The 72,089-nt window shown below is 35.6% G+C and overlaps 2 non-coding genes across 2 annotated transcripts; one reads left to right on the top strand and one right to left on the bottom strand.

The window, feature by feature from the left end:
* Positions 1–41,354: 41,354 nt before the first annotated feature.
* On the bottom strand, positions 41,355–41,461 carry LOC121217032 (small nucleolar RNA R71). Its single transcript, XR_005913241.1, has one exon. It is a non-coding gene; the product is annotated as a small nucleolar RNA R71 (small nucleolar RNA).
* Positions 41,462–70,541: 29,080 nt separating this feature from the next.
* LOC121217046 (small nucleolar RNA R71) lies at positions 70,542–70,649 on the top strand. Its single transcript, XR_005913255.1, has one exon. It is a non-coding gene; the product is annotated as a small nucleolar RNA R71 (small nucleolar RNA).
* The last annotated feature ends 1,440 nt before the right edge of the window (positions 70,650–72,089 follow it).

Raw genomic sequence — 72,089 nt, 5'->3', positions numbered from 1 at the left:
ATGGCATGTATAGGACTACCCCTTGTTGTTTTAAGTACTTTTTGTGATGTATGTGTGTACAGCCATGCGAAAATGGCTTGTAGAAGTGGAGTATGGCATTAGACCATTTGTGTTTATGTATGTTTATATGGTTTCATGATGTGACTATGGTTTGGAATGGAAGTGTTGGGCAAATGATCAGCCATTGGAATGGCTAAATATGATTATATGTGGACCCATGTATGACGAATCCCTAGTTGGTCCATGGTAACCACGGAACAGGTAAAGTTTCCCTTGAAAACAGATGCTGACAGCAGCAGTGGTGTGGATTTGAAAAATCACAAAAATTTGTAGGAATGGAGTTAAATAGTGAATAAATTATGTAATCGAACCTTGATGAATCTATTTTCATATGAAAGTAACGAAAAAATCATATGGACAGTATATTAAGAGATATTAAAGTTCTCGTGAAACAGGGCCAGAACGGTTTCTGGATCTCCTGTTTCGACTTTGATAATTCACCATAAATTATCCAGAGATAATTAGAAGTCATGCCTTATATGTGTGGATTCCCCTTTGAGTCTAGTTTCATTAGAAACAAACGGTATCAGTATTGGAGCCCTGTACAAGGAGATATCCAAGTCGTAATGCGCAAAGGTCAGGGTAGTCGATCCCTGTAACATGGGAGACTTTGACTAATAAACTGTACTAATTGGCCCGACCAAAAATTCTAGAAAAAATTATGTAGATGGGCATATGAGTCTAGTTTCAGGGAAAAATCACGAAACAAATTTTTGATTTGTGAAACTCAAGATATGATTTTTAAAGCGACTATTACGCAGATTGGCAGTGTCTGGAAAATTTTTAAAAGTCTGTTAACACCTCGTGTTCGACTCCGGTGACGGTCTCGGGTTCGGGGTGTTACACTCAAGAACCTGTTATTGAATAGTACGCCACTTAGTTAGTCACTTAAATCAAGTTACTAAGGATAGGCAAATCCCAAAAGTTAACGATGACCTTATCTCCTAACGAAAAAAAGCAGTTCCTTGCTGATTTAGAGCACCGTTTTAGCAGTCCACAGAATCTTGATTGTCTCCTAAACAAAAAACAATCTCTTAACAACCCAACATTCATAAAAACGAAATAAAACGCACCCCTGTACTTATCAAATTCGTGCCAAATGCAGAGATAAGAAATGATGATGGAAAATGACCAAAAATCAATAACATAAATAAGGAAAACGACAACAAAAAGGGGAATTTCGGTTGGAGGAATAGAAAAAGAATATGGAGAAGAGGAAATTTTACAGAGGAAAATGGACAGAGAGGGAGAGCAAAATATTTGGGTCACTCTCAAATCCTTTGTTTTGCTCCCACTAAACCACATCTATTGCAACTACTCAGTAACCCAACCTAACTCAAATACTCCCACGGCATTAGCAGTAAAAATAATGCCTCCGTTCAAACCTCCCTCACGCCAACACTCCACTTATCCACCAGACCAGCAGGCCCATTCTTGCATATTTTAATAAACAAATACTTATAAGTCTCTTAACCAATGGTAAGACTTTATTCAAATAAAAACCAAAACTTTTCCCAAGCTAAGGCTTGAACCTAGAACCTCCCAAACACACTCGGAACACATAACCACTAAAGCAAACAGAAAATTGTGCCAAAAATATTATGGAAACATATCTATAAAATTTGGGGCGTTACAACTCTACCCCCTAAAAGAAAAATTTCGACCTTGAAATTTTACCTGATTAGAAAAGGTGAGGATACTGTTGTCGCATCAAATCCTATGGCTCCCAAGTGGCCTCTTCAGTGCTATGATTCTACCATAGCACCTTCACTAAAGGGATAGATTTTCTACGTAGAACCTTAACGTTGCGATCTAAAATCTGAGCTGGCTCCTCTTAAAATGTCAGATCCGGTCTAAGCTCAATGTCCTCTGTAGGCATAATGTGCGTAGGATCAGAACGATAGCATCTCAACATCAAGACGTGGAACACATCATGAATGCGATCTAACTCTAGAGGTACTTCAACTGATATGCGACTGGCCCTACTTGCTTCAGAATCACATATGGCCCAACAAACTGAGGAATCAACTTGCCTTTGCGACCGAACCTCAGAACCTTCTTCCATGGCGAGACCTTAAGGAAAACCATGTCCTCCACAGAATACTCGATGTCGTTCCTCTTCAAATCAGCATAGGACTTCTGTCTATCAGAAGTCACTTTCAGTCGATCTCGAATCAAGCAGACTTTATCCTTAGTCTCTAATACCAACTCAGGACCCAGAACACTTCGCTCACCCAACTCAATCCAGCACAAGGGTGTGCGACACTTAGGACCATACAGTGCCTAGTAAGGTGCCATCTGTATACTAGACTGATAGTTGTTGTAGTAAACTCTACTAATGGCAAGTACTCCTCCCAACTGCCTTGGAAATCTATCATGCAACCCCTCAACATGTCCTCCAGTATCTAAATCACCCTCTTCGATTGACCATCTGTCTGAGGATGGAAAGCAATACTAAAGTCTAACCTTGATCACAGAGCCTCATGAAGCTTCTGCCAGAACCGAGACGTGAAAGGAGGATCCCTATTAGAGATGATCGAGACAAGTACCCCATGCAACCTCACTATTTCAGAAATATAGAGCTTAGCCAACTTTTGCAAAGAAAAGTCTATCTTGATCGGAATAAAGTGTGCAGATTTGGTCAATCGATCTACAAAAACCCAGACAGAATCCTTCTTAGTAGGTGTTTGGGTCAACCCACTAACGAATTCCATCGTTACTCGCTTCCATTTCTATAATGACATCTCAACCAATTGCAGCAAGCCCGAAGGTAACTGATGCTCAGCCTTAACCTATTGGCAAGTCAAACAGCAGCCAACGAAGTCAGTAACTTCCTGCTTCAACGCTAGCCACCAGTACAACTCTCACAGATCTCGGTACATCTTGTTCCCACTGGGATGAATAGCATAAGGGCTATTATGTGCCTCCCTCAGAATTGACAGTCTTAGATCCTCATCATTCAGTACATAGATTCGGCCTCGAAAACACAATACCCCATATCATTAATCCCAAAATCCGTAGTAACCCCACTCTCAATCTAACGGTACCTCGACTCAAGAGACTTATCTCCCATCTGTTTATCCCTGATCTGATCAATCCATGTCGGTCTTACTTGCAGCTTCGCTAATAGACCCCATCGTCGAATATACTGAGTGAAGTGAACATTGCTCTCAACAGATGGTAACCCGACCGTAGATTAACCTTAGAGAACACCAACACCCTTCTAAACTGATCGAATAAATAATTTATATTCAGAAGTGGGTATTTATTCTTGATCGTCAACTTGTTCAACTGACGGTAGTTGATACACATCCTCATTGCACTGTCTTTTTTCTTTACGAACAGAACAAGTGCTCCCCATAGAGACACACTGGGATGAATAAACCCACGGTCTAACAGTTCTTGGATTTGAGCCTTAAGCTCCGTTAGCTCTTTCTGTGCCATTCGGTAAGGGGTGATAGACACCGAAGCTGTACCATAAATCAACTCAATACCAAACTCTACCTCACGACTCAGAGGCAATCCTGATAGTTCCTCTGGAAACACATCTGGAAAGTCCCTTACAGTTCAGATATTCCTAACCGAAGAGTCCACAGAATCAGCAACACTGCTATAAGCCCAGAATGCCTCACACCCCTTCCTTACTAACTTCTCTGCCCTTAATATAGATATCACATTAGTCAAATAGTCTCATCGTTCCCCAATCACGACCACCTCATTATCCCCCTCAGTCCTTAAAACAACCCTTTTCGTAGCACAGTCCAGACTCACTCGATGTTTGACTAACCAATCCATACCAAGAATTAAATTGAACTCCCCAAATTAAAGCTCCACTAAATCCGCCAGAAACATTGTCCTTTGGACCTCAAGCGGAACATCTATATACAGCCTATCTACTCGAACAGACTACCTCAAAGGACTTATCACAGTCAACCCTCTATTAGTATTCTCGACCAGAATTCTCAAAGTCCCAGACACAGTACTAGCTACATAAGAGTGTGTAGAGCCTATGTCTATCAGTGCAAAGTAAGTTACATTAAGTATTAAGAACGTACCCGTGATGACATCTGGAGTATCTCGATCCTCACGGCGACGAGCAGCATAAACCAAAGCAGGCTACCTTGCCTCAGACGATCTAGCACCTCGTCTCGGTGCTCTCTATCCTCATCCCATGCCGTTACCACCTCTAGCCTGACCACAGTCCCTAAGTGGCTGCTGAACTACCCTCGACAGCTGCGCAGTTTCAGTAATCGAAGTTTGCATCTAATTAGCTCTCAATGGGCAATCCTTAATGCGATGCTCAGTAGACCTATATCTAAGACAAGCCCCAATAGCCCTCCAACACTCGCTCGGATGTCGTCTATTACAGTGCTGACAAATTGTCACCCCAATAGGTGCAACAGTAGGCCCCATTTTTACGAGCCCATCAGAGCTGGCCTTTTTCCTAGGCCTCATCCCAGAATTCGATGACTCTGTAACCCTCTTAGCCTTCCTCCTGTCTCGATTTTGGCACTCAGTGAACTTTACTTTCTTGGCAATCTTGCCTTCTCAACCAGTGCAGAGAAATCCTGCTCCCTCTGAAGAGCTATCAGAAACCATAAACTGTCTCGGAGACCATCCTCAAAACAGACACAGCGCTCATACTTTGTCGCCACCATGCCTCGCGCATAATGGCTCAACCTCAAGAATTCGGCCTCAAACTCTGCCACCAAACGATCATCCTGGGTGAGATTCAGAAACTGATGTCGCCTCGTATCAGTATAGCTGGCTCCTACATACTTACTCTGGAAAGTCGTCTTAAATAGATCCTATGTCAGTCTGTCGCGCTGGGTGCCTCCTTAACAGTCAACCACCACTGGAATGACTCATCACGAAGCAATGACACAACCCTCATAAGCTTTTGCTCAGCAGTGAAATCTAGGTCATCCATAATGTGTTCTGTGGCCTTCATCCAATACTCGACCACATTAGAAGCAACTCCAATGATGCCCCTAAATACCTCAGCCCAATTGGACCGGAGTCATTTCGTAACCGACCCATGATCCTCAGAACCAATGTTGGGCCCAGCAAACGTCTCCAAAATTCGTAGCATGGCTTGGGACAGTGCGTCGTCTTTAGTTGCACGATCGGGAGACCTAGTCCCAGAGCTAGTCTCAGTAATAGGGGACACCAGGGTCTCGCTAGTGTCAAAATTTGGAATCGTATCGGATGCAAAGGACTCAGCTCAAGCCCCTTTACGGCCCCTACCTCGGCTTCTAGTACCCCGTCCACAAGTATCAAATGTGCTCATCATAATTTTGGATTAATCTGTATTAATAATTTTATGCAAATCAGTTTACAATTTCGATATTTTTTAACAAATATTTTATGCAGTAAGGTTATCAAAGTATTCAGAGTCTGTTATCGCAAGTCGCAGTTTACTACAATATTCAGTTTACACTACCTATGGTGTTTCAATAGAGTCTACTACCTACAATAGTTTCATAGCATAGAATAGTATTTTCAGACAGATCCAAACAAAATTTTAGTATGTTCTAAGCTTGCTTTCAAAAAATTCTAAATAGAGTTTAGAAACTTACAAGATCGACGTCGGATACTCGGTGTACCACTTATTCATTTTGAAAATATTTTAAATACAAATAATTTCTTTAAAACCCATCATTTAAAACCCAAATCCACATCCGAGTTTTGTAACCTGACTTTGATACCACTAAATGTAACACCCCAAACCCAGCCTAGACGTTATGGCTGAATCTGGTAATGTCACAAAAGAGTGTTTTTAGAAAACCGTTTCAATACCTAAAAATCGTTCTAGTTATTATCTTCTTCTTAGTTCGAAAAAACCCGTAAGTTTATTAATTTGCTCAAAAAAATTCTTAATACGCGGAAGGTTTAAAATCCAATTAACTCTTGCTACCGTTTTGGTTATGAAAACCTTAGTTAATTTTTTTTAAAAAAAAAACATGCTTTGGCGTTGCAGTTTATATTCCAAAAACAAAGGTCAAAAAAACCCAAATTAAAACCAAAAGTCCAGATCCATATTTACAACAAATATCCCCAAAATAATAAAATAACGTGGTAAAGCATTTAGAACATAAAACTCATGAGTAGGTGGCTATGGTCACCGCCGAGTCCTCTGCTGTATTGATCCACCTACTACTGGGGATTACCTGAACAGATTACACAAATAAAGGGTGAGTTTTCGCAAACTTAATGTGTACATCCGTACAGTTCAGCATGCATACAATCAGATAATAGAATACAGTCACAGTTCAGGCCTGAGCCGTTTACGGAATCAGTATGGGCCTTAGCCCACTCAGAACAGAATTAGACATATACTTCGGGCATTAGCCTATCTTAAATATAGCATGCATAACAGATCAGATAAATAGAAACATGCCCAACAACCTTACACACCAACTCCGTCCAACCCAACATGCCATGTGAGGATAAAATCGACCCACCCATCCCTGCACACCAAATATGGGGATAAAATTGACCCATTCAACCCTACACACTATAAAGTACCGTAATGCGGCACATGTCATAAACAAGCAGCTTAGCTGCCAGATAACAGGCTTTAAAGGCCTTTCAGATACTTCCTTCAACTTTTTCAAACCCACCCCATTGCAATGCATCATACAAGAATGGCATCCTATAATGCAGATTAACAGACATATTTTCATATTCAGAACAGACAGATATACAAGTTAAGTGTAACATGGTAGTACATACATCGCAATATCAGATCACAGAATCAAGGGTCTAAGTAAGGTTTACCGACCTTACGACAGGTCACAGTTGACTTGGGCGACCCGTGCAACCTTACAAAATATTTCAGAAAAATGGGCTCACACACAGATATGGCTAGCCCGTGCAGGCCCACACTCCCATGTGGCCTGCACGGCTTAAATTGGCCTTGGCCGTGTGGATCATACTGGTTGGCCCAAATTCTCACACGCCCGTATGGGCCCACACACCCTTGTGGCCCACACGGCCCACTTGGTCTAGCCCGTGTCTCGCACATGGCCTTACCAGCCCGCACATGGCTGTGTTCGTAGCGCCCGTATGTCATGCGCACGGCCTGGTTTGTAGATCACACGGCCGTGTATTGTCACACGGCTTCCACACGGGCAATCCACACGCCGGTGTGGCGTCGACAGTTTACTTTTCGGGTTTCACCGAATCTCATTTTCAATGTAATTAGAGTACACACCTAGTATCATTTCGAAGCTAACACAATCACGAGCACTCAAGAACCTATTATTGAACAGTACGCCACTTAGTTAGTCACTTAAACTGAGTTACTAAGGATAGGCAAATCCCAAAAGTTAACAACGACCTTACCTCCTAACGAACAACGACAGTTCCTTGCTGATTTAGAGCGTTGTTTTAGCAGTCCACAGAATCTTGATTGTCTCTTAAATAGAAAACAATCTCTAACAACCTAACATTCATAAAAATGAAACAAAACGCACCCCTATACTTATTGAATTTGGGCCAAATGCAAAGATAAGCAATGATGATGGAAAATGACCAAAAATCAATAACAAAAAGAATGAATATGGTAGCAAAAAAGGGAATTTTGGCTGGAAGAATAGAAAAGGAATGTGGAGAAAGGGAAATTTTGTAGAGGAAAATCTGTAGAGAGGGAGAGTAGAATTTTTGGGTCACTCTCAAATCCCTTGTTTTGCTCTCACTAAACCACATCTGTTACAACTACTCAGTAACCCAACCCAACTCAAATACTCCTACGGCTTTAGCAGCAAAAATAATGTCTCTGTTAGACTCGAACCTAATACCTCCCTCACCCCAACACTCCACTTATCCACTAGACCAGCAGACCCATTCTTGCATATCTTAATAAACAAATACTTATAAGTCTCTTAACCAAAGGTAAGGCTTTATTCAAATAAAAACCAAAATTTTTTCCAAGCTAAGGCTTGAACCTGGAACCTCCCAAACACACCCAGTACACATAACCACTAAAGCAGACAAACAATTGTGCCAAAAAAAATTATGAAAACATATCTACAAAATTTGGGGCGTTACAATATTATTGATCTCTTTGGGATAAAATTTGTACTCCCAATATGATATTATTTTATCTCATGGTAACCATTACATCTTCCTTCATGAAAACTCTATCACTATGAAATAGTGATCAAGTCATCCATAAAAAAGACAGACAACCCGTTGTAATACCAATGAGAGGATATAATTTACATTGTTGTTAATGACACTACATATTGCAAAAGTCGTACAGCTAATTCACCAGCTTTTGGTTGTTTATGTATTTGAACTCAGTCTTTTACAAGGCATCACAAGTGAACAAACCCATAAACATATTCAAGATTTATTCTACTTGGTTCCTGTCCGATGTACTGTCAGTCCAGTCAGTAACATATATGTCTCTATCTTCTGGGAGTTATCTGCTTTGATGCCCAAGGCAAGACATCTCCTCAATTGGACTTGATAGACGACATATTAGTCTTTCAATAGGTTTGATCATTTTTTATTAGAGTAAGGAAATGTTTAGGTTTGTTTACTAATACAAGTTATCTTTCTGTACTACAATCTGACCACGTAATATTGCTTAGTGTTAGTTAAACAATGAGCAACATTTACTTCAATTTTACTTTATGTGCAAAACCTATGTGAGGAAAAAAATACGAAGTATATTAATTTAATTCATGAATAATTTTATTAATCAATATGTTCAGAAAATTTACAAGTTTATTAACTAATATAATACACAAATGACACTAGATCTAATAGTCTCCCACTTGCATTAGTGAAGTAGGTAAGCCATATTTTGCATTTTCATGCTCTCTACATGTTTCTCAAAACTCCTAGCCAGTATAATCTTGGTAAACAGGTACGTAAGGTTATCCTCATATGCGACCTTGACTACATCCATGATTACGTCTACAACTGCCTCCCTTATGATATGCTTTGTCCTAATATGGTTTCTTGTCTCCTTGGTATTAGTTATTGCTGTATTGTTGTCATAATATAGTCTGGTAGCTTTTCTTATAGCAGGAACCACTTCGAGATTCGTGAGGAACTTTTGAAGCCATATTGCTTCTTTGGTAGGCTTAAAAGTAGCCACACATTTAGCCTTCATAGTGGATTCAACCGTACAAGTCTGCTTTACACTTCTCTACACAATAGACCTGTTGTCGAGGACAAAAACATAGCTCGATGTCAATTTCCTCAAATCTTGACATGCTTAGAAGTCAAAATCAAAATATCCAAGAGAAGTGAGATCTCCTCCAAAATATACAAGCATATAATCCCTCATTCTCCATAAATACTTGAGTATATGCTTAACTGCTTGCCAGTGCCTTGGTTTTGGATTCACTTGATGTCACCTTACCAACTGCACTAAAAATAGATATCTAGGTGTGTGCATAGCATAACGTACATGAGACTTTCTACTATTGAAGCATAAGAAACCTTTCTCATGTTCTCTCTTTCTTCCGCTGTCTTAGCACAGTCCTCTAAAGAGAAATGAAATCTTGATATGGATGGTTGATTTCCCTTCTTTGAATAGGTCATTGCATAATGCTCCAATATCTTGTCTATGTATGTAGCCTGAGATAGTGCTATCACTATGTTCTTTAGATCCCGTAGGATTTGAATACCTAGAACAAAATTAGTTTCTCCCAAGTTCTTCATGCTAAACTATTGGGTTAACCATAGTTTAACCGATGAAAATGTCTCTAAATCATTTCCAATTAGTATAATGTCATCGACATTTAGAATGAGAAATACCATATTTCCATCCCCTAAACATTTGTAAACATAAGATTCATCTACGTTTTGCTCAAATCCAAAGTCTTGATCACTTGATCAAATATTTGATTCCATGAGCAGAATGCTTACTTAAGTCTTTATTAGATCTAAGCAGTTTGTAAACTTTGTGCTCATTTCTTTTACCTATACATCCGGTGGGTTGCATAATGTAGATGCTCTCTTCAAGATAGTTGTTCAAAAACATTGTCTTCACATCTATTTTCTAAATCTCATAATTAAGAGTCACTGAGATGGATAGTAATATGTTGATTAACTTGAGCATGACAACTGGAGAGAAGGTTTCTTCGTAATCGATACCTTCTTTGAGTATAACATTTTGCTACAAGTCTGGCCTTATAAGTTTCCACTTTTCCATCCATATTTCTTTTCCTCTTGTAGATCCACTTACACCCTATAGGTTTTATCCTTTTCGTTAAGTCTACAAGTTCCCACTCTGAGTTGGAATACATAGAGTCTGTCTAAGCTTTCATAGTTATTTCCCAGAGCTTGGAATCAACACTCTATATTGCTTAATCATATGTGAGTGGGTCATTATCTTCCTATTTCGCAGACTTAGTTTAAAAACACTTCCTCCAAATTGGAAGAACTTAAGCCAATGAAAGACCTTCCTACTGTGACCAAGCTCCCTATGCTACTGATCTTTTGCAGGTCTACTATTGAGAGTTAGTTTTGGAACCATTTCTGTAAAGTTTTATATATTTTCTAAAAGTTCCTTAAGTACCTCTTTACTCTGAGGTTTGAAGTCATTCATGTAATTTTCTTTAAAGAAAGTAGCATGAATTGACACTATAATAGTTTGCTCTTTCGAGTTATAAAAAAATCATCCTTTGTTCCCTTTGGATAACATACAAACATGCACAATTCTGTCCGTGAGTCCAAGTTCCTCGCATCTTTATCCAATACGTGGTTTAGGCATCTCCAACTCCTTAAATGTTTTGGACTTTGCTTCCTACCATACCACAATTCCTACTTTAGTTGGCACATTAATCAGAATATAATAGGTCATTTGTACCTCATATCCTCAGAAAGAGATTGATAGCTTCAAATAACTTAACATTGAACGTACCATGTCTAACAATGTTCAATTCCTTCTCTCTACCATACCATTCTATTATAGAGTTCCTGACGCGATTACTTGGGATAGAATTCCATTCTTTATGAGGTACCCTAAGAAATCATAAGATAAATATTCTCCACCTCGATCAGACCGAATGTCTTTAGGGTAAACTTAGTTGTTTCTCCACTTCCGCATGAAAATCTTTGAATTTATCAGAGTTTTCACTCTTATGATACATTAGGTATACATACCCATATCTGGAATAGTCATTAATAAAGGTTACATAATACTCATAACCACATTTTACACTAAAGCTCATGGGGCCACATACGTCAGTGTGCACAAGTTCTAGGGGTTTTTCTACCCTCGTTCCTTTTGCATTAAAAGATTGTTTAGTCATCTTACCTTCCAAGCAAGATTCATATTATGGAATATCAATTTATTTAAGTGAACTTAAAATGTCATCTTTCACAAGTCTAGTGGTTTTTTCTCAATTAATATGACCAAGTCTCAAATGCCAAAGGTACGCCTAATTAGAATAAGAAGTTTTAAGTCTTTTATTTGACATTTTAGTCTCAAGTAGTGTGTATATCTTTAGTTATAAAATAAAGATTATTTGACATCCATCCATTATAGATAAGATTTCAATTTCTAAATATTACAATTTCATTATTAAAAGTCACGATCAACCTGCCTTTATATAAATATGCAATGAAAATTAAGTTTCTTTTGTAACTTGGTACATAGAAAAAGTCTCTTAAAATAATCTTTCTAAAATTATCAAAATAAAGATGTATATCTCCCACTACTTCAACTGCCACACTTGCCCCCTTCCTGATCCACAATAATAAGCTCTTATCTCTATGATCTTTCGTCTCCTCGAACCCCTGTAAAGAAACACAAACATGATCAGTGGCTCCCCAATCAATGACCCAATAGTCTATTGAGTATTCCACTAAACAAGCTTCTATCACCAATAGTTCTATATCTTTGCCTTTGGTAGCTAGGTATATTCCTTCCACTCTTTACAGTTTTCCTTAAAGTGTCCTTTCTTGTTGTAGAAAAAGCATTTAAACTTACCTAAGTTTTTCTGGTTCTCTTCCTTTCCATTTGTTGTGGCCTAGAGACCTTATCATTTCCTTTCTTAGTGCATTTTCTTTTCCCTTTTGAAGAAGAAATGACAACTATATTCGCTTCTGCTTTTTAGACTAGTTGACTGTCGTTCAACATCAACTTATAGGATTGTAACTCCTTCATGAGTTGTGTAAGCATCAGGTTTTTGTTGCCAAGGTTATATGCGGCTCAAAAACCAATAAAATCTTTTGACAAGCTTTTGAACACCATATCAAATTGAATGCTTATGTCCAGATTAACCTTATTTTTTGTAACCTCGACAAAGTAGCGCATAAAAGTGATCATATGGTCTTTGACTAGAGTGTCGACCTTTTGCTAGGTATTCATCAAGCTAGTTATGGCAGACTGTCGACCACCAACCATGTTTTCTAGATTATCTAGAATCGCTTTAATAGTCTTACAACTCTCCAATTGCTTATGCAGAGTACTGGTCACGCTTACCAGCATATAGCAACGAGCTATCTCATCAGACACTTCCTAGTGTTTTCAAGCCTTAGCTTGAGTGGCTGGTAGGCACTTATTATCAAGAACTATTTTAAGTTTCTCACTACTCAGGACAATTATCAGGTTCCTTTTCCATTTCTTATAGTTATTTTCGTTCAATTTATTTTCAGTGAGTAAGTTCAGTAAAGGAGTTGGTGTCATTTTTGAACTGAAAATAAATGTAACAACCCATTTTTTAGTGTTGTCGAAAATAGTGGTTTCGGGGCCACCAAATCTGATGAGTAAGTTCATAAATATTACTACTTAATATTTATGAGTCAAATGTGATTTTTAAAAAGGTTTTTGATTTGATAATTTATGTTATATAAGTGGTTTTAGAAAATAAGGTATCGGGACCTTGTTTTTATAAACTAAGTCGTAAATATTTTTATAATTATTAACGGAGTGTCATCAAGGTGGTATTAAAGTTTCATTAAGAAATTTATGTTTCGATGGTTAATTAATTAAAAAGGATCAAATTAAAAAAAGTGTATTCCCGGGACTCTATTCCCGTAAATTAGACTCGTAAATATTTATTAAAAATATTTACGAAGCTAGTTGTGTAGTTAATTAGGTTTTGGTTAGGTGAATTTGCATAAATTAAGAGTAATTAGGTATAAGGACTAAATTGCATATAGGGTGAAAGTTGAATTATAGATTAAAGAAAATCTAAAAGGAACTAAATAAGCAATTATGTCATTGTTCTTTAGGTGAGGCAACATAAGTTAAATTTATGTGAATTTAATATATATAATATATACTTATATATTAAGTAAACTTATTCCTCAGGTAATCTTGATCAATGTCAACAAGTTAAAACGAGATGTTATATTTCGTTTAAGTTAATGTAGTTTTTAAGGATCTTTGATTAGTATTCTGAAGGAATTGTGATAGATTGTATGTTTGGGTTGTCTTGACAACAAGAAGAAGGGATTATTCTGAAATGTTATTATCTAATAGATAAAATCGACTCAGTTGTTTTAATCAAAGTGGGTTATTCATTGAAAAGTTGATTGAGTTATATGCATTTGAGTCTATCCTCAGGTTCGGGAATAAATTTTTTGCATTCATGGGTAAATAGACGGACAGTCAGAATGAGAAATTTAGATTCTAGAAGACTTGATATAGAAATATATCTATCAGGTCAATTCTAATCAGGAAATGTTACTATGGGTTAAAGTCATCTTGATTGTTGAAGTTATTGCATTTGTGTAAAATGATATTGCTTGACACTTTCCTAGAAAAAGGGACACAAATATCAGTTGAAAGTTACAGATGCAACCATGTCAGAAACATCAGTCAGAGTTTGATAATCTGGGTTTCTCGGTTATGTTTCGATAGACAATTACTAGGAATTTCTCGGTAGTTATACTACTAATGTTAAAGTGGTGACAGGAGAACATCAGAGCTACTCAGTTAAGTTAAGGTATAGTATCAAGTTCTAAAATGAGTTCTGATATGAGTTCGAAAATGATATGAGTTATGATTGATTTTTATGGACTTCGATTGAAAAAGGTGGAAGAAAGACTTAACTTAATAGCTTGTACCAGATAAGAAATTTCGAGGACGAAATTTTTGTAAGGAGGGAAGAGTTATAACAGTTCGTTTTTTAGTGGTGTTGGAAACAGTGATTTTGGGGCCACCAAATTTGACGAGTAAGTTTGTAAATATTATAATTTAATATTTATGAGTCAAATGTGGTTTTTAAAAAGATTTTTGATTTAATAATTTATGTTATATAAGTAATTTACTAAGTTCAAGTGGTTTTAAAAAATGAGGTATCGGGATCTTATTTTTATAAACTGAGTCGTAAGTATTTTTATAAATATTAAAGAAGCGTGATTAAGGTGGTATTAAAGTTTTGTTAAGAAATTTTAATGTTTCGATGGTTAATTAATTAAAAAGGATCAAATGAAAAAAAGTGCATTCTCGGGCTCTATTCCCGTAAATTAGACTTGTAAATATTTATTTAAAATATTTACAAAGCTAGTTGTGTAGTTAATTAGGTTTTGGTTAGGTGAATTTGCATAAATTAAGAGTAATTAGGTATAAGAATTAAATTGCATATAGGGTGAAAGTTGAATTATAGATTAAAGAAAAATTAAAATGGACTAAATAAGCAATTATGCCATTGTTCTTTAGGTGAGGCAGCATAAGTTAAATATATGTGAATTTAATATATAATATATTTACTTAATATATAAGTATATATATTATATATTATTATAATAATAAAACAAACAAAATAAAAAAAAGAAAGAAATAGAAATAGAAAGGTGGAAACAAAACAGATAAGCAAAAAAAAAAAATCAGAAAGAAACAAACGAAGGGCCTTAAGGTTTCAAAAGTTTCAAATTCAATTGGTTAGTGAATTTAATCCTTTTTTCTTGTAATTTTTATGTTTTTGGAGTCCAAGTGTTAAATACTACTCGACCCATGTCGATAATTTTAGAAATTATTATGTTTTTAAGTGTTGTCTATGTTGGATAAGTTTAGTATTAGGGACTAAATTGATAGATTTTTAAGCTAGAAATGAAAAAGGATTAAATTGTAGAACAAATTGTAAATTTTGAGTAATAGAGACTAAATTTTGAAAATTTTGAAATTTAGGGATTTAAGTGAAATCAGATAGTTAAATATAGTTTAAATTGAAAATTGAATGAAAATATGGAATTAATTGTTAAGAAATAAAGTTAGTCTCATTTTAGAGGCTAAATTGGAATTTAGGCAAATGTTGAATAAAAAAATTGAAATATTCAATGTGAAATTGAATTGTATTGTATTGATGAATTTTCATTGTTTTAATTCCGTAGCTAACGCTGTGCCGGAAACGTCGACTAAGAAGGGAAAAGATAAAGTTGATGAGGAATAGCTCGAAAGTTCTGGTTTGTATTTCTATAATCCGAATTTAATTATTAAATGTTATATTTTGATTTAAATGTTTATGGTAAGTAATTAAGTTGAGTGTTAGCATCTTGATATTGAATTGAATTTATATGAATATGTGATTGATGTGGAAATTGAATATTGGATGTTTGTTGCACTTGAAAAGTGAATTGAAACCCTATTAACTATATCGGGCTGAGTCGGGTATAGATGACATGCCATAGGATTGGAAGAGTTCAGGGATTCTTTGACGACGAGTTGATGAGACACTGGGTGTCAATTTACTACTTCAGATTAATTCGATAAGGCATTGGGTGCCAATTTACTTCAGTTTAGGTGATGAGACATTGGGTGTCAATTTATTACTTTGAATTATCCGATGAGGCACTAGGTGCCTGCAACACCCCTTACCCATGTCCGACGTCTGGACAAGGCACGACGCATTACCAGACTTGTACTTAGACATTCATCCAAGACCGGACTATAAAATTTTTCTTCAAATCAATTTTATTCATACATACGCAATTCATCCTTTACATTGGCCTACAAGGCCCAAAATATACTTGCGAGTGGTTTGGGACTAAACCGAGAACTTTTGAAAAACTTTGGGCAACTCAACAATTTTCTTATTTTGGAGAGTCACATGCCCGTGGGGGTAGGCCGTGTGGTCACACACTCCCATGTGGCTTGGGACACGCCCGTGTCCTCAACTCGTGTAACTCTTTCACTATGACGTCATCATCAAAATAAGGTCACATGGTCGTATCACATACCCGTGTTTCCAGACCGTGTGGTACATTAAAAATAAATGAATTTTTCATAAAATGGTGCACACTTCACACGGCCAGAGCACACGCTTGTATGGGTAGGCCGTGTCTCTTACACGGCCAAGATACACGCCCGTGTCTTAGCCCGTGTGTTTACTACTGGGCATACTGACTTGTAAAACTAGGGTGCAGGGGACACACGGCTATACAACACGCCCATAGGGGCAGGCCGTGTGTCACACATTGCCTAGAGACATGCCCGTGTGTCTACCCGTTTGGACAATTTAAAGGCTATTTTCTAAGCCAATTGCCACCCTCACTCATCCACATTCTTAAACATGTTTCATAGCATGCAACATAACATATTTAAACACTCAATATCCAATGCCATGGCATTTTCATGCCTTCAAAATATCATCCTAAAGCACATGAAATTACTTACACCATTTAAATACATTCCACACCAATTTCACGCATAACTAAATTTGTTATCCAAATTCCATAATACATACTCATGACCATGATCATCTTAAGTCATTAAGTCATTTTTTATCTCTTAGCCTCTATTCCACACCTCATCATACATTCCCCAAGCAATAACATATCACATCATCAAGGCATTAGCACATTCATGCATGGAAATTAGATTACAACCCAATAATCAAATATAAGCCATGTCACATGGCCATTACTAAATGAATCATCAAGATTAGAGGCCTTTACAACTTGGCCAAATTTGAATGACAGATACCACAAAATAACCAAGTCCCTTATACATTCGATACTCAAGTTATCAAATTCACTATACCCAATATTCTTTTGATAGTGAGATCAAATACTCCGACAGCTTTCGATCCCCGAGCTAGCTTGGCGGAACTACAAAGGATGGAAAGGAAATAGGGTAAGCTTTAAAGCTTAGTAAGTCCACATGCAAATAATATGAAATGAGAGTAAGCAATTATCATGCAAAAACATAATAACATAAACATAAGGATCATTCATCATACAAGCATTTTGACTTGTTTTTCAAGTGTTCATATATATATATACTTTCTCATCACAATTCATCCTTTATCAAGGCATTTTTCATGAGTTTATCGTACATACCTATACTTCCCCGTAGTATATCATATGATCATGCTTTCTTTAACATGCTCTCATTGGGACTTTCATCATCTCATCCACTGCATTACCCATTAAACACTCAGAATACTATTGGATACGCGGAAAACTTGCACAGAAGTGCCACATATGCATACATAGCCAAAGCTACCTCATAACATGTAACGCTTGCAATGGAGGTGCTCACAGGCCTGCTTAGATTAGCTATCGGTCAAGGTGTAACTACATGAGCTACTCACACAGGCTGTTAGGTATCCGACGCACTTAGGACTACCGAGTCACTAGTAGAACACGCACAAGACTAGCACTCGGAACCCAATTACATGTATCGCATTTAGCATGAACTCAGACCAACTCAATGAGTTCAGATGCCACATATATATCATGAACCCAGACCAACTCAATGAGTTCGGATTTCTAAAATTCCTAGTGACACGTCACTTGTATCCTAAACTATTTCTAAGGTTCAAACGAGATTCTTTCTCATGTGTACATAACGTCTCCATTACACTTGCTCATGATGTCATGGATAACAACCATAATATCATTCATACTTACAACACCATCATTACGCATAACATACATAATAATAAAATATTTTCCACTTAATATCAACAAATCAAAACATACTATATTGTTACATTATTTACACATGTACTTACCTCGGTACAAAATGATGATAAACGAGCCTATTTGTCGAAAACTTTATTCTTCCCTCGTTCAAGACCTGAATCACGTTTTTCTTGATCTATAATTCCAAATTTAACTTGTTTAATAATCACATTGTTCAAATCAATTCATATTTCATAGTTTAGCAAAATTACTCTTTTACCCCTAACTTTTCACTTATTTATAATTTAGTCCCTGGGCTTGTAAAATGAAATGCATGCATTTTCTTTGTTACCCAAGCCTAGCCGAATTTTCATTGTACTCATAATAGCCCATATTTTCATCAAAATTAAATTTTTATCACTTATTTTACACCTTTTTCAATTTAGTCCTTTTTAGTTGTTTTTATGAAAAATCATCTTGTGAAAGATGTTTATCACACACTAAACTCTCATATTCCTCCATAAATCATCAAAATACATGCATGTCACACATGGGTAAATTTTCATACATAAACCCTACTTCAAAATAAGGGTGGAAATAGGTAAAACAAGCTACGAGGACTTTAAAAATGTAAAGAAATTAAAAACGGGCTAGGGAACACTTATTATTGTGCTTGAAAAGATGAACAAAACCCTAGCTATGGCTTCTTGAAATTTTCGGCAACAGCGAGGAAGATGGACACAAATTTTGACTTATTTTCCTTTTTTATTCTTTTATTTACCAAATGACCAAAATGCCCTTAAGGCTTTTCTTTCAAATTTTTCCTATACATGTCCATTTTTGTCCAAACTTTTAGAAATTGGTCAAATTGCTAATTAGGACCTTCTAATTTATAATCTAAAGCAATTTCATGCTAAAAGTTTCTAGAACACAAGTTTCGCATCTTATTCAATTTGGTCCTTAAAGTTCAATTAGACATTTTATGCATAGAATTTCTTCACGAAACTTTCATACAAGCATGCATGAAAATCATGGACCTCATAATAATCATAAAATCATTATTTCTATTTCAAATTTGTGGTCTCAAAACCACTGTTTAGACTAGGCCCTAATTCGGGACGTTACAACTCTCCCCCCTTTAGGGATTTTCATGCCCGAAAATCTTATCGGTAAAAAGGTTTGGGTAGTGTTTTCTCTTAGCCTTGTTTGGCTCCCATGTAGCTTCTTCAACCCCATGTTTTTTCCATAAAACCTTCACAAGAGCAATACTTTTGTTTCTCAATTGTTTGACTTCTCGAGCCAATATCTTAACTGATTCCTCACCATAAGTCATATCTGGTCAAATTTCAACCTCTGTCGGAGCAATCACATGTAAGGATCAGATCTATATCGGCAGAATATGGACATGTGAAATACATCGTGAATGTTTTCTAACTCTGATGGCAAAGCCAATTGATATGCTACCGGACCTTTCCTTTCGGTAATCTCATACGATCCTATAAAATGAGGGCTCAACTTGCCTTTTTTGTCAAATCTCAAAACCTTTTCCATGGATATACTTTCAAGAATACTTTATCACCGACTTGATACTCAATTTCCTTTTTTTTTAAACCACATACGACTTTTGTCTATCCGATACCACTTTCAAGAAATCACGAATTACCTTCACCTTTTCTTTAGTTTCTTTAACCCAATCAACTCCATGAATCTTATTCTCCTTAAGTTCAGTCCAGTACAAAAGTGGACGACATTTACGTTTATACAATGCCTCATAAGGTGCCATTTTCAAGCTCGACTGATAACTATTGTTGTAGGCAAATTCAACCAGCGGTAAGTACTTTTCCCAACTACCTTGGAATTCCAATACACGATATCGGAGCATGTCTTCCAAGATCTGAATTCCTCACTCAGATTGTCTATCAACCTGCAGGTGAAAAGTGGTACTAAAGTTCAGTTTCGTGCCTAAAGCCTCTTGCAACTTTTTCCAAAATCGTGATGTGAACCTCGAATCTCTATCCGAAATAATTGAAAAGGTATTATGTGAAGTCTTACAATTTCAGAAACATACAATTCAGCCAACTTATCAAGTGAATAATCAATGCGTACTGGTATAAAATGAGCCGATTTAGTCAACTTGTCAACTACCACCCAAACGACATCTTTCTTTCTTAGTGTCAATGGTAAACCTGTCACAAAATCCATGGTAATTCGGTCCCATTTCCATTTGGGAACCAAAATAGGCTGAAGTAAACCTGAATGTACCTGGTGTTCGGCCTTTACTTGCTGACAACTCAAGCACCTCGATACAAACTCGAAAATATGTCTTTTCATACCTTTCACCAATACATTTTCTTTAAATCATTGTACATTTTCGTGCTACCCGGGTGAACTGACATACATCTATTATGAGCCTCATATTAAATATTCTAGATCAACTTAGTATTCTTCAGAACACAAATTCTACCACGGAAGCTCAAACAACCATTGGAGTCTTTCTGAAAATCTAGTTCACTATTCGACTCACATTGAGCTTTCTTTGCTTGTAACTCTTTATCAGTTTTCTGAGAATCACAAATCTGTTGTAGAAAAGTTAGTCTAGCCCTTAACTCTGCTAAAATTACACCGTCATTAGACAAGGTCAGCCGCGTGTTCATAGCTCTCAAGGAAAGTAAAGACTTCCTGCTCAGGGCATCGGGATCATATTTGCCTTACCAGGGTGATAATCGATCACAAGCTCATAGTCTTTTAACAATTCAAGCCATCTTCGTTGCCTCAAATTCAAGTCCTTTTGGGTCATCAGATACTTAAGACTTTTATGGTCTGTATAGACATAGAATTTCTCCCCAAACAAATAATGTCGCCAAATCTTCAAAGCAAATGCGATGACAGCCAATTCTAGATCATGCGTCGGATAGTTCTTCTCATGGGGCTTCAGTTGTCACGAAGCATAAGCTACTACCTTGCCTTCTTGCATAAGTACACAACCTAGACCACTTAAGGATGCATCATTACAAATCACAAATTCTTTCCCTGATTCCAATTATATTAACACTGGTGCCTCTGTCAATAACATTTTCAATTTCTCAAAGCTCTGCTAACATTTTTTCGACCACTCAAAATTGACATATTTTTGAAGTAATCTCGTCATAGGAGTGGATATCATAGAGAATCCTTTCAAAAATGTCTATAGTAACCGGCCAAACCCAAAAAGCTCCTAACTTCAGTTACATTCTGTGGCAGCTTCCATTCAACAATAGCATAAATTTTACTAGGATTAACTCGAATACCATCACCTGAAACAATTTGGCCTAAGAATCTGACCTCTCGAAGCCAAAACTCACTTTTACTGAACTTAGCATACAACTGTTTATCCCTCAAAGTCTGCAAAATAGTTCTCAAGTGTTTGGCATGTTCTGCCTCATCTCTAGAATAAATCAGGATATCACCGATGAATACCATAACAAACTTGTCCAAATATTGTGGAAAGATTCAATTTATTAAATCCATAAACACCGCAGGAGCATTTGTTAATCCAAATGGCATAACAAGAAACTCGTAGTGGCCATACCTCATTCTAAAGGCAGTCTTAGGCACATTTGACTATTTAACTCGTAATTAATAGTAGCGGATCTCAAATCTATCTTAGAGAACCATGTTGCTCCTTTTAACTGGTCAAACAGGTCATCAATCCTTGGGAGAGGATACTTATTTTTAATTGTCACCTTATTGAGTTGTCAGTAGTCGATGTATAATCTCATGGAACCATCCTTCTTTTTCACAGATAACATAGGAGCACCCGATGGCAAAAAACTTGGTCTCGCAAAACCTTTGTCTGTCAACTCTTGCAACTGTGACTTCAATTCTTTCAGCTTAGTCGGGGCCATCCTATACAGAGTAATAGAGATAGGTGCCGTCCCTGGTATTAACCCAATACCAAATTCAACTTCTCTAATTGGAGGCAAACCTGGCAATTCTTTCGGAAATACATCCACATACTCATATACAACTGGAACTGATTTAATTTTCAATTTGGATTCCTTTGTATTCAATATGTATGCCAAATAAGCTTCATACCCCTTTCTCATACATTTTTGAGTAGACATCGAAGAAATTACAATTGGCTACTTTTTGCATCATCTGATTCAACCCGAAGAATCTCACCATTTTCACATTTCAATTCAATAACTTTCTGTCTATAGTTCACTATAGCATCATGTTGTGTCAACCAATCCATACCCAGTATGGCATCAAATTCATCAAACGGAAACAACATCAAGTCGGCCAAAAACCAATGACCTCTAATCATCAAAGGGCATTTCTTACAAACTTTATCAACTATCATATGCTTTCCTAACGGGTTTGACACCCTAATCATAAATTCGATAGACTCAACAGGTATATTCATACTAGATACCAATTTCATACACATACGGATGAGTAGAGCCAGGGTCTATCAAAGCAATAACATTAGTATCATAGAGAGAGAAAATACAAGTGATCACATCAGGAGAAGTTGCATCTTCACGTGCGCGTATGGCATAGGCTCTAGCCGGAGCTCTAGCTTTGGACCTCACTGTTGTATCTCTTGTCACATTCTTGCTACCAGACCCATTCCCAGCATTTTTCAGGGGTCTTCCCCTAGAAACTGTACCACTTGGTCTTGGATTTTAAAAGCTTTTTTTTTCTACCATATTGGGATAGCCTTTAATAAACTGGTCTTGAGAACCACACCTAAAACAAGATCCATCACTCACCCTATAGGTGCCAAAATGACATGTACCACATTACTGGCACTCGGGTTTGGAAGGTTTAGCGTTACCCTCGCTTGCCACAGATGTAGCCCGAGATTTAAAATTTGAATTCTGCTTCCTACGGCTCTTGTATGAATGTCCAGCTGACACATGTGAACGGGAGTACATCTCTCTAGTTTTCTTAGACTGAGATGGAAAGGACTTACTCGTGTGTCTCTTTCCCGTGTCTCTAGCCTCAGACTCGGCTTTCCTCTTTTCTTTAATAAACTCTTCGGCTTTACAAGCCCGTTCGACGAGTACTATATATTCCTTCAACTCAAGAATACCTACTAACATCTTGATATCCTCATTAAGTCCATCTTCAAATCTCTTGCACATTTTAGCCTCGGAGGATAAACACTCTCAAGCATACTTGCTGAGTCTGACGAATTCTCTCTCATATTCATTAACTGCCATATGACCCTATTTCAAATCCAAAAATTCCTTACGTTTCTGGTCGATGAATCGTTCACTAATATATTTCTTTCGGAATTCGTCTTGAAAGAATTACCAAGTAACTCTTTCTGGAGGTACCACGAATATCAGCGTTCTCCACTAGTGATATGTCGCATCTCTCAACACGAATATGGCACATTTTAAACATTCCTCGGGTGTACAGGATAATTCATTAAATACCTGTATCAAATTCTCTAACCAGAACTCTGCTTTCTCAGGATCGTCATTGGCATTTGCCCTAAATTCCTCAGCACCTTGCTGTCGAATTTTATCAACTTGTGCTCTAGAGAATCTCATAAAATCTATACCTTGAGGCATCGTGGGTGCGGGTTGAGGATTTGGAGGAGGTGCGGGAGGTTGAACGTTCGGGTTCATTTGAACGAACTCTGTGTACCAGGCATTCATCATGTGGAGAAAGGCTTCTCTTCCCCATTCTCCTCTACTAATGATCTCAGGTCTACTATCAGATGGCATTGCTCCTTTAGTGGGAGTAGGTGCGTTACTTTTTACATCATCTGCCACTACTCTGTCGAGATCCATTTGCTATATGAAAACACATGTTAAAATCGTCAAGAGTCGTCACACTATCATAATATATGTATGGCATGTATAGCTAGACTCGAACACATGCTACGTAGTCCAAAAAATGACAAAACCATAGCTCTGATACCAATAATGTAACATCCCTTACCCATGTCTGATGCCGGGACAAGGCATGAGGCATTACCAGACTTGTACTGAAACATTCATGCAAGACCGGACTATAAAATTTTTCTTCAAATCAATTTCATTCATACATATGCAATTCACCCCTTACATAGGACTACGAGGCCCAAAAATTAGGGGTGGTTCAGGACTAAATCAAGAAATTTCGAAAAACTTTGGGCAACTTAACAATTTTCTAATTTTGGAGAGTTACACGTCCAAGAGGTAGGCCGTCTGGTGACACACACTCGTGTGGCTTGGGACACACCCATGTGGCTTGGGGAAACTTAACAATTTTCTTGTTTTGGAGAGTCACACGTCCGTGGGAGTAGGCCGTGTGGTTACAAACACCCATGTGGCTTGGGCCATGCCCGTGTCCTCAACCTATGTAACTCTCTGACTATGACGTCATCATCAAAATAAGGTCATACGGCCGTATCATATTCCCGTGTGTCCAGACCGTGTGGTACATTAAAAATAAATGAGTTTTTCATAAAATGGTACAGACTTCACATGGCTAGAGCACACGCCCGTATGGGTAGGCCGTGTCTCTCACACAGCCAAGACACAAGCCGGTGTCTTACCCCGTGTGTTTACTACTGGGCATACTGACTTGTAAAACTAGGGTGTAGGGGACACGCGGCTATACAACACGCCATAGTGGCAGACCGTGTGTCACACATGGCCTAGACACATGCCTGTGTGTCTACTCGAGTGGACAATTTGGAGGCTCTTTTCTTAGCCAATTGCCACCCTCACTCATCCACATTCTCAAACATGTTTCATAGCATGCAACATAGCATATTTAAACACTCAATATCCAATGCCATGGCATTTTCATGCCTTCAAAATATCATTCTAAAGCACATGCAATTAATTACACCATTTAAAGACATTCCACACCAATTTCATGCATAACTAAATTTGTTATCCAAATTTCATAATACATAATCATGACCATGATCATCTTAAGTTATTAAGTCATTTCTTATCTCCTAGCCTCTATTCCACACCTCATCATACATTCACCAAGCAATAACATATCACATCATCAAGGCATTAGCACATGCGTGCATGGAAAATTAGATTACAACCCAATAATCAAATATAAGCCGTGCCACATAGCCATTATAAAATGAATCATCAAGATTAGTGGCCTTTACAACTTGGCCAAATATGCATGACACATATAAAAAAATAACCAAGTCCCCTATACATGCCATACTCAAGTTATCAAATTTACTATCCCAATATTCTTTTGATAGTGTGATCAAATACTCTGACAGCTTTCGATCCCTGAGCTAGCTTGGCAGAACTATAAAGGATGGAAAGGAAAGGGGGTAAGCAGTAAAGCTTAGTAAGTCCACATGCAAATAATATGCAATAATAGTAAGCAATTATCATGCAAAAACATAATAACATAACCATAAGGATCATTCATCATACAAGCATTTTGACTTGTCTATCAAGTGTTCATATATATATATATACTTTCTCATCACAATTCATCCTTTATCAAGGCATTGTTCATGAGTTTATTGTACATACCTGTACTTACCCGTAGTATATCATATGATCATACCTTCTTTAACATGACCTCATTGGGACTTTCAACACCTCTTCCATTTCATTACCCGTTGAACATTCAGAATACTATTGGATATACGGAAAACTTGCAGATAAGTGCCACACATGCATACATAGCCAAAGCTACCTCATATCATGTAACACTCGCAATGGAGATACTCATGGGCCTGCTTACATAAGCTATTGGTTAAGGAGTAACTACACGAGCTGCTCACACAAGATGACATGTATCTGATGCACTTAGGACCACCTAGCCACCGGTAGAACACGCACAAAACCAGCGCCCGGAACCCAATTACATGTATCGCATCCATCATGAACTCATACCAACTCAATGAGTTCATATACGAGATAAATATCACGAACCCAGACCAACTCAATGAGTTCAGATTTCTAAAATTCCTAGTGACACGTCACTTGTATCCTAAACTATTCCTAAAGTTCAAACGAGATTATTTCTTACGTGTATATAATGTCTCCATTACACTTGCTCATGATGTCGTAGGTAACGACCATAATATCATTTGTATTTACAACATCATCATTAGGCATAACATATATAATAATAAAATATTTTCCACATAATATCAACACATCAAAACATACTATATTGTCACATTATTTCACATTATTTACACATGTACTTACCTAGGTACAAAATGATGATAAATGAGCCTATTCGTCGAAAACTTTATTCTTCCCTCGGTCAAGACCTGAATCATGTTTTTCTTGATCTATAATGCCAAATTTAACTTGTTTAATAATCACATTGTTCAAATCGATTCATAATTCATACTTTAGCAAAATTACTCTTTTACCTTTAACTTTTCACTTATTTACAATTTAGTCCTTAGGCTCGTAAAATGAAATGCATGCATTTTCTGTGTTACCCAAGCCTACTCGAATTTTCCCTGTAATCATAACAACCCATATTTTCATTAAAATCAGATGTTTATCACTTATTTTACACCTTTATCAATTTAGTCCTTTTTAGTGGATTTCATGAAAACTCATCTTGTGAAAGATGTTTATCACACACTAAACTCTTATATTCCTCCATAAATCATCAAAATACATGTATGTCACACATGGGTAAATTTTCATACATAGACCCTACTTCAAAATAAGGGTGGAAATAGGTAAATCAAGCTACGAGGACTTTAAAAATGTAAAAAAATTAAAAACGGGCTAGGGAACACTTATTATTGTGCTTGAAAAGATGAACAAAACCCTAGCTATGGCTTCTTGAAATTTTCGGCAATGGGGGAGGAAGATGGGCACAAATTTTGACTTATTTTCCCTTTTTATTCTTTTATTTACCAAATGACCAAAATGCAAATATATAGAATATATGAGTAATATGTTGCAAATATATAGAATATATGAGTTATATACTCATGAAATGACTATAGAATGGATATTGCAATTGTATAATGAGATGTGAAATAAATTGTGATAAGCTATTTATATAGCAAGTATGAGAATTGAGATATTTGTGAAACAAATGAAATATGATATGGTTGTTGTAATAATTAAATATTGATATGTGTTTATATTTCAATTGTATATTTGTAATTTTTATCTTTAAATATTTGGATTATAGAAATACCACTGAGTTTATACTCAGCGTACGGTTTTGTTTTCTGTGTGCAAATTAGGTACTTAAATTTGATCGCTGATTCAGCATCCAACAACAATCCCAAACTCAAATGTGGTGATGTTTATCCTTTGTGTCGGCATGTACCTAGGGTGTCTAAATAATAGTTATTTTGTGGTTTGATTGTAAATGAGGTTGTAAGTTTAATTTTGTTTGGTTTTATACATATAAAAATGTGTTTGTTTTTGAAGCCATATTATGGCATGGTAAATTGAACTAAATCTAGATAGGTGTATGTGAATTTAATTCTATGTTTAAGTGCTCATGAACTAGGCAAAATTGATTTGGATTTGATATGTTTATAATTTGAATTAAAATGATTTTTTGATGACTTGTTTTAATGATATGAAATGTTTGAAATTTCTGTCTGTTTGATTTGTAAACTCCAATAATTCTTCTTAACCTGATTTCAGCGCGGGATACGAGTTGGGGGTGTTACGATAAAACATTTATACATTAATGTTTTTGTATTAAACAAATGTTTGAAAATGTTTTGCAACATTCGATATGTACAAGATGATACATGCGTCTTACATTAAACCTTGAAAACATTTGTAAGCCATTGCAACGATAATTCCCACCCTTATTGAATCAAACCACCATGGGGTGATCATGATCAACTAGTGAGACCGTAGATTTCCATCTAGTTAGTATATGAACCTAATTCCTTTGGCATTCACACATACTAATAATCATGTAACGTTTGACCATCGTTCTAACTTAAGTAGAGCTCCATAGGGAGTTACTTAACTAGAAGATCTTAAGTGTATAACCATCAACTCAACACTTATCACATCATGCTTTGACTAGTTGTCCTCTTTTGAAGATAAAATTTCTTGACTTATCGCATGATAATGCCTACCATAAGGATTAGTCCAATTTTCATTTGATCACAAGAGAATTCTTCTTACTTTCATGAAATATCCTCAATGAAATCGACAAAGCAATCTTACCGTGAGGTAGTGCACTTGGCATGCCATCACAAGAGACCGTTGATGGAGGCTGTTGGTCTTGTTTAGGAACCTTCTCCCACTCAATCTTTTAAAAACATGAAAGGTTTTTAATTTATGGTTTCATTCATTTATGATCAATATATGCATTTAAAGTACATGTTATTGCCTCTTTTAATCCCTTTTCTCTATTATTTTCTCCTCTCTTTTAATATCTACTTTTCCTTCTTCTACTGTACCATCTTATTGCCTCCCCTTTTACTCTTTTTGGATTGTCCCATCGCTATTTTCATTCATAATCACCACTGTCCACCGCTGCCAATTGTTGATATTAACTACCATGCCGTGATCTTGACAAGATCGTAAATACTCTTATTATGGATATGACAATGTTTCCTATCCTTTAAAGTGTTGATCGAATTCCATTTTATCTAACTTCATATTTCTGGGAGGGTTGAAGGTTCATTGTTGGTGTACGTAATCTTTTGTGACTTAAGGAGTAGAAAACATATCTAATCGTAGAAGTGTAAGTAATAATCAGATGATCTAGTTTCTATTCAAATCTCATATGGTTAGGTACGATTCAGTAACAACTAAAAATATTATTAAATGTTAATATTCAAATTTGGAATTTTCATCACAACAATTTAGATCTGATACTTTGGATGATCAAATAGAGGTGTGTGTCTTACCTTATGAACTTGTGTGTAAAAATTAGGTGTTGTGATCAATTTAACATTATTAATATAAAACAATAGATTAAATTTATGTTGGTCAATTATGCCAATTATAATGTTCTCACACTGGCCAAATGTATGTACCCTAATTTGAATCTTTTATTAAATTGTTTGATCATGGATGATATAATAAGTATGATCTAACACTCATACTATGTGATTAAATGGCACAATTTTTATTAAGCAAAATTCGTTATCTTGGTGAAATTATGTTAACATTGTATTATGTTCTGCTAAGCATGAAAAGTAAACCATGCCTATTATTTTTGTAACAAAATTTGATTCACATGTTAAGCATGCCCAATGTACTATTTTTGTAACAAAATCTGATCACATGATAAACATGCCCACTGAAATAATTTTTGTTTCTATATGGCATATCACATGCATAGGATTGGGATGATATTGAAAGGAGGAAGATTCTGGAAGTTTAATTATATGCATATTTTGGTAGTTTAACCACATTTCTGGCAGTATATAACGATTTTAGTGGCTTGTCCACACATATTTGTATCTTGCAACTTGTCTGCATTATCTGGTGGCTCGTCCAAAATTTTGGCTTGTTATTGGATGGACAAGTTCTAGAACTCTTATATGGTGAGTTGGGTAGGAACGTTTTCCAAAACGTTCTACACTAGTTTTTGAAAAAACTCTGCATTAACATCATCATGCATATTGATATCTGTGAATTTGGATTGCTTATATGTATTTTCTATTATTTTTCTAAAATGTATGTTTTAAATACTGCTGTACTTAAAATAAGACTCACACTGGGCTTAATGAGCTCATTCTTTAGTTTTCTGACTTTTTAAATAATCCTCGAGTTAAGGATTGGGATGCGACTTTTAGAGTAGTTCTCGGATGGTTTTCATTTTAAATACTTAAACTCTTTTATATGGTATTTTGGGATTGTGTTATTTATTTTATGGGCTGTGGCATGGGACATTATTTTTGGTATTTTAAGACAACATAAGGATTTTAAATTGCGTAATTATGTTTTATCGAATAAGTATGAAAATTTGATTTTTATGTAAATGTGATTTCCATGAAATTTCCCTACAATATTGAGAAATTAATTTTCACAAAATATAACATAACTTATTTGAAATAATTAACACTTTGCATGAAATACTGATTTTTATTAAATTTTGGTTTTAATATAACTTCCACTATGATGATTTAAAATTTATTATTTTTCTTCAAATGTTGTTTATAATAAAGTATTTTATCTTTATGAAAACGATTCCAAAGTCACTTGATGGGTTTATTTTTGAGACTAATTAAGTTTTCTCAAGACCAAACAATTTGGAAAAAAAGCATTGTGTTTAAAAGGAAGACAAATGATTTTAAAGAAAGAATTTAAAAAATAACGTTTACCGTGCCAATTCAATGGCCAATGTAATCATTAGGATTTGGCCATAACGTCTAGGCCAAGTTTGGAAGGTTACAGAGATGTGGTTCACTGAAGGGCCTAACGAGCTAGGGTCGCTAGTGGGCCTGGCAAGCTACAATCCTTGGTTTGGGTAGTGAAAGGGGTCTCAACTGTTAAATAAGTTAAAATTAGGAATAGAAAAAGGGCAATTATACCCAAGTTAGGAAGTCAACTTATTTTTCTTTTCACAACACCAGTCAAGCACATAACTCTTTCCTACATCTACTAGGGCATCTTAAGAACATCAAAACACATAGTGCCCATAAATGAAGCTCTTTTCATTAAAAATTCCATATTACTTTGAATGGAAAAATTTTCTCAAATTTTATCATCGATTAATTCTTTCTTTTATTGTCAAGTTTGTATACAAACAAGAACCCAACACTTAGCTCTTAAGATGACAGGTAAGACATTGTTTCTCTATTGGGTTAGACATGTAGAAGTAACTAAGAAAGTTCACAAAAAAGAAAACTAGGTTCACCAAAAGAATAACATGTATGAACTAGGTTCTCTTGTGTTTATGTATAAGTTTTAATATGCTTCGATTATTAGTGACTTGTGTAACACCCCTTACCCGTACCCGAGACCGGGACAAGGTACGAGGCATTACAGAACATAAACAGGGTATTTCTAGAAAATATGGGTCATAAAATTTCATTCCAAATTAAAATCGACCAAACAAAATCATTTTGTCCTTATCATGGACCTATAAGGTCCAAAACATACATTAGAAGTAACTCGAAACTAAATCGAGAACTTGAGAAAATTCTAAGAAAGTTTCTAGGTTTAAGCCTCACACGCCTATGTGGAGGCAATGCACACGCCTGTGTGCTTTGGGACACGCCCGTGTCCCTTACCCGTGTGGAATTTTTAGAATTTATTTTTCATTTCGAACCTACAAGGGTTTTCACAAGGCCAAGCACCTGCTTATATCCCTCACAAGACCTAGACACGCCCGTGTCATCGTCTGTGTCAAAAAACTTGGAAATTTTGTTTATGACATCATCATTCATTTAGGGGCACACGGCCAAGGCGCACGCCTGTGCGTTAGGCCGTGTCCTCCACATGGCTGAGACACATGACCGTGTCTCTGCCTGTGTTTACTACCATGCATACTAACTTAGAAACTTTCTGTGCAGGGGACACACGGCCATTCAACCCGCCCATGGGGTAGAACGTGTGTCACACATGGCCTAGACACATGCCCGTGTGTCTACCCGTGTAGACCTTTTTGGAGGCTATTTTCCAAGCCAATGGTCACCCTCAATCACTTAAACATTCAAACACACTCAACATTACATATTTGTGCGCTCAAACATTCCAACCATGGCACTCTCAGATCTTCATAATGTCATTTTATTATACATTTGGTACACCTTTTAGAGGCATTCCACACCAATTTCATGCATTATTAAACTTGTTACCATAACTTCAATTTGTGTATTCTTGCACATAGTCATTTTAAGATATTAGGTCATCCTTTATCCTTTAGCACCAGATTTATACTTTACCAGACATTCATCGATCAACCACACATCACATCATTATCATACATTAACCAAGCAATAACATGTCCTACCATCAAAACAATAGTATATGCATGCATGGGTAATTAGATTACAACCCAATGATCAAGCATGAGCCATATCACATGGCCATTACAAAATGAATCATCATTATCATAGGCCTTCACAATTTGGCCAAATAGCACGACACATTTCACAAAATGACTAAGTTTCCTATACATGCCATACTCAAAATAATAATTTCACTATACCCAATAGTCTTTTGATAGTGTGATCGAGTACTCCAACAGTTTTTGATCCCCGAGCTAGCTTGGCGGAACTACAAAGGATGGAAAAAGAGAGGGGAGTAAGCATTAAAGCTTAGTAAGTCCACATGCAAATAATATGCAATAGTGGTAAACAATTAACATGCAAAAACATGATAATATATACATAAAGATTACTCTTTCATTCAAACCTCTTTGCTTACTCATCATAAGCACATATATATACTTGCTCATTGTAAACCGATCTTTCTTAAGGCATTACTCATACCTGTACTCATCGTAAGTATCCAAAACCATACCTCATTTATATGTCCTTCTCGGAACTCTCATTGCATTCTTTACAATACCCATTGAACATTCGAAATACTATTGGATACACGAAAACCATGCACATAAGTGCCTCATATACAAATGTAGTCGAAGCTACCACATAACATGTAACACATCCAGAATGAACTCGGACCTCTCAACGAGCTCGGATGCCATATATCTCATGAACCTGGACCACTCAACGAGTTCGGACTCCTTAGTTGCTAGTGACATGTCACTTGTATCCTAAACTATTCCTAAGGTTCAAACAGGATTTTTCCTCACCTGCATATAGTATCTCCATCGTACTTGCTTGTAACGTCGTAAATCACGACCATAATAACGTTCATGCTTTCATAACAATCAATAAGCATATAAATCATAATTACAATAAAACATTTATCACATTATATTAAAGCATTTAAAACAACTACCATACTACATTATTTGCATATGTACTTACCTCGGTACAAAATAGTGGTAACCAAGCCTAGTCGTCGTATACTTTATTCTTTCCTTGATCAAGTCCCGATTCACTATTTTCTTGATCTATAATGCCAAATTTAACTTATTTATTATTCAAATTATTCAAATGGGTCCATAAATCATACTTTTAAAAATTTACATTTTGACCCGTAAACTTTCACATATTTACAATTTAGCCCCTAGGCTCGTAAAATGAAATGCATGCATTTTCTTGATTACCCAAGCTTGGCCAAACCTTTTCTACGCTCATATCATCCCATATTTTCTTTTATTTCACATTAGTATTACTCACTTTTTCACTTTTACAAACAAGTCCATTTAGGTGTTTCACTAAAAATCACCTGATAAAAGATGTTCATCATGCATCAAGCATTCATATTCCTCCATTAATCATCAAAATACAAGCATGTCATGCATGGGTCAATTTTTATACAAGAACCCTAGCTCAAAATATAGTAAGAATGGGTAGACCATGTGACCGGGACTTAAAAAATATAAAGAACATTAAAAACGGGGCTAGGGAACACTTACTATTGAGCTTGGAAATGTTGAACAAAACCCTAGCTATGGTTTTTTGTGATTTTCGACAACCAAGGAGGAAGATGGACACATTTTGGGTTTGATCTTCCCTTTTTATTCTTTTAATTACCTAATGACCAAAATGCCCTTAGGGTTTCTCTTTCCAATTTTCCTATGCATGTCCATTTTTGTCCAAAATTTTAGAAATTGGTCAAATTGATAATTAGGACCTCCTAATTCATAATCTAAAGCAATTTCATGCTAAAAGCTTCTAGAATGCAAGTTTTGCACTTGAACATTTTATGCTTAGAATTTCTTCATGAAACTTTCACACAAGCATGCATTCATAACATAAACCTCGCAAGAATCATATAATAATTATTTCTATCTCGAATTTGTGGTCTTGAAACCACTGTTCTGACTAGGCCCTAATTCGAGATGTTACAACTTGTGTATGTTTGTAAAATTGCAAACCTAACAGAACCATTTACAAGTAAAGAAAAGGGAAAGGCGAAACATGTTTAAAGCTTTCAGCAAACTAGTGAGCGTTCAGGAGTTGCCACTTGTATGTGTGAACCATAGAGTTAATCAAGAGCTAAGAGATTTATCCTATGTTCTGAGAGCAAGTATTCTCTAAACTCTATTATTTGATTGTGTTTAAATTTGTGTTTTTATGAACAGTGATATGCAAGCTCAATACAGTGAGCTAGTTATGAATAGTATTTTGCGAGATTCTCATGTTTTAAGGGATCTATGTTTAAGTAAATGTATTGACACTATAATCTTTTGTAAACCGTTGGATATAATGGCATACCAAAGGATTGTGAGTACTTACCTTTATATTTTGTGATTTGGGTAGAGGCCTCGGGACAAGTTACGGGAAATAAGGGAATGGCGAGCCAAGCTCCATTAAACCGGATATGTAGGTGTGTTGAAGATTGTTAGCTTAATTCTACACTTATGGGATATGTTAGACTCTTTGAGTCAAATTGAGAGGTTATAAGGAGATCTACTTATCCAAATGGAAAGAACATGCAAATAAGATTGTGTTTTCCAAAATATTATGTTTTACTATTTTTAGATAACTAACAGCACGTAACTGCCAACCAGGCTTCACGTAAAGATGGCTAACCTAATTCACAAAATAGTAACTTTGTTAAAAATCTTGTTTAACTTATGTTAGATCACACAGTTACTATTTTTTAACAAAGATTTTTACATAAGTTAAATAGTAACTTTTTTAAAAATCTTGTTTAACTTATGTTAGATCACGTACTCCTTTCTAAACACTGCAGATAGTTAGATCGCATAATGTGTAGAAGTGAAGTGTGTGCTCCAGGAGAGGCACAAACACTGAATAGATGGTACAAATGAACTCTGGACTTAGTTTTTCTATCTGTAAACTTTTCCGGTTGCTCTAAGACTTAGTTTTTTTATTTAATATCTCTTGTGAACTGACTAAACTATATATACATACCTGGATTTTAAATATATGAATATAGTTTAAAGCGTAGTTTGATGCTTTCTAAATCTACAAGCTCTTATCTAAGTATTTAATTTATAACAGTGTTCACCACAAGCAAAAGCAAGAAATAATCAAAACTGACTAACTTATATAGAGTTTGCCAAAGTTGTTGCCTTGTGACAAGGTTGTTGAACAGTGCACAGTGCAAACCCTAATGACTGGGGAACTGCTACCTGTGAACCCTCAATAACTTACGATACTCAAAAACCTTACAAAATGTGTTCGAAGAATCTAAACACGTAGGGGTCGTTCGCAAGACCTACCTTGTTCAAAAAGACTTACACCAGAAAGACTTAGAATGCGAACCCTGATACCTGAAAGTTGAATTACTGTATTCTGCGGGGTACATTGTTTTGTATGACTTAGGGTTTGTATGTTTTGAAATTCTTTTTTATCAAATATCTATGTCTTTAAGAAATGAGAAGTTAAGTTTTCCAAATGATGTAGGTTCGCATATTACTACTGTTGTGTACCATAAAGCAAGCAATGTGAGTTTAAGAACTTGTGTTTTCTTAAATCTGAACATGTTTTGTACGGTGTGTTAGAGGTACGATTGGTTTTTGAAAAGAGTCATCTAGGTGGCTAATGTGGCATTCCATAGCTTGGGTACAGTAATCGGACTGGGCATGGGGTGTTACAGAACTTATAAAGATTCAACAAAATTTAGAGATATAGTTCATTTATCAAGTATGGTTATATGCTAGTATCTCTAGAAATAAGTTAAACTTGCACTCCTTAGATCAAATGTAGAACTTTCTGAAGCATCTAGAATTTCATATATGTAGTACTAGCTTCCCACCTAAGTGTGGTAGTTGGTAAGCTCCAAACCGATCTTCTTGATTTCCTTGTGTGGACCTTCTAAATCAGGTGTTATTTTTCCTCTCTAAACCACCAGAAGACTGGCCTTTATGTTCCTCATCACTAAGTCCCCTACTTGGTATTGTTTGTTTTGAACTTTGGAGTTGTAATAGCTACCAACTTATTGAGCATGAACCACTAGGAGGGTTTTAGCCCAATATTTGTTGTCTTCTAAGAAATCCAAGTTCTCTTGGAGCATCATTTCAGTGGCCTGATTTGCATATTTGAGGATTTGATGCATGTTTATGGAAAACTCTGTTGGGATGTATTCCTTTTAACCATACATTAGGTTGAATAAGGTTTCTCCAATGCCTGTGTGGGAGGTGGTCTAGAGGGCCCATAGGATGCTTGTAATGCTTTTAACTACCTGTCTTTTTCTTCATCGATTTTCTTCTTAAGTACATAAAAGATATTTTTTTCGGTATCCTCTGCTTGACCGTTTGTCTGAGGGGTCTTCACGAAGCTTCGAGTTAGGGTAGTTTGGAAGTTGCCATAGAATTCCATAAACTTACCCTACAATTGAGTGCCATTATCCGTGATGATCAAGTGTGGAACCTCGTATCGACACATCACTGCTTTCCACATGAAATTCTTCATCTGTTTTTCCGTGACGGTGGTTAATGCTTTTGATTCTAACCAATTGGTAAGTTGGCAAGGGGCTAGATATGAATTACAAGGGCTCGACTAGTATGCTGGAGGAAACAGACCCATAATATCTAACCCTCAAATTGCAAAAGGCTAGGGGCTAGATATGAATTATAAGGGCTTGACTAGTTGGCAAGGTATGAGTGAGAATTTTTGGCATGACTCCTATTTGGCTATAAATTTCACAGCATACTATTGGAGGCTAGGCCAATAGTAACCCTACCCAAAAATGTTTTGTTCAAGAAGGACTTAGGCACTTGGATGGTGTCCACAAATCTCCTTATGTATCTTTCTCAAACTTTAATTCACCTCGGAGGGGTTGAGACATCTTAAGAATAGCTAAACACTCTTTTTGTATAACACCCTATCAATAACAATGTACCTCACAGCTTTGCGGTAGAGCTTGTCTAATTCTCAAGGATTGAAGGGTGTCTTATCGATTACCAAGATTTTAATTAGGGGGTAATCTAATAACTCTCATCATCAACACTAAATGTTTTTTTTGTATGTAACTTAGTTTAGAAGTTCCTTACACTCAAGTAAAATTTTTCCATTCTATTTGGTCTCAACTGAAAAAACTAATGTAGGAAAGAAATTCGTCCGAGTGTTTTCGATTCTAAAGAATTTGTCATCCTAGACCTCAAGAAACATAGGTAATAAGCTTTTGACCAAACCATGGTACTTGGCTAAAATAGACTCTCGAACCTTGTACTCACCCTAGATTTGCTTTGCCACCACTTGAGAATCTGTATTGACATGCAACTTACGGACCTTCAATTTTTGTGCCAACTCTAGCCCTGTTATGAGTGCCTCATATTCTACAGCATTGTTTGAAGTGGAAAAGGAAAAAGGCCACCCATACTACCATTCGTACCCTTTGTATAAACTAACAATAATCTAACCTTTGACCTCTTCTTTCCAAATGATCCTTGTAACACCCTCAAAATTTTCGATTAAACACACAACACTATTCTGATATGGGATAAGTGAATCTATGAGAAAATATGAAAAATGAGTCAGATAAAGGATTCTTTTGGTATCAAGTTGATATTTGAGAAGAAAATTGAATAAGAGAATTTTAGAAATGAGGATGTGGCAAAAAGGACTAAATCGTATATTTTGAAAAGTTTGAGATCAAAGTGTAGTTTGACCAAGATAGGAAACATGAGTTATTAATGATTAATTGGAATAAGAATGTTTTGGAATTTGTGTTAGTGTGATGAAAATCACTTCTGGAACCAAATTAGAAAGATTGGAAAGTACAAGGACTAAATTTGTAAATTTCCCATATTTTTTGAGAAATGGATACAAATGTAATTTTCAATATCCAAGGATTTGTATTAAAGGTTCTATGTGGATAATAGGATTTTGATTTGATAAGTGACTATTTTTGTGAAGAAATTGTGCAAAGTGACAAAAAAAGGAGAAAAATAGTAATTTTTTTCATACAAGGGTATTTTGTTCATTTCTCAATATTTGTATAATGAAAATAATATTTGGATAGTATATTTGATATTTGAGATTAAAATGGACCCTTGGATGTGATTATTTTGGTAAGATGAATTTTGGACAACACATTTTAATATGTGTTGACTTTTAGTTGGCATAATATTTTGGTTAAAATGAGGAAAAAGGATGAGAAAACCCATCCGCCAGCTTGTTCTAGTCGACCACTCTCTCCCCATTAAAGCCTTCTTCCGTCCTTCATTTTTCTCAAAATCTCTTCAAAAATCTCATCACCCATTTTGAGTTTTTGTTGAAATCTATTAGAAAACCCATTTTAAAACTTCAACCCACCTTTATAACCTCCACTTTTGCAAGGGTGTTCTTCATTATATAGAGAGAAATTTTCATAGCGGTTAGTAATGATGTTTTCTACTTCTTCAAGTCTATAATTTGAGATTTCTATTCAAAAAATGATTAGAAAGTTTGAGTGTTAATATTTTTGTTATATTTTTAATTTATGAAAAATTAAAAATGATAGAAATTGATCTTTCAAGCTTCTTTGGTGGAAGATTCAAGGTGTTGGAAGCTTTATTTTGATTTTTGACTCATCCAATGGTAAGTACCTTGGATTTTCCAAGTTCATCTTTAATAGCATTATTATGTGAGTGGATAAATTATGAAATAAACTATAAAAAGAATAAGGTGTATTAATATGTGATTATGCAAGGCTTGATAGGTTGATTAAATTTAAAACAAATGGTAAATTTGGTGAATTTTAAATTGAAACCTATAGAAATGATGAAAATGAGATTGTAGTAAATATGAAGAATGTAGGTATAATAGAATTAGTTTTATGGCTAGAAATGAATATGTATGGGTTAATATGTTATAACAAAGAAAAATGGTGAAAATGTAAGATTGAGGTATAGCTAAAAGAAAGTTTGGGCCTAATGTGATAAGAAAGAATTATGAAAAGTTATTTATTATGGAAATTGGAAGGATGGAAACACAAAACTATGCACATTTTTTTATGCCATTTTTAACTTAAATTCATGCAGTTTTGATAAAATTCCTATCGGAAAATAATTAATTTTTATAACATAATTAAAGTGTACTTAAAATATGAACATGTTGAATTTTAATTAATTTTATAATTAATTTGGATGAATTTTGGTTATTTTCGATAGATTTGCACAAAGGGTGAAAAATGGCTCGGTAGACACTGCTAGAAGCACAAAATCGATAAGCAATTTGAAGTATCAAGGCGAATTAATTTCCAGCCTAAGACGGTCCAAAATTATGTGTATTAATTCGTAATATAATTAATTTTAATTTATGTCTAATTTAATTTTGGTTAATAAATTATTATTAATAAATTATGAAAAGTGGTTCAGTTGAGCCGAACCGAGTGAACCGAACCGACCAAGTAATGGAAAGCCCAAAACCACCCCATGTGCTGACCCAAATCAGCTAATTGGCTGATTATTTAGCTTGCAAAGAGGCCCTTGAAGACTTGTTCAAACAACATTCAAACCCCTCCACAAATGGTGGCTTTTTAGATTTGACCCAAGCTTAATTTAGCAAGTTTGAAATCATCAAACTTACCAAATGTCTGGCCGGCCAAGGGAGGGCTCTTTGGCTGCTAATTTTATCTATTTTTAGCAGCCCCCTTCAGCTATAAAAACCCCCTTAAGCTGATAATTTGAAACACGCCTCAAGCATACACATCTTTTCTCTTTTCTCTTTTCTCTCCACTTTCTCTCTTCTTTTCCATTCAAAATTCTCTTGCTCTCTTGCCGATTTCTCCTCTTGGAAAGGGGAATTCATTAGCCATTTGGAGCAGAAGTTAAGTGTTCATAGCAACCTTGGTTGACGAGGATAATGGAGAAGGAAGAACGGAGCAAACGAGTCAAGCCACAAAAAAACATCGAATTTAATTTTTGTTCCCTATCCCTTTAATTTTTGTTGTTGTTATGATGTACATATCTATGAATATTTACGTTGTTGGAATGGTTAATTTAATCAATTTAGATTGAATTTAATTCATGTTAGGTTGATAGCAATGCATTTGCTAAAATTGTTAAAATTCTGTTTATATTGTTATAGGCCTCGGTAAGATGCTTGGTTAAGTAAAATCATGACTAAGTTACTCTTGCTTTACAATTGTGAGGTAGCTAATGAATTAATTATTTAAACAGATTGAAATTGTTAATAATGGACACAGTACTTAATTAGTGCATGTTTAATCATCTAAGGTATCTGAGGGTGAAATTAACAATGGTATCTGATGATACAATTGCCTTGCATAACTTGCAAGATTATTGTGATTAAACTGTTTCAAGGTGGAGATAACTTGTTACCTCACATAGTCTTTTATGTGCTTATTAGATTTAATTAATCGTTTGAATAGACATAGGGATATGTACAAGAGATTATTTCGATTTAATAAGTATGTATGTGCAATAACATATTTTCCTATTAAAGATTTATTCAATCGGTTGAATTGACATAGGGATATAGTCAAGAGATGAATGGATTTTTGTCGGTGAGTATGTTCATAAGTTAGCAAATTACCGAGTTGTCGTGAATTTATTCATAACAATATAAAATGAGTTTAGTAATTCTAAGTTAAGACATGTAAGTGATCTAACACAATTATGTCATCTTGATTAAAATCGTATTTTGAAATCGTGCATTTGAGATTTATTTTTTTAGTTTACTTAGTTTAAAATCTTAGTTTTTAATCACCTTCTTCAAACAAAATATTTTTCTTCACCAAAGTGTTTTAAATAGCATTCATAAATAATTCTTTTCACAGTCCTTGTGGGTACGATAACTCGACATTTACTTGTCATTTTATTACTTGTTACGATTGTGTACACTTGCACATTTCTGTCATTCCAATTTTTTGGTGCCGTTGCCGGGGACTATTTTAAAAAATCATTATTTGTGAATTTGTTAGTTTTGCATTTTGGTTTATTTTTCTGTTCAAATTTTAACTTAATTAATTTCTCTATGATTATTTTAAGTGTTTATGAGTATTGACCGAATTATTGATTTACTCTCTGTAGACCCTGAGATTGAATGAACTTTTCGACAGCGAAGAAGACAAGCAAGTCAGAGAAGGACCGAAGAGATGAACTTCGAAAATCTAAATCAAGGAAACGGAGCAAACCCTGCTCAAAATCCTATCCTTATTGTTGATGATAGGGATAGAGCTTTAAGACAGTATGCCGTGCCAGTATTTAATGATCTTAATTTGGGTATTAGGAGACTTGAAATTGAGGCACAATAGTTCGAGCTAAAGTCAGTCATGTTCCAGATGCTTCAGACAGTGAGCCAATTTAGTGGAATGCCTACCAAAGATCCTTAGCTACACTTCAGACTATTTATGGAGGTGAGCGATTCTTTCAAGTTAGCCAGAGTACCCAAGGATGCACTACGATTGAAGTTGTTCTCGTATTCGCTAAGGGACAGAGCTCGAGCTTGGTTAAACTCAGTGCCACCAAATTCAATTTCCACATGACAAGAGTTAGCAGAAAGATTCCTTATGAAGTATTTCCCGCCTAGCAAGAATGCTAAGTTGAGAAATGAGATCACTGCATTCCAACAAATGGATGATAAGTCCTTGTATGTGGCATGGGAAAGGTACAAAGAATTATTACGAAAGTGCCCTCATCACTAAACCCCACATTGCGTCCAATTTGAGACATTTTATAATGGTCACAATGCCCAGACGAGGATGGTAGTGGACGCTTCTGCTAATGGTGCTCTTCTTTCTAAGTCTTATAATGAGGCTTATGAAATCATTGAGAGGATTGCCTGCAACAATTATCAACAGCCAACCAATCGAGCAGCATCAGGAAGACGAGTTGTTGGAATACATGAAGTAGACGTTCTTACTTCACTCACATCTCAGTATCATCAATATCCTCAATGTTAAAAAATTTTACTACTAATGGGTCTAATAGTTTTGTAGCACAGCCACCAAATCAATTTGAAAATATAGCTTGTGTTTATTGTAGGGAAGGATATTTGTTTGAAGAATGTCCATCAAACCCAGAATCCGTATACTACATGGGTAACCAGAATCAAAATTGAGAAAAACAAGGACTATAATCTAACTTCTATAACCCATCATGGCAAAACCATTCGATTTTTTCCTGGAGTAACTAATAGGCTGGAACCAGTAATACTTACGCCCAACCTAGATCGACCCAGCCACCTAGTTTTCCCCAACAAGTTCAGAAACCAACCCAAGCTGAACCATCCAATGGCTTAGAAAATTTGTTGAAGGCATACATGGCGAAGCATGATGCCTTAATTCAAAGCCAAGCAGCTATATTGAAAAACCTGGAAAACCAAATGGGCCAGCTTGCAACTGAACTTAGAAACTGACCATAAGGTGCTGTACCTAGTGATACGGGGAATCCGAGGAATCCAGGGAAGGAAAATTGTAAAGCATTGACATTGAGGAGCGAAAAGACATTAGAGCCCAACACCGTCGAAGATCAAAAAGAGCTAGATGATGCTCAAGACTCAGAGGGCATTAACCGAGTGTTGAAATGTCAATTTCACAAGAACCAGAATCTGTAAAATCCGATAAGATAACTTCAGAACTAGCTAATTCTGATCAACTAACAACCCCGTTAGATGCAAAGTTACTATAGAAGAGAATCAACCAGTTCCAATAAAGAAACCTCCACCACCCTACCCTCAAAGACTTCAAAAGCAGAAGTAAGAAATTCAATTCAAGAAGTTCCTAGACATACTCAAGCAACTTCATATCAAAATCCCATTGGTTGAAGCACTTGAACAAATGCCGAACTACGTCAAATTCAAGACAAACTAAGGATATCCTGTCTAAAAAGTAAAGGCTTGGAGAATTTGAGACGGTAGCTCTAACGAAGGAATGCAGTGCATATCTTCAAGACAAATACCCTCGAAATTGAAGGATCCTGGATGTTTTACCATACCTAGCAACATTGGAGCAACATATTGTGGTAAGGCACTATATGACTTGGGTGCGAGTATCAACTTGATGCCCATGTCAATATTTAGGAAGTTGGGGATATGTGAAATTAGACATACTATGGTTACACTTCAATTAGTAGATCGATCCCTAGCACATTCAGAAGGAAAAATCGAGGACGTATCGGTATGTGTAGACAAATTTATATTTCATACTGGTTTTGTGACTCTAGATTTTGAAGCAGACAAAGGGGTGTCAATCATCCTAAGAAGACCGTTCTTAGCAACCAGAAAAACCCTTATTGATGTGCAGAAGGGTGAGCTTAATATGCGTGTTCAGGATGATCAAGAAATATTTAACGTTTTTAAGTCTATGCGATTTCCTAACACAATTGATGATTGTTCTGTAGTGTCTGGTATAGAGGATCTAATCATAGAGAAGGAACTGAACTATTTTGAGGACCCATTGGAACGAATTTTGACATCAGATCCTCCAAATGATGAAGAGGAGGATGAATACTTAGCTTTGTTAGAAGCTAATCAAAGGGGATTTAATTTGCAATCCCTCTTTGAATCTTTGGAGTTAGAGAATAGGGATTATGCCCAACCAAAAGTGTTAATCGAGGAGCCACCTAAATTAGAACTTAAGGTACTTCCTTCACATCTAAAATATGTTTATTTAGGTAACTCTTCTACTCTACCTGTGATTGTTTCAGCAAAATTAACTACTGAGCAAGAAGAGAAACTCATCCTAGTATTGAAACAATTCAATAAGGCTATTGGATGGACCATAGTAGATATTCGCAGAATTAGTCTATCTGTATGCATGCACAAGATTATCCTGGAAGATGGCGAAAAAGGGACGATTGATAGACAACGAAGACTGAACCCCATCATGAAGGATGTAGTCAAGAAAGAAATCATCAAGTGGTTAGATGGGAGTATGATCTACCCCATCTCAGATAGTTCATGGGTAAGTCCGGTCTAGTGCATGCTAAAGAAATAAGGTATCACGGTCATTGAAAACAAGAATAACGAGTTGATATCGATTAGAACAGTTACGGGATGGAGAATTTGCATCGATTACCGGAAGCTGAACAAGGCGACTAGAAAAGATCACTTTTCTTTGTCATTTTTAGACTACATGCTGGATAGACTCGCAAAGCGAGACTATTACTATTTTCTTGATGGATACTCGGGGTATAATCAGATTATAGTAGCACCAAAAGATCAGCACAAGACAACATTCACCTACCCGTACAGTACATTTGCATTTAGGCACATGCCATTTGGTTTATGTAATGCACCTACTACATTTCAAAGATGTATGATATCTATTTTTACTGACATGGTTGAAAAATACTTGGAAGTCTTTATGGATGATTTTTCAATATTTGAAGATACATATGACGATTTCCTAGCAAATCTAGCCAAGGTACTAAGGCAATGCGAAGAAACAAACCTCGTACTCAATTGGGAAAGTTCCATTTCATGGTACGAGAAGGTTTTGTTCTAGGGCATTAGATAACGAGACATGGAATCGAGGTAGATAAAGCAAAGCTGTTATTGAGAAACTCCCACCTCCAACATTTGTAAAGGGTGTTAGGAACTTTTTGGGCCACGCCGGTTTCTATCGGAGATTCATCAAGGACTTCTCCAAAGTTACTATTATGAAAATTATTGGAGAAGGACACGACGTTTAAATTTGATGAAGAGTGCTTAAGAGCTTTTAAAGATTTGAAGGGCCGACTAGTTTCGACACCCATAATCGTCACACCAGACTGGGATTTGCCATTTGAACTAATGTGTGACACAAGTGATTTCATGATAGGAGCTGTCATGGGCCAGCAAAGGAACAAAGTTTTCATCCCATCTATTACGCAAGTTGAACTCTGACAGGAGCTCAACTGAATTATACAGTAACAGAGAAAGAGTTACTTGCTATTGTGTTTGCTTTTGATAAGTTTTGATCTTATCTTATAGGTACCAAGGTGACTGTTTATATGGACCACTCAATGATTAAGTATTTGCTTGCCAAGAAAGATGCTAAGCCGAGACTGATCCGATGGGTACTTCTACTTTAAGAGTTTGATTTAGAAATTCAAGATTGAAAGGGAGTAAAAAACCAAGTAGCAGACCACTTGTCCAGATTAGAGCTGCAAGAAAGGAATTCTTCACTTATACCCATTCAGGAAACATTTCCAGATGAACACATACTGAAGGTAAATCATGTCCATAATACCCCTTGGTTTGCTGATATTGCTAACGATTTATCTTGTGGGTTGATGCCGATTGATAAGACATATCATCAAAAGAAAAAGTTTCTCCACGATGTGAAGTACTATTTCTAGGAAGAACCATACTTGTTTAAAAAGTGTGTAGATCAAATGATCAGTAGGTGCGTGGTAGAATATGAAGTACATAAGATTCTATACCATTGTCACTCAGCTCCGAGTGGGGGACACTTCGGAGGTACACGCACTGCGGCCAAAGTATTGCAAGTCGATTCTTTTGGCCAACACTATTTAAAGATGCATATGCTTACGTAAAGAGTTTTGATCGATGTAAAAGGGTTGGAAATTTCACCAACAGAAACGAGATGCCTTGAAAAAACATCATTGAGGTAGAATTGTTCAATGTTTGGGGTATTGACTTTCTCAGTCCTTTCCCTCCATCTTTTGGTTACAAGTACATCTTGGTAGCTATAGACTACGTGTCTAAGTGGATTGAGGCTGAAGCATATCCGACAAACGAGGCTAAGGTTGTGATGAAGTTTTTGCAGAAGCATGTGTTCACAAGGTTTGGAACCCCACAAGCCATCATTAGTGATGAAGGGTCCCATTTTGTGAACAAGTTGTTGAAATGGTTACTTAACAAACATGGAGTGAAACACAAGGTTGCCACAGCTTACCATCCGTAGATGAATGGGTAAGCTGAACCGGTAAACAAAGAGATCAAAGGCATACTTGAGAAGGTAGTTTGCCCAAATTAATGAGATTGGTCCAAAAGACTAGATGATGCTTTATGGGCTTACAGTACAACATACAAGACACCTTTAGGGATGTCACCCTATAGGTTGGTCTTTGGGAAAGCCTGTCATCTGCCTTTGGAGTTAGAGCATAAAGCTTACTGGGCTCTCCAGCGACTCAACTTGGATTTTATAATTGCTAAGGAGAAACGAATGCTTCAACTTAATGAGTTAGAAGAAATTCGAATGTCTTCTTACGAGAATGCCAAATTACTTAAGAAGAGACTCAAGAAATTGCATGACAAGCACATTCGAGTTCGAGAATTTGAAACAAGCCAGCAAGTCTTGTTATTCAATTCCAGATTAAGGTTCTTTCCAAGTAAGTTAAAATCATGTTGGTCCGGTCCATTTATGATTCATCGAGTTTATCCACACGGAGTTGTTGAACTTCAAGGTAAGGGAGGTAATTTTCAAGTTAATGCTCAACCCTTGAAACATTACTAGGAGATAAAATTGAAGGAGATCAAATCTCATTCATTTTATCAAATGATTAAATTTTCTTGTTTTCTTTTTAAATAAATGATTTAGGATGTATTTTTGCGATTAGTATGTTTAAATAAATTCTATCTAGGAGATCGGAACTTAAGCGGGACCGCTTGTGACCCTTCCAATCTTTCCTGGGAATTGGTTTTGACATAATTTTTTAAGAAATTATTCCCTAAATGGCAAAATAAATTTTTAATTTTTCAAATAAAAAGGGTCAATTTTGATCCAAGTTTCAAAATTGCAACTCAATTTCAAATTTTCATTAAGTCTAGGGACTTAATTGAACTATTTTTAAAATTTGGTTGCTCTTTTTGTAAATATTAATAATTAGATTTCTCTTTTGTAAATATTTTCAAAGGGCATCTAGAATAAATATTTTTGTTCAATAAAAAAATATGATAATTATTAATATATAATTATATCCATTATAATATATATTAATTATTATCAACTTTATATAGAGTTAGGATTAGTTTTAATTTAATCATATTTTATTTGATAAGTTTTTATCTTAATAAATTAATAGAAAATAATAATTTAATATGCATTATTTTAATTATTAATTGTTGTTTACTTTGAGTAGAATTAGAACTTAGAATTTTTAATTATTAAATTTTTCTAAAAATTCTACTTTAACTCTTATTTCCCTCACTATAAATATCACCAATCATCTCCATCTTTCTTCATTCAAACTTCCATCCCACCAAACCACCTAGTGCCGTAGCCTTCAACTCCCTAGCCGTCAGCCTCCAACTTCTCAACCACAACATCACCCGACAGCCATTTGGCCAGCAGCTTAACCCGCGCACACCTGCTGCTTCTGTGCACACCCAGCAGCCCATGCACAAAGGTGCACTAGCAACCACTCCTTATCGCTGCTCCTTGGAGCCACACCTGCTCCTCTCTCCAGCTCGCTCATGCCCACGTTGCGGCTTGCTGCCGAGCAGCTGCCCACACCAGGTTGTGGCACTCCTCGATCCTGCTCGACTTGTCCACTTGCTGCTAAACATCTGTGCGGCACATCAGCCCTATTACTCACACCAACACCCCATCCTTCGCTGATAATCCTCCAACCTATCCTAAATCGACCTCTTTTGTTTTCTAATTATTTTTTTTAGGAGTTCTTAATTTTTATAAAAAGGTGCTAATTTTTTTCTCTTAAATTTTAAATTTTATTTAATCATTTATTTTTCAATTTATTAAATTATTAATATTTTATATTAATTAAATTTTTGAGAAATTTTTTTCCATCTTATGTTCAGGTTAATCATGCCTCGCAAAAAAAATCTTGCCTCTACCCAAATTGATGAATCACAAGGCAAATTCCACTGTGAAGAAGCCAAAGCGAGATACGAAAGTGTTTTCAAGAATCAACAGATGCATCCAGAGAAAGGCTTCACTTTGAAAGAGAGCAATTATATTGATTTTATGGCACGTATTCGTCAAGTTGCTAAAACTCTCAATTGAGAGTTGTTTTGTAAGAAAAGACCTAGTGTGGATGAGGAGCTAGTTTGTGAATTTTATGCGAATTTAACATCAAGAGAATTGAAGGAAGTATCTGTCCGCAGAATCAAGGTACCAATAACCTCAAATGTTATTAATGAGTTCTTTGAATTACCTGATTTCGAAAACGATGAATATTCTTTCTTAATGAGCAACATCAAGCCTGAAAATTTGTAAGACATACTCAAGGAACTTACAGTTCCAGTGTAACACCCCGTACCCGAGACCGTTGCTGGAGTCGAACACGAGGGGTTAACAGACTTAATTCACTTATTTTTACGGTCCATTTTAAAAATTTCCAGACGAGCTGGCTAACTGCATCACTATCACATTAAAAATCATATCTCGAGTTCCAAAACTCAAAAATCAGTTCCGTAAATTTTTTCTGACACTAGACTCATATATCCATCTACAAATTTTTTTCTAGAATTTTTGATCGAGCCAATTAGTACATTTTATTAGTTAAAGTCTCCCCTATTTTAGGGTTTGACTACTCTGACCTTCATGCATTACGACTTGGATATCTCCCTGTACAGGGCTTCAATACTGATGCCGTTTGTTTGTATAGAAACTAGACTCAAAAAGGAATCTATAAATATATGGCATGGATTCTAATTATCTCTGGTTAATTTATAATGAATTTCCAAAGTCGGAACAGGGAATCCAGAAACCATTCTGGTCCTGTTTCACGAAAACTTAAATATCTCTTAACATATGACTTATATGATCGTTTCGTATCTTGCATATGAAATTACATTCATCAAGGTTCGATTACATAATTTATTCACTATTTAATTACACTCCTACTATTTTTAGTGATTTTTCAAATTTACATCACTGCTACTGTCAGCATCTGCCTTTAAGCTAGACTTTACCTATTACATAGTTTCCATGATTCACCCAACCCTTTAGCATATATAGCACAAAGTATGATCGTGATTAACCATTCCAATGGCCAATCATTGCCAAGCATATCCACACCTCTCAATACCCATATACATACAAAATGATTATAACATTATGCTCAAAATATATATAAGCCATTTTCGCATGGCTATCCAAATTCGTACAATACCGAAAGGTACATGACCAACATCAAAAAGGGTAGTCCTATACATGCCATTTCAGAGTTCAACCGAAAGTGTACCAAAGGGGATTTGATAGTGTGGATGACTTCGACTTCAACAATCCCGAGTCCGATAGCTGACGAACCAAAATCTATAAAACCGAGAATCAAAGAAACGGAGTAAGCATTTAATGCTTAGTAAGTTTTGAGCCATGAAATTAGACACAACTAAAGTATAGCATTCATATGGCTAAACGGATAATTTCATATGCACAAATTCTCAATATCATACTTACTTCACATTACCAACCCTTATATTCATACACAAAAGATCAACTTAGCCAAAGGTAGGAAGCTCATTAATTGACTGAGCGAATAATATTTCAAGGGAATTTACTACTCCAATTCATATACGAAACGTACCTCATCGTTGGGATTTACGAGCGTATCAATTTAAATTATTACAGCAAGATCGCTCATTCCCAAACCAAGTACCTTCGGAGTTTAGCCGGATATAGCTACTAGCTCAAATGCCTTCGGGACTTAGCCCGGTTATAGTAACTCGCACAAATGCCTTCGGGACTTAGCCCGGTTATAGTAACTCGCACAAATGCCTTCAGGCTTAGCCCGGAATTAGTCACTCGCACAAATGCCTTCGGGCTTAGCCCGGAATTAGTCACTAGCAGAAATGCCTTCGGGACTTAGCCCGGGTATCAATCCGAATATCCATGCACATATCAATAGATCATGACACATCAATATTTCATTTTCATAACTAGAATTCAAACACAATTCAATTATTAAGCATTACATTTTCGGCTCAATAGCCGCATACGAACAGCATGATTCGGCTTGCTTCATGACATGATTTCTATGCACATACGGCTACCCATCATACGTATAGACTAATTAACTCACATATGATTCAAGTAGAATCATTATATCACCGTATATTGTTATAATTACACGTCATGACTTAATCAAATCGTAAACTAAGTTTCATTACTCGAAAACTTACCTCGGATGTTGTCGAACGATTTCGGCGGCTATTCAATCACTTTTTCCTTTCCCTTATCCAACTTTGGTCCTCTAAGCTCTTGAGCTAATTCAAACAAATTCAACTTATTAAAGTCTCATTATGCTAGCTTATGGCCGAATATGACAAGGAGTTTGATAGGTCATATGGCCACCTTTAGCTCAATTACAAAATGGTCATACGCATTTTTAATCACATTGAGCAATTTAATACAATTAATCTAACATTTCCTCATGTACACCTTGATGACCGAATACACACATCATTAACCTAATATCAATTGACTAAACATTTTAACAAATTTTCCTTGAGCCGATTATCTAAGTCAAGATAAAAGCATCAATGTGCTTACCTATGGCCGAACATACACATCAACCTATGTACTCATTCATGTGGCCGAATATGCATGTCTATGTTGAGGCCGATTGTATACTTAATACATTCTACAAATATGGTCACTTGTATTGACTAAATACCATTTTGTTTCAAGTTCAAAACTCGGCTAATACACATATATACACTAGAAATCAAATGCTAACATTTGCACTTCACCTTAATAGCTAGCTTAGCAAACCTTGATTTAACACATAATTGTTCATAACACAATTTAAGCATACTCTCCATTCCATCAATTCCAAAACACATACATTACTCAATAATGTTCAAACTTATATTCGGCCTTAGCACACAACTTGCTAGCCGATTCTTCTCCATCTAGCAACTAATGCACATATGTGCTCATTTGTTAGACTCTACTTCATCTAACAACAACCATATTTCTCTTCTACCTCCTACCATGGCCGAATGCTCAAGATACCTCAATACTGAAACTTTTAACTTGGGTTGCTTAAAGAACTTGGTGATGAGTTAAAATTTAGCTAACACCTCAAGCATCATAACACATCCATATAGCCAACATGCTAATAGTATCAAGGCTTCAACTAAAAATTTTGAAGCCTCTTAGTCGAATACTAACTCTCTAATAACCCCAAATCCCTCCATGAGATAGTTAGAATTTAGACTAATCATCCAAGGGATGTATGAACTTTCAAAGCAACATTAAACATACCTTAATCTAGTGAACCACCATAGCCGATTTTCTCCAAGCTCTTTCCCTTCCTTTCTTTCTTCTATTCGGCCAACTTGAACAACATGAGAGCTTTTTCTCTTTTTTTTTTCAAGTCACGGCAATGGGGGGGTAAGGGGGAGACAACTTTGGTTTCATCACCCCTCCCTTTTCATTACTTAATTACTAACCCCTTTATTTTATTCTTTCTAACATAACACACTAACACAACATGTTCACAACATGTTTCACCCCATAGCAAGGCCGGCCACTAGCTCAAATTTTGGGTAATTTGACATGCAAACCCATCATTTTCATAACATGCATTAATAGGCCACTTTACATTTGCCTAGCACATTTCTAAATTTTCTCACATAAGTCCTATTTAATAAAATTTACTTACAATTAACAAAATTCAAACATGAAATTTTCACACATGCATATATACATATAATAAGCATCAACTATGACGGTTAATTATTTTTATGACTCGGTTTAGTGGTCCCGAAACCACTTTCCGACTAGGGTCAATTTAGGGCTGTCACATCCAGGTTCTAAGTGGACTGTGTCAAAGCAAGGAATCTACACTTGTAGAAGAGAATATTTGACACCACTTGCGAAGGTATGGTTCTATTTCATCTGATTCAGCATTATGCCTAGTTCACATGGAACTACGATTTCATTGGAGTGAATGGTCTTATTATACTCGATTTTAACTAGAAAGACTATTGATTTGGGAAAAATCATCCTGAGAGAATGCAAAATTGTGCCGTTAGACGTTTTGGCCCAGCTTACTTTCCTTTTACGATAACAATTCTATGCTTGAAAGCTAAAATTCTTGCAAACATAAAGAAGACAGCTTATAGCCAGGGCACAATCACAGATTGGGACCTCTACTGAATAGCTGGAGACTTTTTTCTACAGCAACGAGTTAAAGAAAGTGAGGATCTCGAAGAAAAAGAAGATCCCACAGAGATCGAACCAATGCAATCAGCTGATATCCCTGATAGGGTGGAACCAATGGAACCAGAAGCTGAACCTGATGTTGAACTTCAATGTTCAGAGCTCAACCGCCTCGCCTAGATCTTCGAGATAGATGTCAAAGTTGATAGAAATAATGCAACATATGCAGTGGCAGCAACAAGCTTATTAGAGATATTCAAAAATAAGGGATGACTCCATTAGAAGCACTTTTACAAAAACATACAATGAGCCGTTTATTTTTGTGCTTGAGTTTCCAAATTTCATATTTGAACCATGGAGTCCACTATCGAAGAGGGAGTGAAGCAATTCATGCAAAAATAAAGATGATAGAGCAAAAGATGAGTCGAATTCAAAAGGATCAGCTCCCTCTCGACTTTATTTTATTTATGTTCTTAGGTTATTTTAGGATTAAGTTTAATTAGGATTTTTTTTAATTTTGCATAATAAAGCAAGAGATGAAAATCATGAATAAAAATGAACAAGTCGCAAAGTATAAAGTGTGGCAATAGATATATACATGTCTAGGATTGGATTTAGAGAGAGCTTGGTACTTAAGCAGTCAAATTGACTCACCTCCTCTTCTCTAGAATCCTACCTGATGTATAGCATCTATTCACTTTTAACCATGAGGACATTGTTCATCTTAAGTAGGGGGATCGAAAATTGAAATTATTTCCACTTAGAATAAAATTTTCTTTCAGTTATGATTAGGTTATATTTTGTTCAATAATTTGAAATGTTGTCAAGTATGCTAAACTTCAGTATAAATAAAGTTTGATTAATTCAATAATTGTTATGTTAGCTTAATATTGACATAAATGTATTTTTAATAAAGCATGCAAATCATACCATAAAATTTTAGTTCCTTAGGAAAGTTAGGCATGCATGAAAGTTTAAAGTCTTTAGAATTGACTTAGTAGTTTCTTGAGGAGAAATCCTAGGAAGCATGGAGCGTTGAAAATGATTTGGGCAACTGGACCGTTTGAGCCTTTCAAGCCAACCATGGTGAAATTTTTTTGAAACCCAACTTTGAGACTATATGGCCTAATTTTATTTGAACCCTTGCAAATTTAGCCATCACTTCTCTCTTAACTATCTTAAAATTGTCCCAAACACTAGACTCAGTACCATTCAAAGTATTCTTTAAAAATAAGTTTGGGGGGTTGAAAAGAAGTATCAAATACTCTAAAAAATTATAGTACATACAGTAAAAATGCTCGAATTAAAAAACAAAAAAAAGAACATAAGTTCTTAAAATAAGATGTACAAAAGAGTATGTGAAAGCAAAGAAAGTTGATGTATTGAAGGTAATTATTTCGAAGGTCTGATGCAAGCTGAGTCTAGGGTTTTTAGACTAAATTTATCTATCTTTTACCTACCCCTAAGCCCAGCCACATTACAACCTTGTTAAAGACCTATTGATTCAAGTTCCAATGTTATCTACATTAGTGGAGAGAAATTGCTATGTTCAACATATGAAGACATAAGTTGAACTTAATGATTGTAGCTTAATCTTGAATGATGAAATAAAATCAAATTAGTAAGGACTAACATGTCTTTGTTAAGGAAGCATTTATTCTAATTTTGCTATCATAATAGTTGTTGAGATTAATTTGAATGATATGTATACTTAAGTAGCATAACTATCAAATTTCTTGTTTTTGAGCATAAGTATATTAAATTCATAATTCTGGGAAGAATGTTGTTCTGAAGGAGTTTTTCAAAGGTGTTTCCAAGAAATTCTTTTCAAATTTATGCATTACTCGAAACAAGCAATGAATTAAGTTCGGAGGTGTGGAAACACGAAAATATACACACTTTTTCATGCCCTTTTTAACTTAAGTTCATACAGTTTCGATAAAATTCCTGTCAGAAAATAATTAATTTTTATAAAATAATTAAAGTGTACTTAAAATATGAACATGTTGAATTTTAATTAATTTTATAATTAATTTTGATGAATTTTGGTTATTTTCGACAGATTTGCACAAAGGGCAAAAAATGGCTTGACAGACACTACTACAAGCAAAAAACCGAGAAGCAATTTGAAGTATCAAGCTGAATTAATTTTCAGCCTAAGACGGTCTAAAATTATGTGTATTAATTCATAATATAATTAATTTTAATTTATATCAAATTTAATTTTGGTTAATAAATTATTATTAATAAATTATGAAAAGTGGTCTAGTTGAGCCGAACCGAGTGAACCGAACCGACCAAGTAATAGACCACCCAAAACTGCCACATGTGCTGACCCAAATCAGCTTATTGGCTGATTATTTAGCTTGCAAAGAGGCCCTTGAAGACTTGTTCAAATAGCATTCAAACCCCTCCACAAATGGTGGCTTTCTAGATTTGCCCCAAGCTTAATTTAGTAAGTTTGAAATCATCAAACCTGCCACATGTGTGGCTACCATGTAACGGCCCGTACCCGAGACCGTCTCCGGAGTCAAACACGAGCTGTTAACGGACTTAATTCATTACTTAAACATCTCAAATAATTTATTTTTAAAACTTCTAGAGAAGTTGAGAATCTGCGCCACAATCGCTTAAAAATTCATATTTTGAGTTACGAAACTCAAAATCCAATTCTGTAAATTTTTCCTGAAATTAGACTCATATATCTATCAACTAATTGTTTTCTAGAATTTTTGGTCAGGCCAACTGGTACATTTTATTAGTTAAAGTCTCCCCTGTTTCAGGGTTTGATTGCTCTGACCTCTATGTATTACGAATCAAATATCTCCCTATACAGAGTTCCAATTACTATGAAGTTTATTTATCATAAAACTAGACTCAATAAGGAATCTTTACATGTAAATAATGACTTCTCATTATCTTTGTACAATGTTTGGTGAATTTCCAAAGTCAGAACAGGGGATCCAGAAATTGCTCTGGCCCTGTTTCACAAAAATTTAAATATCTCATAAAATATATCTCATTTACCTATTTTGTTTCTTACATTTGAAAATAGACATAATAATCTTTGATTTAATACTTATTCATCATTTAATTTCATTTTTAATATTTTTAGTGATTTTTCAAATTCACGTCACTGCTACTGTCTGATTCTGCTAATTTCACCTTTTTCATAATTTCCATGGAATAACTAGCATTTAGGCATGCATAACACCAAACATGTCTTTGATTAGCCATTCCAACAGCTAATCATTATCAAACATTTACATACCAATTATTAGCCATATCATAAGATCATACACACAAAATGGCTACGATGCTATACATGCCATACTCAAAATGAAACGTCTAGCTATACCAAAATAATCCTCGTGATAGTGTGCCCGGACCTCCAACGTACTTTACGATCCCCGAGTTAGCTTGACAAAACTATAAAAAGAAGGAAAATAAAGGGGGTAAGCATTAAGCTCAGTAAGTTTGCATGCAAATAAATAACAACATTCATAAGAATTATCTTACTACTTAGCATGATACTACTTAATGCAACTTCATTAATTGTCATAGACATATTTAAAACTTCTTCACTTACTCACTTACTTAAATACTTACTTACTTAATCAAATTTATTAATACATTTTACTTACCTTTTTCCTTATCAAGCCTACATGAACATTATGTACTTACCTTTACTCTTCTAGCATGAACTTGTCTTACCTTTTTAGTATAACTCATCTTACCTTACCTTACCTTGATATTCTCTTTAAATTTTCCCGTTGAACCACTTGGAATACTAAGGATACACGGGTACCTTACCGTTGCCATGACTTGTCATGGTCTTACGTGGTATCCTTTTGAAACTTACCATTGCCATGTCTTGACATGGTCTTACATAGTAGCCTTGCCTTATGAACTCACCAATGCCATGCCTTGGCATGGTCTTACATGGGACCTTTGCCTTATAGTAACTTATCAATGCCATGTCTTGACATGGTCTTACATGATTTCCTTGCCTTAGAAACCTTACCAATTGCCATGCCTTGACATGGTCTTACAGGGTATCCTTAAACCCTAATGTCATGACATTTGTATCCTACACATTCCTAAGGTTCAACCGGGACTTTCTGAAATTTCTTCTCCATCAATTCATGCTTAAGTATTCTTTGAATTATTTCATAAAATAAATATACACATGCTGGAAATTAACAAAATTAACATAAAATAATAGAATATTGCATTTATTTACCGCAAACCTACCTCGAAACAAAATACGATCAACTATATCGATTTAGTCCACTATCTTTTTCTTTCCCAGGTCTAACTCTGGATTTTGTTCTTCTTGATCTATAATAAAAAATTTTAGCTTATTTAATACTCACATTTATTAAAACAGTCCTTGACCCAAACTTTGGCAAAATTACATTTTTGCCCCTACACTTTCACATATTTGCACTTTTTCCCCAAGGCTCGTAATTTAAACTTCATCCTATTTTCTTATGTTTTATGACACGCTGATCATTTTTCCCTTCTATGACAACATTAAATTCACACTCTAACATGTACTTATGACTATTAGGTATTTTTACCGATTAAGCCCTTTTACTCGTTTTCACTTAAAACCGAGTAGCACAAGTTGTCTAACATAATTTAAAACCTCATACTCTATCATAAAACACCAAAATACACAAATTTCACTTATGGTTAGTTTTCCAAATATGAACCCTAGGTTGAATTATTGCTAGAATAAGCTTAATCAAGTTATTGGGACTCCAAAAATGTAAAGATCATTAAAAACGGGGCTTGGAATCACTTACTATGGAGCTTGAAAGCTTGAAACAAACCCTAGCAATGGAGAACCCTTGAAATTTCGGCCTAATGAAGAAGATGGACAAAAATTGGCTTTTAATTTTGTTTTTAATTCATTTTAATAACTAAATGACCAAAATGTCCTTACTGCTAAACTTTCCCAAAAATTCCATCCATGTCCAATTTTATCCATAGACTTAGAAATTGGTAAAATTTCTATTTAATACCTCCTCATTAATATTCCAAAGCAATATCATACTAAAAACTTTTAGAATGCAAGTTTTGCAAATTATTCGATTTAGTCCCTAATCTCAACTTAAGCACTTTATGCATAGAATTTCATCACGAAATTTTCACACAATCATGCAAACATATCATGAACGTCAAAATAATAATAAAATAAAATTTTCTACCTCGGATTTGTGGTTTCGCATCCACTGTTCCGTTTACGCCCTATTTCGGGATGTTACAGGCCAAGGGAGGGTTATTTGGCTGCTAATTTTAGCTATTTTTAGCATCCCTCTTTGGCTATAAAAACCCCCTTAAGCTGATCATTTGAAGCACACCTCAAGAATTCACATCTTTTCTCTCTTCTCTCCACTTTCTCTCTTCTTTTCCATTCAAAATTCTCTTGCTCTCTTGCTGATTTCTTCTCTTGGAAAAGGGACATTCAGCAGCCATTTGGAGCAGCAATTAAGTGTTCACAGTAGCCTTTTTCGACAAGGAAAATAGAGAAGGATTAACGTAGCAAATGATTCAAGCCACAAAAAAACATTGGATTTGATTTTTGTTCCCTATCTCTTTATTTTTTGTTGTTGTTATGATGAACATATCTATGAATATTTATGTTGTTGGAATGGTTAATTTAATCAATTTAGCTTGAATTTAATTCATGTTAGGTTGATTGCATTTCGTTTGCTAAAATTGTTAAAATTTTGTTTATGTTGTTATAGGCCTCAGTAAGATGCTTGGTTAAGTAAAATCATGACTAAGTTACTCTTGCATTACAATTGTGAGTAGCTAATGAATTAATTATTTAAACGAATTGAAATTGTAACTAATGGACATAGTACTTAATCAATGCATGTTTAATCATCTAAGGTAGCTGAGGGTTAAATTAGCAACGGTATCTGACGATACAATTGCCTTGCATAACTTGCAAGATTATTGTGATTAAACTGTTTCAAGGTAAAGATACCTTGTTACCTCACATAGTCTTTTATGTGCTTATTAGATTTAATTAATTGTTTGAATTGACATAGGGATATGTATAAGAGATTATTTCAATTTAATAAGTATGTATGTGCAATAACATATTTTCCTATTAAAGATTTGTTCAATCAGTTGAATTGACATAGGAATATAGTCAAGAGATGAGTGGATTTTTGTAGGTGAGTATGTTCATAAGTTAGAAAATTACCGAATTGACGTGAATTTATTCATAACAATATAAACATGAGTTTAATAATTCTAAGTTAAGAAATGTAAATTATGTCATCTTGATAAAAATCGTATTTTGAAATCGTGCATTTGAGATTTATTTATTTAGTTTACTTAGTTTAAAATCTTACTTTTTAATCACCCTCTTCAAACAAAATATTTTTCTTCATCAAAATGTTTTAAATAGCATTCATAAATAATTCTTTTCACAGTCCCTATGGGTACGATAACTCGACATTTACTTGTCACTTTATTACTTGTTGCGATTGTGTACACTTGCACATTTCTGTCATTCCAAAGGACAACAAATTTGTTAACTTAACAAGCATTTACATGTCAATTGACTTATTGGTAAGCTAGATAAATATATGAAAAATTATCCAAAAAGTGTGACATGGTGATTCAATCACATAATGATTAAGGGTAAGTGAAATAAGAACAATTTTTACTAGGTGAAATAAGGTAAAATGGTAAATGCTTATGTAATTATACGAGGCTTTACATGGCAATACAGGTCACATAGGTAACATTGTGAAATATGAATATGAATATGTATATGTGATTTTTGCGTGAGTTATACGAGACCGTTAATTGAATTTGAGAATCTTTTAAATGATTAATATTATGAAATGTCCTTGTTAGCTTGGTAGGTTAGTGATGGTCGTAAAACTAACTAAAAATTCGACTAAGGCAAGCGCACCTATCGAACAGTAGTATAGTTATGGTGAGACTGGATATATAGTATCCACGAGGACTAAAAGTACTAGTAATTACTATCTTTTCATTATCTAGGATAACAATTAAGAGTATTTTTAATCTAAAATTAATTAGATAATTAGCTAAGATTGTGACAGAGATTAAAGTTAGAAAATACTTTTGGAAAATCGATGGAGAAGACAATACCCAAGGAAGAATTCACCTAGACTTCACTTATTACCTCTGAATTAGACGATCTATTCACTTGACTTAATCCGTAGGAATCCCTGATTTATGTTAATATCTCTCTCGAGACTAAAAACAACTGAATCTAGATTGATTAATTGAAATCTCTTTCTAATTAAAACCCCTATTATCGCATTAACTCGATCTATAGATTCCCTTATTAGATTTGACTCTAATCCGACAGATTTTTGTCGTCCTATCTCTAGGATTGCATGCAACTCCACTTAATTATGAACGATATACTCTTAAACAGGGACTTTTGCTCCACAGAATAAGCACATCAAAAACCTGAATTAATACCTTGGAATATTAAAACAAGAATTTAAAACTCACAAATAAGAATAAGAACAAGTATTTATCATATAATTCAAATAGTAATAAGATCCATCTTAGGTTTCATCTCCCTTAGGTATTTAGGGAGTTTAGTTCATAATGATGGAAAACATCTCAAGATTTAGAAAACAACAGAACATAAAGAAACCCAAAGAACCCCTAGGGAATTGAATGGAAATCTTCAGTCTTGATGTAGATCCTGCCTCTAAGCTGATTTTGATGGCTGTCCTCGAGTATTTTCTGCCTTCTATTCTCCTCTTCCCTTTAATCCTCTTCTAGGGTGTTTATATAGACTTTGGAATGCCCAAATTATCCTAAAATTAGCCTTTTCTGAGTAGAATTAGACTTAGGCTCGATAAGGACACGGCCGTGTGCCACGCCAGTGTGACAGCCCTAAATTGACCCTAGTCGGAAAGTGGTTTCGGGACCACAAAACCGAGTCATAAAAATAATTAACCATTATATTTGATGCTTATTATATGTATATAGGCATGTGTGAAAATTTCATGTTTGAATTTTGTTAATTGTAAGTGAATTTTGCTAAATAGGACTTGTGTGAGAAAATTTAGAAATGTGCTAGGCAAATGTTAAAGTGGCCTATTGATGCATGTTAGAAAATGTTGTCCTTGCATGTCAAAATACCCAAAAGATGAACTAGTGGCCGGCCATGCTATGGGATTAACCATATTATAAACACTTTGTGTTAATGTGGTATGTAGGAAACAATAAAATAAAAAAAAGTTAGTAATAAAGAAAGGGAAAAAGGAAAATGATGAAAAAAAAAAGAAGAAAAAAGTTATCATATTGCTCAAGTTGGCCGAATAGAGGAAAGAAAGGAAGGGAAAAAGCTTGGAGAAAATCAGCTATGGTGGTTCACTAGATTAAGGTATGTTTAGTGTTGCTTTGAAAGTTCATACATCCCTTGGATGATTAGTCTAAATTCTAACTATCTTATGGATGGATTTGGGGTTATTAGAGAGTTAGTATTCGACTAAGAGGCTTCAAAAGTTTTAGTTGAAGCCTTGATACCATTAGCATGTTAGCTATATGGATATGTTATGATGCTTGAGGTGTTAGATAAATTTGAACTCATCACCAAGTTCTTTAAGCAACCCAAGTTAAAAGTTTCGGTATTGAGGTATCTTGAGCATTCGGCCATGGTAGGAGGTAGAAGAGAAATATGGTTGTTGTTAGATGAAGTAGAGTCTAACAAATGAGCTCATATGTGCATTAGTTGCTAGATGGAGAAGAATCGGCTAGCAAGTTGTGTGCTAAGGCCGAATATAATTTTGAACATTATTGAGTAATGTATGTGTTTTGAAATTGATGGAATGAAGAGTATGCTTAAATTGTATTATGAACAATTATATGTTAAATCAAGGTTTGCTAAGCTAGCTATTAAGGTGAAGTGCAAATGTTAGTATTTGATTACTAGTGTATATATATGTGTATTAGCCGAGTTTTGAACTTGAAACAAAATGGTATTTAGTCAATACAAGTGACCATATTTGTAGAATGTATTAAGTATACAATCGGCCTCAACATAGACATGCATATTCGGCCACATGAATGAGTACATAGGTTGATGTGTATGTTCGGCCATAGGTAAGCATATTGATGGCTTTATCTCGACTTAGAAAATTCGGCTAAGGAGAATATTGGCTAATATGTGGAATTTGATTCGTGATTTCATACATATATGACTCTAATGCCTAATATATAAGGGCTAAGTACCTTGAATTCCTCTTTGATATTCAAAATGATTAAATCAATTTATTTGTTGATATTAAGCTCAAGAGCAAAGGGGAACTAAATCCGATAAAGAAAAGGGAAAGGGTGATCGAATAGCCGTTGAAATCGTTCAACAGCATCCGAGGTAAGTTTTAAGTGATTAAACGTTGAGTAAATTCAGTCATAATAGGACATAATGAGTTGATTTAATAAGATATGATGTGGCCATGATATTTCTTAAACTCAAATGGTAAGTTCATAAGTGTTTGGACTTGGAAATTTAAGAGCAAATTGTAATAATTTGCTTAGGACAGCAGCAGTAACATGATTTTAGAAAATCACTATAAATTGTTGGTGTGGAATTATAGGCTGAATAAAATATGTAATCAAAGCTTAATTAGTCTAGTTTCTTATAAAAGAGACCGTGTAAGCAAAGAAACTTCCTATAAAAGGATATTTAAAGTTGTGTAAGACAGTGTCAGAATGACTCCGAAATCCCCTGTTCTGTTTTTAGAAAATCATTATAATTTGTAAAAAAATGGTTATAAGATAAAATTTATGTTCTTAGACTCCTTAATGAGTCTAGTTTCAAATGAAATCAAATAGAACATATTTTGAATTCTGTACAATGAGAAATTTGATTCGTAGTGAAGAGTGGTCAGGTTAGTCAAACAGTGAAACAGGGGAAACTTTAAGAAAAATCTGGTATTGATTGGCCAAACCTAAAATTCTGGAAATTTTATGGATGGAAGATATATGAGTCTACATTCAGGGAAAATTAACGGCAATTGATTTTAATTTTTGTAGCTCCAGTTATAAATAATTTAGTAACTATTGCTCAGGAAAACAGCTTGTGGTGAATATGTGAATTTGTTGTAAACATTGATGAAACTATTTGAGTTGCTTATAAGCTATGGCTGAAATTGATGTACAAGATAAATATATATGTGTGGTGAAGCCGAATGGCTAATGTGAAATATATGTGTGATATGTGTATGTGGTAAAGCCGAATGGCTAATGTGAAATATATGTGTGATATGTATATGTGGTAAAGCCGAATGACGAATGTGAAATATGTATGAGATATGTATATGTGGTAAAGCCGAATGGCTAATGTGAAATATATATGAGATATGTATATGTGGTAAAGCCGAATGGCTAATGTGAAATATATGTGTGATATGTATATGTGGTAAAGCCGAATGGCTAATGTGAAATATATGTGTGATATGTATATGTGGTAAAGCCGAATGGCGAATGTGAAATATGTATGAGATATGTATATGTGGTAAAGCCGAATGGCTAATGTGAATGTTGTAACATGTGATTAATGTACATGAAACTTGGAAATGTATTCTGGGTAAGACCCAATGACTACATGTGGAGATTTTGTCCGGGTAAGACCCGATGACTACAAGTGGAGATTTTGTCCGGGTAAGACCCGATAACTACGTGTGGGGACTATTCGAGCTAAAGGTTTCGCTGAAGATTCGAGTAAAGCATAGGATTATACGACTTCACAGTATCAACTGGTAATAAATACGTTCAATGCGTTAAGTTGGTCAGGTATGTATTTTGAGATTATATTTAAGCGTGATTTGGACTAAATCACAAGGTCGTTATGTGATGCATATGTGAGTAAAGCAATAAGACTGTTCTATGATTATTGTGCGTTTGGTCAATGTGGAAAGTTAGGCGAAAATATGTAATGTACCTATGTTTATAAGAGATCACTATCAAGTGAGAATTTATCTGCCTATTATATATGATGAGATGGGCATATTCGGTAAAGGGATGGTATGCCCGACGGAAGAGTGAAATAAAAATACGAACGACTAGGTTATAATTTGATTGTTATCTGTTGACACTGCTCAAAACTTACTAAGCATTCAATGCTTATTTCGTTTCTTTGATTCTCTGTTTTATAGATTTTGGTTCGTCAGCTATCGGACTCAGGATTGTCAAAGTCGAAGTCGTCCACACTATCAAAGCCCTTTTGGTACACTTTTGGTTGAACTCTAAAAATGGCATGTATAGGACTACCCTTTTTGTTGTTGGTCATGTACCCTTTGGTTTTGTATAAATTTGGATAGCCATGCGAAAATGGCTTATATACACTTTGAGCATAGCATTATAATCATTTTGTATGTTGTTCATTGAGAGGTATGGAAATGTTTGGTAACGATTAGCCATTGGGAATGGTTAATTATGATTATTGTGATGCTATGTATGACAAACTCTAGTTGATTCATGGAAAACCATGAAATAGGTAAAGTTTACCTTAAAAACAGATGCTGACAGCAGCAGTGGTGTGGATTTGAAAAATCACTAAAAATAGTAGAAATGGAGTTAAATAGTGAATGAATTATGTAATTGAACCTTGATGAATCTATTTTCATAGGAAAGTAATGAAACGATCATATGAATAGTATTTTATGAGATTTTCAGGTTTTCGTGAAACAGGGCCAGAATGGTTTCTGGATCCCCTGTTCGAACTTAGGAAATTCACTATAAATCAACTAGAGATAATTAGAAGTCATGCCTTATATGTATAGATTCCTTTTTGAGTCTAGTTGCTTTAGAAACAAATGGAATAAGTATTGAAGCCCTGTACAAGGAGATATCTAAGTCGTAATGCATGACGGTCAGAGTAGTCGAACCTTGAATCAGGGGAGACTTTAACTAATAATCTGTACTAATTGGATCAACCAAAGATTCTAGAAAAAAATTTTGTAGATGGATATATGAGTCTAGTTTCAGGAAAAATTTACGAAACTGGTTTTGGAGTTTTGTAACTCAAGATATGATTTTTAAGGTGACAGTGACGCAGTTAGCCAGCTTGTCTGGAAATTTTTAAAATGGACTGAGAAAATAAATGAATTAAGTCTGTTAGCACCTCGTGTTCGACTTCGGCAACGATCTCGGGTACGGGGTGTTACAGCCTGTGTGAAGGTGCTCAGGCCATATGCAATTCTAACTTGATTTAATGTCGACACGGCCATGACACACGAGCGTGTGGTCTACCCGTGTGTTGGTGTGGATCACCTGTGTAGAAGTGCCTAGGCCGTGTGCCACACTGAATTAGGCCCATTTTGTTCGATTTTCGCCTTTTTCTTGCTCTTTTCACCTTACTATGCTCACCTAAGTGTAAAACATGTATTTAAAGGATTAGGAGCATTGAATTCAATAAACCAAGGAAAAATCATCCATAAATATGCCAAATATGTATATATTACGATTTATCAAATATCCCCACACTTAAGCATTTTCTTGTCCTCAAGAAAAATCCTCAATTCACAATTAAAACAAATCCTTCTCAACTTATAATTCTCATCAATAATATTCGAGATAATCCACAAGTAATCATACGTTAAGAGCTTGACAATAAGAACATTAAAGTTTTAAAAAATCCAAATTGAGCATTTCAATCATAAAATCATAGGTATCCCCCTTTATCTAATTAATCACATTTAATTCCAAATTGACAATGTTGACATCCTCACTAATGATTCACTCAAATCACTCAAAGTGTTTAAGGTTCAATAGTTAAGCACTCAATAGTCAAACATGAAAAGCTATTACTATAGGTTTGCATGAAAATCAAATCTCCACCACTATAATGAAATGATACACAAATCAAAAGGTCTTTAACATGGTTGTAATGGGGCTTGGGTTAAAGGTGTGAATAAAGGCTGCAAAAGAGGGTTAGAATCAAGATTAATTTAAGAGATTATCAAACTTAGAAAAATAAAGCTAATCACTGAATTATAAACAAGTGCCAGAATTAACACTAACCAAAACTGATGAAGTGAGCTTTTTTCTCAATATAATGACTTTACTTATCCAAGCTCTTTAGAACAATATGTAATTTGAATGAGTATAAATATATATTTTTTAAGAATAAGAACAAGTACAATAATGGGTGGTACATAATAAGAAATAATTCAGCAACTGGAATGAATGAACATAGTTAGGTAACTAATTAAATCAAATCTCGATAAAAAAGGAGTCAATAAAAAGCGAGAAACTTAATGAATCAAAAAGGGTTTAGTTGTGGGTTATCATTACGGGTAAAATCAAGAAACAATGTTTAAGGCTCAAAGGGGTTCACTAAGGGTCAATTATGTGGGTAGGCTTTTATGGGGTAAATGGGTTAAAACCTAGGTGCCTTTATCATTTTAGTATATCAAATCAGAGGTGTAGTCTCGACATGTATAATCGATGCAAGTTCTAGAATAGCAATTTAATGTTGACATACTCATAAAAAAATCAGTGAGCAAGAAAGATATATGCTCTAAAAGGCTCAAAATCTCACGAAAATGATGGGTATTTGATGTCAATTTTGTAAATTTAAAACTTCAAGATAATACCTCGATTCAGGGAAACAACCTAACAATTTTAATTCTCAAAAGTCAACTTATCATGCTTGATTCTCTAATGTCTTAAAATTTAAACAATCAATGCACAGTTACCTATGATTTAATTAAAAACATATCAATAAAAATCATAAATCAATCAAAATTCACTCTAATAATGATATGTGAAAATTATTTAAGAACAAGATAAAAATTCAGGGATTTTCTAATAATTACATAAATAACCTCCCCACACTTAAGATGTGCATTCTCCTCAATGTACAAAGATATATAATAGTAATATAAGCATAATATCAGAAGAGACGGAAAGAAGCGAAACTGCCCTGAAATTTTGGATGAACTCTTTGGAAGAGCGAAAGCTAGAATTGTAGATAATGCTAATGAAAGGCATGATTCTGAGTTACTAGTAAGAAAAGAAACACAACTATGGAAGAGAATTAAGGGGTTACTCGATAAAACCATAAAGATAAATATTGTTCAAAATATAAAACATAAGTCTTCAAAAGTAAATAAAAGACAAAATAAAATGAAAATGAAAATAATAATAATAAATAAATAAATAAATGAACTCAAAGGTCCTCATCATCAGATGTGTCGTGGGTCAACGCTGCTGAAGGAGAGATGTGGAGGTGGTGGCAAATCTGTCGAAGAGTGGCATCGATACTGTCAAATCGCTCAAAACACTGCTGCTCAAAGCGAGTGAGTCGTTCGGATATGTCTGTCAAAGTGGCAGTAGGAGGTCGATGACTCGGTGGTGGTGGTGGTGGGTGTGGGTCCTCGTGAGTGGGAGGAACATCATTAGTAATGTCCTCTGGCTCATCCTGGTCATCAGATTGAACGAGTCTGTACTGAGGGAGGTCAAATCCATGACGTCGCTCTATCATCCTCATGTGGATCATACTCGATATTCCTTGAGTTGACATATGGCCTACTAATGTGAGTGTGGATTGCATCTCTGGAGTGTCAAAGAGACCGAAGTGTCGAGAAAGGCGAGTCATGTAAGGGCTAAGACAGATGCGGCCCCTCCTATGGCGGTCTGTCTGGTGACAAAATGTGAGGGCGATAAAATATGCCAAATCAAATACATGACCAGTCGCCATGCTCCATAGGAAGTAAGCATCGGTGTTGCTAACGACACCGGTGCTCTCTCTCTCTCCTCCCAGTTAAGGTATGAGCTAAGATAGCATGGATATAGCGTAGTGCTAGAGGAAGAGAAGTCGCCTTTAAGCGACTTGCGTCATAGGGAATGGTACCCGTCGTAAGGTCGGTCCAACAGCAAGAGGGCAAGTTGTGTATGTGACGGTGCAGATGTAAAAAATTTTTAGACGCCATGAAATCCTCCGTGTAAAGGCCCAAGGAAGCTCTAAACTCTGGTACACTCATGTGCCTTACGAGTCCACCAAGTCTAAAAATAATAGTACCGACCTCGTCATGGGTATTCATCACATGCTGTAGATGGAAAGTAGTGCAAAACTCCAATGTAAGCTTCGAATAGGTGGGCTCGATAATTGCAAAGAACTGATCCCACAGGGTAGTATCAAGATGGAAATGAACCAGGTGAGCAAGTTGGACCTGCTCCAAGGCGGCCCAATCAATACATCGGCCCACACCTAGTGGTCGCACGCGCAAAAGCTGAAACAAGTCGTTCTGTGGGCCTGATGAAAATCGAAATAGAGGGTGATGAGCTTCAGTCGAGGCACTTAACGAGGTTATGCCAGACCCCTTCCACTTTTTTGAAGCATGGACGACAGTCTTCTTGCCTTGTATGTTTGTCATGGTGTACCTAGAAAGAAAAAGAGTTCATCAATGAAGAATGTATCGCCAAATAAAAGCAAATAATCCTAAATAACAATTTACTCCTAAATAGAGTATTCGAAATCAAAATATGCAAGCCTCATAAAGTGATCCTAAGTAGAAAGTAGATAAATAAAATAAATAAAAAATAAATACCCAACCGACACATGAATCAGAACTAAAAGACAAAGTATGCTATATGAAACAAATTTTGATAATAGTACCTAAGACTAAAAAGAAAATTGGCAGGGAACAGTCATATTAAAGAAAAACAAATAAGAAGCAAGAATAAAAAGAACAAATTCAATAAAATTCCAAGTAGAAATCAAAAAGTGACTGACATGCTAGTGATAATAAACAATGAAAATAAAATAACAAAGAAATGGAATAGATACTAAGCACAAGAAATAAAAATAATAAATGTTAGGGTTTAAAGGGGAAAACCAACAGTAATGACCGGAGGTACGGACGGCGGTGGGTGAGGGTTTTGGATGTTGCGCGGTCAGAGCTGGTGGGGTTCAGGCAGACGGTGGTGAACGGGGGAGGACACAGGCGTAGGGAGTTAGGCCGTGCGGCACGCTGTGGGGTGGGGTTGTGGGTGTGATGAGGATTTGAAGAGGAAAAGAAAATGGAGGGAGAGATGGGGGAAGGAAGAAAAGAAAAGAAAAGAAGAAAAGAAAGCTAGGGGTGGCCGGACAATAGGGGAGGGAGGCTGCAGTGGCTAGGGTTTTGGGGGGAATTTTAAGAAGAAGAAGAAAGTGTTAGAGCTGGGGGTTTAAAAAGGGCACGATCGTGTTAAGGCCCCGTGTTAGGCCACACGCCCGTGTGGCTCAAGTTTAGCCCGTGTTTGTCTCAAAAATTTAATGCCCAATTGGCACACGGCCTGGGACACGCCCGTGTCCGTATGTCCAGGCCGTATGGTTCACACGACTGTATCGTACGACCATGTGCAATGTTGTTCGCTTCTCCCACGCCCGTGTGATATCCCACATGCCCGTGTGTCTGAACACACAGTCGTGTGCCTTGCTCGTGTGGCTCTCTGACTTATTTAAAATTTGAAAATTTAGCTCCAATTTTCACACAGCCTAGGACACGCCCGTGTGGCTCGATATTTGGGGATTTTTAGCCCTGTTTCCACACGAAAAAGGACATGCCCGTGTGTCCAGTCCGTGTGGGTCATTGTACCTGTATAAAAAACACAAAAAATAGCTAAAATGAACTAGTTAGTGGTGTTAGTGCTCGGGTTACCTCCCGAGAAGTGCTTATTTAGAGTCTAAGCTCAACTTACCTCAATTTTGTTTTGTCACAGTGGTTTGAGGAGTTGAAACTCCTCACCCCTGCTATCAATTTTTTCAAAATAAGGTCTAGGTCGATTATTATTTACCTTGAAAGTTCTGAATTGAGAATGATTTACCTCGACTATACCATATGGGAAAACATTTAGTACTGTGAAAGGAGTCACTCCGTTTGTATTACGCTCTAAAATAAGAATTTGGAGGTCCTTTTCATCTAACAATACTTTATCCCCGACCTTAAATTACTTTGTTTCATCCCTACACTCATCATGGCGTCCCTTTGATTCATCGGGTACTTTTGGTTTCTCCTTGACATGTGTCTGCCATTTATCTAGTTCATCAATTTGTAGTCTTCGTTCCTCATGACTCATTTTTTTTGTCACATGGAATAGGATGTGGCTCCATCACGTTCTTCCTAAGTGTTTCCTGCAAAGAAGTTTGCGGCTTAATGTTACTCGAGTTAACAGAACTTAAACAATCATCTCAATTATTAGATATATTAGCAGAATCACAAGCTTGAAGTTTAATCGTGTCATCTCCTACACGAAGTATCAATTCACCTGTGCCAACATTTATGATAATTCTAGTAGTTTCTAAAAAGGGCCTTCCTAAAATTAAAGGTGCATCACTATCCTCATCCATGTCTAGAACAACAAAGTTAACTAGGATATAAATTTATCAATTTTGACAAGCACATCTTCAATAATTCCCCTAGGAAATCTAATTGTTTTATCTGCCAATTGAATGCCCATCCTAGTTTGTTTGGGTTTCCCAAGACCTAGTTGTTTAAACATTTTATAGGGCATGACATTAATACTTGCCCCTAAATCAGCCAATGCATTCTTAATGTTTAAACTACCAATTAAACAAGGGATAGTAAAACTCTCTGGATCTTTCAGTTTGTTGGGTAGCTTATTTTGTAGAATGGCTGAGCAAACTGCATTTAATTCCACATGTGACGCATCATCTAACTTTCATTTATTAGCCAAGAGCTCCTTTAAAAATTTAACTGCGTTTGGCATCTTCGAAAGGGCTTCAATAAATAGTAAGTTAATATGTAATTTTTTTAATAATTTAAGGAATTTACCGAATTGTTCATCCATGTGGTCTTTCCTTGTCGCCTTAGGGTATGGTACACGAGGCTTATACTCCTTGCTTACTGACTGTTGTATACCATTGCTTACATCAACCTTACCTTTATCTTCCACATTGTCTTGCCTCGATTGCGGTTCAGATTCAACTAACCCTTCATCATTGTGCACAGTGATGGCATGAAGTTGCTCCCTTGGGTTAGTTTCAACGTTACTTGGTACGCCACCTTGTGGTCGTTCAGAGATCAACATAGCAAGTTGTCCTATTTGAGTTTCGAGCCCTTGAATCGATGCTTGCTAATTCTTAAGTGTTGTTTCAATATTTTGAAAATGAGTTTCTGACACCGAGATAAATTTTGTGAGCTTCTCTTCGAGGTTTGGTTTCTTCTCTTATTGGTAAGGTGGTTGTTGGAAACCTGGAGGATGTTGTGGCCTTTGATTTCCTTGAACACCCCACAAGAAATTGGGATGGTTCCTCCAACCTGCATTATAAGTGTTACTGTATGGGTTATTTTGAGGTCTAAAATTATTACCCATATAGTGGACTTGTTTTTCATCGGTGTTAGGGTTGACGGATGGATAATCTATGTTGTGTACTCCTCCTCCATTTGAATCACACCTCATCACTGGATGTACCTGAGTAGAACCATACAAACCATCAATCTTTTTATTTAAAAGTTCTACCGATTAGATAGCATAGTGACCACGTCGAGGTTGAAAACACCAGCTGCTTTTATCAGCTTTGTTCTCGTGACTGGCACTGATAGTTATTCAGTGACATCTCTTCAATAAATTCTTAAGCCTCTTCAGGTGTTTTGTTGTTTAAATTTCCACCAAAGGCTGCGTCAATCAATTGCCTTGTTGAGGGGTTCACACCGTTGTAAAAAGTCTGAACCTACAGCCATACCCATGGTGAGGGCACCTTCTTAATAAGTCATTGTATCTCTCCCATGCATCATAAAGAGTTTCTAGATCTATCTGTACAATGGAAGAGATATCATTCCTCAATTTAGCCGTTTTAGCCGGCGAAAAATATTTAAGTAAAAATTTTTTGGTCATTTGTTCCCAAGTAGTGATTGACCCTTAAGGTAAAAAGGTCAACCACTATTTAGCCTTATTTCGTAATGAAAAAGGAAAAAACCGAAGTCGAATGGCATTGTTAAAAACATCATTAATCTTAAAGGTATCACAAAATTCCAGAAAATTTGCCAAACGAGTGTTTGGATCCTCGTCCTGCAAACCATCAAACTGAACAAACTGTTGTATCATTTGAATCGTGTTAGGTTTCAGTTCAAAATTATTTGCAGCAACAGTAGGTCTAACTATACTCGATTCAATTCCTGTTAAATTAGGTTTAGCATAATCATACATAGTATGAGGAACAAGATTTTGACCTACTAGATTTGCAGCAACCACAGGAGGTAGCAGATTATTCTAATTATCAGCCATCTCCTTGGTTGTAGTATGGATATCGTCCTCTCGCTCTTCCTCTATGTATTGTAGGCTTCACCTTATTTCTCTTTAGTTTCTGCAAAAAGTAATAGTCTTGACGGATTTCTTCTAGTCATAAACTAAAGAAACCTGCGAAAAGCAAAAAGTAAAAATCAATAAATAAAAAAAAATAAATTGAAATAAAAATAAAAATGGCTAAAGTAATAAAAATCAAATGTTCCTAATATCTTAGTCCCCGGCAACGGCGCCAAAAACTTAATGGTCATAAAACCAACTAAAAATTCGACTAAGGCAAGCGCACCTATCGAACAGTAGTATAGTTATGGTGAGACTGGAAATATAGTATCCACGAGGACTAAAAATACTAGTAATTACTATCTTTTTATTATCTAGCCTAACAATTAAGAGAATTTTTAATCTAAAATTAATTATCTAATTAGCTAAGATTGCGACAGAGATTAAAGTTGGAAAATACTTTTGGAAAACTGATGGAGAAGACAATACCCAAAGAAGAATTCACCTAGACTTCACTTATTACCTCTGAATTAGACGATCTATTCACTTGACTTAATCCGTAGGAATCCCTGATTTATGTTAATATCTCTCTCGAGACTAAAAACAACTGACTCTAGGTTGATTAATCGAAATCTCTTTCTAATTAAAACCCCTATTGTCGCATTAACTTGATCTATGGATTCCTTTATTAGATTTGACTCTAATTCGGCAGATTTTTGTCGTCCTATCTCTAGGATTGCATACAACTCCGCTTAATTATGAATGATCTACTCTTAAACAGGGACTTTTGTTCCACTGAATAAGCACATCAAAAACCTGAATTAATACCCTAGAATATTAAAACAAGAATTTAAAACTCACAATTAAGAATAAGAACAAGTATTTATCATATAATTCAAATAGTAATAAGATCTGTCTTAGGCTTTATCTCCCTTAGGTATTTAGGGAGTTTAGTTCATAATGATGGAAAATATCTCAAGATTT

The sequence above is a fragment of the Gossypium hirsutum genome, chromosome A02 (genome assembly GCF_007990345.1).
Source record: "Gossypium hirsutum isolate 1008001.06 chromosome A02, Gossypium_hirsutum_v2.1, whole genome shotgun sequence".
NCBI classification, from domain to species: Eukaryota; Viridiplantae; Streptophyta; class Magnoliopsida; order Malvales; family Malvaceae; genus Gossypium; species Gossypium hirsutum.
This window is presented reverse-complemented; position numbering and strand designations above follow the sequence as displayed.